Genomic DNA, 71,180 nt, shown 5'->3' on the forward strand with positions numbered 1-71,180 from the left:
ACAAAAAATGATCAGACGGCTGGGAACACCTCTGCAACAAGGCTGAGCAATTTCGGGGTGTTCAGCCTGGAAAAGAGTCTCCATGGAGATCTTATAGCAACCTTTCAATGGGGGCTTTTAAGAAAGATAGGGACAGTCTTTTTAGCAGGCCTTGTTGTGACAGGACAAGAGGTGACAGTTTTAAACTGAGAGGAATGATTTAGATACAAGCAAAAGAATTTTTACAGGGAGGATGTTGAAACACTGGCACAAGTTGCCCAGAGGGATGGTAGATGCCCCATCCCCTCAAACATTCAAGGTCAGGCTGGACAGAATTCTCAGGAACCTGATCTAGTTGAAGATGTCCCCGATCACTGAAAGGTGGTTGGGCTAGATGACCTTTAAAGGTCCTTTTCAATCCAAACCATTCGGTGATTCCTTACATTTACTGCCTGTGAGACTACCTTTTGGTTTAGCTTTTAATCCCTTAAAACTTTCTACGCACAGCTAAAACACGTCTTGCCTTCTTATTCACAACCCGTTAAAAGCACTAGTATTTCGTATGCGGCTGTGCCTGTGGGTATGGCCTGCACCTACCGCTGTGGCAACTGGGTCGCAGCTAAGCCTGGACCAGGAGCGCGGCAGCGGGAAATGGCACCCGGGACTAGCCGAGGGGTATCCGCCAGGAGAGGAGCCAGAGCTAGCTAGCGGCGGGAGGCTTTCAGGGCCTTCAAGCACCAACGCCGCTGCAGCCAAGAGCTCTGAGCGACACTAACTGACCTCAAGATGGCGAAGCCCCGGGCCAGGTCAAGGCACGGCGCCGCCTGACACCAGCAAAGATGGCGGCAGCCCGGACGCTTTTTCTTTCTACCCTTCTAGCCGCTACCGCTCTATGGTTGGGCACTTTCTTGTGCGGACGCGGATGGAGAGGGCGCTCTGGTATAGCCGCCTCTATGGTCGAGCAGCGCGGTGCAGGTCGGGCCGCTGACGGAGGGGGCGGGTCACATGACCCCGCGCAGCGCGGCGGTGTCGGCTCGCGGCGGTGTGTTCGCGGCCTAGTAGCGTCCCGGGGCTTCTCAGCCGGGCCTTAGGCAGCCTATCGGCGTTCTTCCACACCATCCCCAACCCGCGCAGCTCGGAGGGGCCGCGGCGGCGCTCCGGACGCGTCTCCTGCTCCGCAGCGAAGGGGTGAGGAGCGAGGGGTTGCGGGAGGATGAGAGGGGGAGGGAAGACGGCGGCGGCGCGACGGCCACCTCCTGCAAGCTGAGAGGAGGTGCGGCCGGGGCCGGGCTGAGGCCGCACTGCTGCGTCCTCGCACCCCGGGCCGCGGCAGGCGCCAGCGCCCTCTCGCTGGCCGCGGCCCGCGGGGAGGCGGCGTTGGCCAGGTGGTGGGGGGGAAAGGAAGAGCGGCTTCGGGGAGGTGCTCAGTGCAGAGGGGCAGCGTGTGGTGGGGCCTTTCGCTTCCTCTCCCGCCTACAAGACATGGGAGTCCCTTCAGCCTCCCGGCGGCGCGGCGGGTTGCGGGCCCCGGCGGGCGGGGCGGCGAGTGGCTCCGTGGAAGGCGGGAGGAGTCCATCTCACGCTCGGGACGAAGCCGTGAGCCTTTATGGCGGGAGCAGGCGAGCCCGCAGCTGAACTTTGCCGTGGCCCAAAACTGCTTCTTAGCCGGGACCGGACCGCCGCTGGCTGCCGCTGGGATTTTACCATTAGGTGTTGAGTAAATGGGTAGTGCGAGGAAACGGGTTTTCTTCGACAGTATTGCGGCGGCAGGGAAGTTAATGTCCTTTAGTGCGAACTGGAGGAGGTCATCTCAACACACGTGTTAACAGCTTGTGCGTAAAAGAATCTCTTGCTTCATCCGTGCCAGTAGAAGTTGTGGTGTGTACATCGGCGTGTCTTTCTCATGATGTCTTTTTCCATTATAGAAAAAAACCTTTGTCTCTATGAAAGAAAAGAGGTGGTTTTGTTTCAATACAGGGAATATCTCTTACATAGGCTTCCAGGAAGTGAACCTTTAAAGCTGTGTAACTCTTATCTTTTTCAGATGAAAATGTACATGGATTTTTAGTAATTTTTATGTGGGGCAGGTATTGCATCAGGATTGGGGAAAGGTGGTCCAGAATAAGTTAGAACAGGACAATTTTTTGCTTTCTCTGTAAAGGAGTGGCACAGTGCTTCACTTTTCTCTCCTTCTGCCTCTCAAGTGCTAATTCACATAAATGCTGTAATGCCACAGCCATGGTTGTGTTTGGGGGAGAGTTAATAGCAAAGTTAGAGTGGATAGTCACTTATTTGACTAACTATATAAATGCAAAGGGACAGAATTAGGAGCTAAATCCAAGTTCTGCTGATGCGCTTGACAAAGCCCTAGTTGAAGGGCTTTTGAAATTAGGCATTGGTTTGGATAAGCATGGTGCTTTTTGAGTTGCTTCACAATAATAGTTTGGGATGGAGCTTACTCTGTGGCAATTGGTGAACTCTTTCTGGATCACCTTTGAAAACCAGGCTTGAGCCAAATAAATACGTTAAGAAAATCTGTAATCTGTTTTATCTCTCCATGTATCTGCGGTGTTTGCCATTGATGTATATTTGGCAGGCAGTTTTGGAGAAGACTAGGGCTCTATGAAAAAGTGAATGTCTTCACTAAGACAATCAATTTGGAGCCCTTTTGGGTTTTGTTTTTTGTTGTTTTTTTATGAGAAGCAACAATACAAAGAGCATCTGTGAGGTAAATTCTTTTTATAGTGAACTTCTTAAAATTCCATCCATCATGTAGAGCCTGATGTAAACCCCTGTGTCATAGTACTGACTTCAATAGGTTGGTTTATTACATATATTTTCTCTAGTTGCTTCTGAAAATGCTTTTGTTGTTCAGCTGCACCCATCATAACGACACAAAACGTATAAAATACTTTGTCATAAATTGGAGGAAATTATATGTTTTCAGTTGCTGCTTAGATGCTGACATTATAATCAATGTAAAACATTGTACCGTTCTTCATAGAAATTACTCTGTGTGAAATCTTTCCTACAAGGACGTTTCAATGAAACATGGTAACGTACGTGTCATGTATCTTGGTATGACAGCTCTTTACCCAGGGTGTTACTAAACAGCACAGTTACTTATACCTGTGGATTTTGTCAGGTAATCATCTAAACACTAAAATCGCAGTCAAAGAAGGATTGTTGTTCATTTAAAAATTCCAAACAGTTTTTGCACTTGCTGCTCCCTTGTTTGAGGGACTAGCTTGCACAGATAATTTGTGCAACTTAATCTACACTAGGGGTTCAAATTCTTTGTGGTGCAGAAGAATTGTATTGAGAAAATGCTGAAGAGAAATGAAAATCAACCAACAAGAAATCGAGTTAGATCAGCCATCCTGTCACTGCTGTTCTATTCTATACTCTTAAAACCCATTAAGTTTGTTTAGGCATTGAGACTTAATTATTTTTACAATTCATTTTAACTTTTAGTGTAAAAAAAGCTCAACAGCAAGTATTGTCTTTGTTTCATGGGGAACCTAACTGTTTCAAAAACCGGTTTGAATACTTTGCAGGTTATTAAATAAAAGTTATGCTGTGTAAACACAAAGATAGTAAGGAGAGTGATCCCAGGACACTGATAGAATTATGCTGCCCTGAGTGGGTGATGCAACTGTCAATTTAAAATGTATTAGTTACCAGTGATTTTTGTGAAACTTGTATTCTGTTTATAACATATCTCTTCACCTTTTCTTTTATTTTTTTAAAGGAGTAAATAAAGATTTAAAGAATACTGTGGGTTTGTTTTAAAAAAAAGCCTGCAAAACATGAACAGTGCAGCCAGGCCAGCATAATTTTCTAATATAGTCAGAACCCTCTTATGGGGACTTCTGAGAATCAGGGGTAATAAATAAGTGTGGTGCAGCAATGTCTGAGTAACAGTGCCCCTTGTTTCGTGAGAATTCTCAGTTCTGTGTGGTCCAGTGTGTCCTCAGGCCAGCCTTGTGCAGTCATTCAGTTGTGTATCAGAGCCAGCATGCTTCTAATGTATAGAGCTCTGTCCCAGCAGGTAACACCGGGCGAGAGTTAACAAGTCTGAATGGGTTTTACCAAACCTTAGAGCCACGTGGGCATCCCTTTAGTCTCTCCAGGTTTCCTAGGATTGTTGCAGCTGGGTCTGCATGGTTTGGCACCACAGGACTTCCTCAAGAGAGCAGTGCAAGCAAGCAACTGAACTACTTCTAGGCCAAAGTTGAACCTGGGATATTATAGCTGTGTTTGTGTAGTACTTGCTTTAGTTAATAGCTTGGGCTGCATTTAAGCTGGGTCTGCTTAGAGTAAGCTTAGATGTTTTGCCATCCATGACAGCATTAATCTGCAAAGACTGTCTCAAAAAGTGGCAGTCATTGTTACATGGGAAACCTTTATTTTTACATTAGTTTGCACTATTGACGTGGATTTTAGATGAAAATATGCTGAAAAATGAACTCTTGCCTGCAAGCAGGCATTTTTTCCAGTGGAGTGGTATTCCCCAAAACATGTAGTGTGGACGTGAGTCTCAACTCCATCCGTTTTCACTTGAAAAAAAATCAAGTAAGGCAAGCATGGATAAGCAAGGAACTCTTAGTAAAACTCAAAAAATAGAAGAGAGGTTTACAATATGTGGAAAAAATGACTAGTTAATTGGGAGGATTATAGAGATATAGTCATAGAATGTAGAGATGCAACAAGGAAAGCCGAGGCCCTTCTGGAACTGAATCTTGCCAAAGAACAAGAAAAGTTTTTTCAAATACATCAGTGATAAAACGAAGAGCAGGCAAAAGGTGGGCCCATTGCTGAATGATATGGGAGATACGGTTACTGATGATGCAGAGATGGCAGAGTTGCTGAATGCCTTCTTTGCCTCAGTCTTCACTCCTCAGACCAGCCCTCAAGAGCCTCAGTCTCTAGAAGCAAGGGAGCAGAACTGGAGAGATGTGGACATTCCGCTGGTCAGTCAGGGCTGGGTTAGAGATATCTTACAGCATCTCAAGACACACCAATCCATGGGCCCTGATGGGATGCATCCACAAGGGCTGAGAGAACTGGCTGATACTGTTGCTGAACCTTTCTTCAACATCTTTGAAAAGTCCTGGAGAACAGGAGAGGTGCCTCATGACTGGAAGAAAGCACATACCACTCCAGTCTTCAAAAAAGGCAAGAAGGAAGACCCAGGTAACTACAGACCAGTCAGCCTCACCTCCATCCCTGGAAAGATGATGCAGCAGCTCATCCTGGAGGTCATCTCTAACCACATGGAAGGCAAGAAGGTTATCAGGAGTAGCCAGCATGGATTTACCAAGGGGAGATCCTGTCTAACTAATCTGATGCCCTTCTATGAAGTTCTGACCAAATGGGTAGATGAGGGAAGATCAGTGCATGTCATATATCTTGACTTCAGTAAAGCTTTTGATACTGTCTCCCATAACATTCTCATAGAAAAGCTCAGGAGATGTGGCATAGATGGCTGGTCAGTGAGGTGGATTGAAAACTGCCTCAGTAACAGTTCAGAGGGTCATCATCAATGGCACAGAGTCAACTTGGAGGCCTGTGGCAAGTGGTGTCCCCCAGGGATTGGTATTGGGTCCAGTTTTGTTCAGTATCTTTATCAACGACCTGGATGAGGGCACTGAGAGTACAAAATGGTGGGGGGAGGGTTGGCTGACCCCCTGTCAGGCTGTGCAACCATCCAACATGACCTGGACAGGCTGGAGAGCTGGGTGCAGGCAAACCTCATGAAGTTTAATAAGGACAAGTGCAGGGTCCTACATCTGGGGAGAAATAACAACAGGCACCAGTACAGGTTAGGGGCTGCCCTGCTGGAAAGCAGCTCCACAGAGAAAGATCTTGAAGTGCTGGTGGACAGCAGGTTCTCTGTGGAACAACAATGTGCTCTTGTGGCCAAGAGAGACAATGGGATCCTGGGATATATCAAGAAAGGTGTGTCCAGCAGGTCTAGAGAAGTTCTTCTACCTCTCTACTCTGCTGGTGAGACTACACCTGGAATACTGCATCCCCAGTTCAAGAGAGACAGAGACCTGCTGGAGAGAATCCAGCAGAGAGCCATGAGGATGATTAGGGGACTTGAGCATCTCCCCTATGAAGAGAGACTGAGATCCCTGGGGCTGTTTAGTCTGGATAAGAGAAGACTGAGAAGGAATCTCATCAACGTGTATAAATATCTGAGGGGTGGGTGTCAAGTGGAGGGGGCCAGGCTCTTTTGGGTGGTTCACAGTGATAAGACAAGGAACAATGGGTTCAAACTTGAACATAGAAAATTTCACCTCAATGTGGGGAGAGACTTTTTTACAGCATGGGTAGCAGAGCACTGGAACAGACTGCCCAGGGGGGTTGTGGAGCCTCCTTTTCTGGAGGCTTTCAAAACTCACCTGGATGCATTCCTGTGCTGACTATCCTAAGTGATCCTGCTTTGGCAGGGGTGTTGGACCTGATGATCTCCTGAGGTCCCTTTGAACCTCTGAGATACTGGGATAGTGTGTTTTGTTTAACAGACCCAATCCTGTTGTATCATTCTGCTTGCTGACACAGACATAGCCTAAATAGGCTTCACTTTGACACAAATCCCTAATTTTAGGGCCTGGAGATATCATTATTTCAGTATTTTGCGTGGTGTCAAGCCAGATGCTCACTGGTTTTCTTACCCCTGTATCTATGTGCCCACGGCAGCTTTCATACAAATTAATCTCTTGGAGCTAGTTAAAATGCAGCTACCAAGACTGCTGCTTATATCTGTTTTACTTGAAGTAATATTTTCATAAGCCATCTGAGGTTTTAAAAATATCTCAGGACTGTTTAGTTCCTTGCTTACATGTTTGAATAAATTGGAGAGATTTGAAGATTACCATCTACAACACTGAGACCACAGTGAATAGATCAGGCATTTGTCACTGAACTGTATTGGCAGAGCAATAGGAGAGTGCAGAGAAGTGCATGATGCTTTTCCAGAAATTTCTGAAAGTATGTTCTACATAGACGCAACTTAGCATTTCTAACTTCCCATACTCAACTCCTGGTTTGTAGCTGCCGCTGTATCTTGGAAAAGTGTGTATGTTTCTTGTGTGTTCTCCAGCTGCTGGCAGAAAAAGCATGCTATGCAGTTCCCTTCATTGTAGCATCCTGTCCAGATCTCTCACTTCACCAGTGACCAGTTTCAATCTTGGTATCTGTTAGTCCTCGTAGTTTTCATAAGGGGAACAATTGATTTTGTTTTTGTTTTTTTTTTTTCTGCCAGCTTCACATAGGTTATTCCAAACAGCAGTGAAAGAGAGCAAGGTGTTCTTTAATTTCAGTGTTGCTCTTCAGTGTCACAGCCAACAGAAGTGCTAGGATGGGTCTGAGCAAGGATTAAGTCATTAACAGGGCAATTTCCTAGCTGCTGGGAAAATAACTGTAGAGATAACAGAATAAAATAAGAACAGAGTGCAGCAAGTTAAACAGATTGTTGGAGCTCTACAGGTAAGTGTGTTTTGTTTCAGGTGGATAGAAGATTGAAAGACTTAATTTGATCTGGTCTTATTAAATGCCATGTTCCTTCTATGCAGTAACAGTTACTTTGCTGACTGCTAAATCTTTGGGGGTTTATTTAAATGTGAACAGTAAAATAAAAAACATTAATTTGCTGATGCACTTGTGTAACATCAGTCAATAATGGTATGTTTCAGCATCTTTCAATTCCAAGAGCTGTTTTGCCTCGTAGTCCCTAGGCTTTTTTTTTTTTTTTTGGCTTCTCCAAAGTCATGTCTCATATGAAGTGCTTATCAGAGGGAAGAGACTGTATCTAGGCAGCCTGGAAAATTACTTCCTCAATTGTTGGTTGTTTTTTTTTTTTTAATTATTTTTTTAAATTATATAGCAGACTATTCCTTAGTGTCTGGTGGATCTCAGCTGGTGTAACACTGTTATAGCTTGTTGCTATACTCAATAGCTTGTTGCTCTACCATCTTGTCCCAAAACAGCTCTGAATTTTGTCCAGTTGTCTGTTGGCTTTTAATACCAATAAGGACTGAGAGACTTAATTTTCTTTTTAATTTCTTAATTTTCTGCCTTTCCTGGGATTGTTGACTGGTGGGGTTTTTTGGTGGTGAAGTTTCAAATAGTGATACCAAAGTGGATGAGGGAGTTCTGTTTCCTTCTACACCATCCAAGTTTCAGGTTCTAGAGGAATTTTGGCTGATGTGCACATAGTCTGAAGGGACAATAAACAATGTTCTTAAAAATGTTTTGGTGGTACTTTTGCTGCTTCAGGAGGGACACAAAGCAAGGGTGTTCTTAGTGATATGGATTCCAAGAGGGGGAAAGGAAAAAAAAAAAAAAGGGTTTATGTTTATTGTGTAAAATAATCTTTATTGAACCGCTGGAGGAATGCTTGCATTTGCTGTCTTGTTTCTTCTACCATCTTAAACCGTGTGTCACAGGAGCGTTTATCTTTTCTTGCAGTGAGATGTAGATGAATGCCCTGTGGGGTCAATTAATGAATGACATCATCACAAACCTCTTTCACTGATGTTGTAAATATATGTCTTTGAGGGTCACATGTATGTTTTTATACTGGAGTAAGTAAGTTCTGATGTTCAAAGGTATTACCAAGTATGTTCTGGGTTTCCTTTCCATCCTCTCCAAGAATCAAGAAGGTTGGAAGAGACCTCAAGGATCATTGAGTCCAACCTGTCACCCTACACCTCATGACTATCTAAACCATGGCACCAAGTGCCACGTCCAGTCCTCTCTTGAACACCTCCAGGGATGGTGACTCCACCACCTCCCTGGGCAGCTCATTCCAATGGCCAACCACTCTCTCTGTGAAGAACTTTCTCCTCACCTCCAGCCTAAACCTCCCCTGGCGCAGCTTGAGACTGTGTCCTCTTGTTCTGGTGCTGGTTGCCTGGGAGAAGAGACCAACCCCCTCCTGGCTACAACCTCCCTTCAGGTAGTTGTAGACAGCAATGAGGTCACCCCTGAGCCTCCTCTTCTCCAGGCTAAACAGTCCCAGCTCCCTCAGCCTCTCCTCATAGGGCTTGTGCTCAAGGCCTCTCCCCAGCCTCGTTGCCCTTCTCTGGACATGCTCCAGCAATTCAACATCTCTCCAGTCCACTATAAACATTTCTCTCCCATAGAATCATAGAAGGGAAGGGCTGGAAGGGACCTCCAAAGGTCATCCAGTCCAGCTCCCCCCCCTGCAGCAAGTGGGACATCAGGTTGCTCAAAGTCTTGTTGAACCTGACCTTGAATATTCATCTCCAGGGATGGGGCCTTAGCTACCTCCCTGGACATCCTGTTCCAGTGTTTACCGTCCTCATGGTAAAGAACTTGTTCCTGACATCCAATGTAAATCTGCTTTTCTCTAACTTAAAACCATTGTCCCTTGTCCTGTCACTATAGGCCTTTGTAAACAGTCCCTCTCCAGCCCTCTTGCAGGCCCCCTTCAGGTACTGGAAGTCTGCTGTTAGATCTCCCTTGAGCCTTCTCTTCTCCAGGCTGAACAGTTTTTCTTGTGTTTTCAGTGCCAGGCTGGGAAAAGCATCTATTAATTACAGAATTGTATGTTTGGAAGGGACTTCTGGAGATCATCTAGTCCAGCCTCTGTGCTAAAGCCCGTTCTCCTGAACAGGTTTCACAGGAACACATCCAGGTGAGTTTTGAATTTCTCCAGAGAAGGAGATTTCACAACCTCTCTGGACAGCCTTTGCAGTACTCTGTCACCTGCAAAGTAAAGAATTTTTTCCTTCAGATGGAAATTTCTGTCACTGAGCACCACTGAAAAGAGTTTGTCTCCATCCTCTTTGATATCTACCCTTTAGATATTGATAAGGAATGATAAGATCCTCTCTGTCTTCTCAAGGCTAAACAGCCCCAAGACTCTCAGCCTCTCCTCATAAGAGAGATGGTCCAGTCATTATCGTTGGGGCTGCCACTGGGCTCTCTCCAGTAGTTTCTTGTCTCTCTTGAAGGGGGAGCCCAGAATTGGACACAGTGCTCCGGAGGTAGCCTTACCAGAGCAGGAAGAGAATCTCTTTTGACTCGCTAGCCACACTTTTCTTAAAGCACCCCAGGTTACCACTGGCTTCTTGGCCATGAGGGCACGTTGCTGGCTGATGATTAACTTGTCCACCAGGACCTTCTTCATGGAGCTGCTTTGCAGTGGGTCAGCCCCTAACCTGCACTAGTGCATGGGGTGAAGGACCCTGCACTTGCCCTTGTTGAGCTTCATTAGGTTCTCCTCTGCCTAGCTCTCAAGCTTGTCCAGGTATCACTGAATGGCAACACTCTGGTGTGTCACCAAGCTCTGTTCCTTCATCCAAGGCATCAATGAGTGTGTTGAAGAGCAACGGGCCCAGTCCCGACCCCTAGAGAATATTGCTAGCTACAGGCCTCCAGCTAGGCTGCCCTGCTGATTACAACCCTCTGAGCAATGTGTTCAGCCAGTTCTCAGTCCACCTTGCTGATTACTCATCTAACGCTCACTTTTAAGCTTACTAGTGGGGAGACAGTATCAGAAGTCTTGCTGAAGTCAAGGTGGACACATCCACTGCTTTCCCCTCATCTACGTAGCTAGTCACACTGTCATAGAAGGCTATCACATTGGTCAAGTATGGTTTCCCCTTGGTGAATCTATGTGGATCACTCCCAATAACCTTCTTTTCCTTCACATGCTTAGAGATGACATCCACAATGAGCTGTGCCATCACCTTTCCAGGGATGGAGATGAGACTGACTGGCTTGTAATTTCCTAGGTCCTCTTTCTTGCTCTTTTTGAAGGCTGTAGGGAAGTTGGCTTTCCTCCAGTCCTCAGGCATCTCTCCTGTTCTCCATGACCTTTCAAAGATGATGGAGCATGTCTTGCAATAACATCAGTCATCTCCCTTCACACTCAAGGGTGAATCCCATCAGGACCCATGGATTTATGGGTGTCCAGCTTGCCTAAATTACCTCTAGGGACTGGGGCTCCTGAGGGCTGGCCTGAGCAGTAAAGACAGAAACAAGGCATTCAGTAACTGCTTTTTCTGTACCTTTTCTTATTAGGCCATCAACCTCATTCAGCAGCAGGGTCATGTTTTCCCTAGCCTTCCTTTTGCTAACGATGTACTTGAAGAAGCACACCTTGTCCTTGATGTCCCTTGCCAGATATAATTCCAAGTGGGCCTTCCTTGTTACATCCCTGCACATTCCAGCATGCTCCTATATTCAAAAAAGTCACCCCCTTTTCCTGCATTCTCTAAACTTAGTTCATTCGATTTTCCCAGAAGCTCCTTGCTCATCCATTTAGGCTTCCTGTCTCTTCTGCTTGATTTCTTACTCATGGGGCTGCACCAACATTGATTCTGGAGAAGGTTCTGCCTGAACATTAGCTAGCTCTCTTTGGCCTCCCCAGCTTCCCTCCCCTCTAGAGCCCTAACACCTGGGATTTGTAGGTCTTTGAAGAAGCCCAAAATAGCTTTCCAGAAGTCCAGGGTTATAATCCTACTTACTCTCCTGCTACTTCTTCACATGATCATGACCTCTCACCATCTCATGGTTGCTGCAGTCAGGGCCTGCCCCCAGCCTTCACATGCCCAACCAAACCTTCTTTGGTTGTTAGTTAGCACAGGGTCCAGCAGCATACCTCTCCTTGTTGGCTCCTCCACCACCTGTATCAAGAAGTTAGGATCAGAGCTCTGCAAAAACCTGCTGGACCGTGTGTGCCTTTCCAGCAATTGACAGGCTGGTTTAAGTCCCCCATGAGGATTGTAAGCCTAATTTCAGCTGTTTGTAGAAGGGCTGATTGACTTCCTGATCAGATGGCATATAGTAAATGCCCAAAACAGCATCACCTGTGATTAGGCTGGCCCTTAATTCTTATTTATAAGCTCTTGACTTGTTCTTCATCCCCACCTAGGCAGAGCTTGGTACATTCCAGTTGCTGTCTCTCATAAATCCACTACCACCTTGCTTTGCTGACTTTCCTTTCCTAAAAAGTGTATAACCGTTCATAACACCATTCCAGTCACATGAGCCATCTCACCACATCTCTGTAATTGCAATGAGATGGTGTCCCTGCAACTCCACAGGCATCTGAAGTACTTCCTGTTTATTCTCCCTCCTGCTGCGTTGGTGAACAGGCATTTCAGAGAGGTGATTGAGCATGCAGGTCTCACTGGAGGGAGTGCAAGAGGATCCACCATAGCCATCATCACTCTTGAGGTGGTTGGCCTTCTGGCTTTCATCTTGGAAGGCCAGCTAAGGAAGACTTATCACTGTTGTGGGTTATTCTGCAGTTGGATGGGATGGCATGAGTGGCATTTTGGACATAGACCCCTAAATCCTTCAGTTTGGCCTGCTTTACAAAGTTGGACAGCCTGTTGCTAAAGACTGCCTTGCCTCTTTTAGGCAGGTGGATTCCATTCCTCCCTAAGAGGTTATGATCATCAAAGAATGTCTCATTGTCATAAAAGCCACATCCGTTGTGATGGCAACAGTCACAAAGCTATAAACTGATAGGGATTATTTGTCTACTTCTGGCTGCCTCCTTTCTGGTAAAATGGAGGAGAAACAACGTGGGCACCTGTCCTTTTCACTTGCACCCCTAGGCATTGTAGTTGTCCTTGATTCTGCTTGCATTCTGGCTTGAGTGTCGTTCGTGCCCACATGGAAGAGTAACAGCAGGCAGTAGTAGGTGCTCTTGACAAGTTGTGGCACCCTTTCTGCAATGTCTCAGACCTTGGCTCCCAGGAGGCAGCAGACCTATTGTGACTCCCCGTCAGGTCAGGAGATGGATGCCTCGGTGCCCTTCAACAGTATGAGCAGTTGTCATTTCTTTTTGCGATGTCCGCTGCGTGCTGCTGGTGCAGTTTATTCACAGTTTGCTTATGGTTGTCTGTAGCTGTTAAAGCTTTGTATCTGTTTTTCGTGGTGATGTTAGGGGGTGGAGATTGACATGGAGTTCTGATTTTGTGGGCACCGAGGTCCAAGGTGCCTCATTCTCAGTGATGCCTACTACAGGAACGTATTTATGAAACCACCAGTCTGTCTCTATCTTGGCTCTTCCTCTCCTTGCAGAGCCTTTTAACTGTTTATTGCCATTTGGCCACCTGAGAAAACAGATCCTCAACCTGTGCACACTTTTTGCAGATGATTACTTTTTTTTTTCCAGGAGAAAGCTCTGGGCACTTGCTGCAACCTAACCACCTGTACTGGAGCCTCATTTACCAGGTCTGTCTGGGTGGACACATCAGACTTCTCAGGGTTTTTCTCTGTAGGAGTGCTGGGTTTAGCCCTGAGGTGAATGCCCATCATTTTAGCAGAGACCTAGAGCACTTGCCTGTGCTGTGGACCTGCGAGCAGGGTACAGGGTCCTCCCACACAAATTGCTGTACCATGCCCTGCTCAGTTATGCTCTCCTCGGGCTTTTAAATCCCCTGTGGTTGCCTTGGCAGTGTCGACTGCATCAGCCTCCTCACCAGAGCTGCAGGCTCTGCATCCCTGGCTCTGGGAATAACCTCTCTCAGTTTTGGCTCCTGGTTGTCTGGAAACCAGTGGCGGTGAAGATGTGGTGCAGTAGGCTGTAAAGCAGCCTGTGCAATCCATTGAGAAATGCAGACGTTTGCCCAGGCAGCCGGCTGGAATCTTTTCAGTCGTGATGTGGTGTCTTTGTGAAGCACATCCACACAGTCCCATATGTTGGAAGTGCCTTGGGTGCTCTCTCAGTGCAGTGTGAATGTACCTGTACGCTCAGCAGTAATATTAGTGACCAGTCAGGGTTGTTTTTGTTTTTTTTTTTAAGAATCAAGGACCAACTCTTCTTGAAGACTTGGCCATGTAAGGTTGCTGAAATATTATTGAAAGCAAGAATACATGTCTCATTATTTGTGTCCAGTGATCTTTTTCATTTTTGGGTGGTGTCTGTTACAGGGTCAGTAATGCACACGTGATAGCAACCATCTGAATAGCAAATGATGTTAAAACAATCTTCATGTTCTATGGAAGCATATTGACTCTGCTCATGGGCTCATCTAAGTGGAGTTCTAGAAGATGTGTGAACTGGGAAGTTAAAAATAGATCGGAGATCTATTTTTTCCAAGCTTTTAACTGACTTTGTGCTGGAACGTGGGGATTCCCCCAATGTTGCCTAAAATACAGTTCCTGTTAATGCTGAACATGGGGATCTCCAACTTCTTCCTCTCATCTTGTCCCACAGTTGTATCATATGTGATACTTTCTCATACAAGAGAACAACTTGTCATATTGAAAATAAATTACAGGATTACTTCTGTTTTCAGAAATCACAAAAATAGCTTTATTTTAAAGAAACTGTATAGACTTCAGATGCTGTTTAATTCACACTCCTTGTAAACCATAGGTATGAGGAGCCAAATACTTTTTTTTTTCTCCACTTCATTCCTAAACACTTTCCTAGGAGTGCTGGTTTTCACTGTGAAAGAAGACTTCTCCTACATTCATAACTTAACAGCTGGAGAAAAAAGAAGTTTAGTTTATAGTTGAATATCAGTGTTAAGATTTAAAATCATTATGGGTACTCACCACTTGCACTGGTTTTATAATTTCTGTTTGGGTGCTGACTAGTACTATTTGTTTTTCTCTCTTTTTGACAGATAGTGGCGGGGAGAATGTCTTTTCCACCTCATTTGAATCGCCCTCCTATGGGAATCCCAACGCTTCCCCCGGGAATTCCACCTCCACAGTTCCCTGGCTTTCCTCCACCCGTACCTCCTGGTAAGTTATGTTAGTGTATGGAAATGTTGTAGAAATAAATTTCCTTTTATTTTTTTGAATTGTATTAACAATACGTGTTACTGGCTCTTCATGTGTTTTGATAGCTCTGGTACATGTACATTGCAATGGACTTTCTAGTTTACCCATGGATCTTGTTATGTGAGGAAGCTCCATTTGGGCTACCCAAAGCTGCTTACTTTTGACCAGAAATCAGATTATTAGAGACAATACTGGACTTTCTCTTGTACCTTTTTTCAAGACAGAAGCTAGGTGATGATTTTTGCTAACATGAGGTATTGTAAGAGTCATTGTTTATAAGAACAATTCTATTTTTTCTGGTTCTTATGTGCTTTCCTTCACTTAACTTGCCAAGTCACAGCTACATTCTTCATTCCTTCTAATCTTCCCAGAATTAATCCCATCTTTTTATTTCATTCATCTGTAAAATCAACTTCTGTTTTTTGCATTGAGGCTTTAAAATTCATTGGTCTAGACTATAGAGCACGTTGGAGAGAGGAGTACATCAAAGAATTGCCTCTTTAAAATTTATCGCAAGGGCTGTGGAAAATGACTCCCGTCTGTATAATCTTAAGCAGTGTTGTGCACGAGAGTTTTCTAGACAATAATGGCATTCAAAAACCAGATGGCTGAACTCAGGAGTGGCTTGTGCACATCCATTCATCAGAATAATCCTCCCTTGCATTGCCTTTTTTTTTTTTTTCCTGAGATCCATTAAATGTTAGCTACTTTTTGCTAAAGGCAGAGCTCCTAATTAGGAGCCATCAAAAAATTCAGGTGAAATTTCAAATTCCTATCTCTTCTCTTTGGTAGCTGCAGTTTTGTGCTGGTTTGAGGCCAGCCAGAACATCTCTTGCCCCGAAAGGGACAAAAGAATGTCACACGCAAACAGATTGGAGAGCGATGGAAAAAGTTAAAATGGAAAAACGAATTGGTGAAGCTACAGAAAACTACAAACTACAAAGCATAGTGGAAAAGAACATCCTAAAGCATACAGAATCCCCTCACAGGATTCCCAAAAGCTTCCCAGTCCTCCCTTCCTCCCACCTGAGGGTCTACCCAACCCCTCAGGGCTCTTCCTTCCCCCCCCTCCTACTGCTAGGCAAGTCTCAGGCTGGCCAGGTCTGAGACTGCCTCCCCCTCCATTCTCCTCCTGGCATTAGGCCTAGACAGGCCTAAGAGGCCTTGAGGATACTCCCCCGGCATTACCCGATAAGAGAGGACATCTCCCATGGGAGCAGAGGGAAGAAAGAGGAAGAGAATGACTCTGCAGATGGCCTTATAGGGCGCAGGATTTATGGGTAGAAATACGCCATTTCCTGTGTCCACCCCTCTGGGTGGGCACCCAGGACACCAGAGGTGTATCTCATGTAGCAGTGGCAGGGGGCATCCAGCCTAAACTGCCACATCCCACCCCTTATTTCATACCCATAATTCCTGCACCCAAAACATATCATCAAATCAGAACAGTCCTTAGATGACGTCTGGCAAAGTCCAGGTCCTCATCTGGGCGTCCTTCCGAAGAGTCTCTCGGGCTCAGGTAACAGTTCAGTCCAGCTCTTCTCCCTCATTGGTGGAACCTCCCAGCGATGCAGAGTTCATTCTTCTGCACGGTGAACTCTTCATGGGTCCGACGGACATCCTGGCCACCTGGAAACAACCTCACAACTTCTCAGTCACGGACCTTTCCCAACGCAAGTGCTGATCGCTTCCAGGCGCAGGCACGCCGCCGCACCTCCTGAGCGATAAGCGCACCGAGGCGTGGAGGCATCCGGCTACACAGCCCTCCCCCGGAGAGGGAGTGGCTGCACTGCAACCCGCCGAGAAGAGAGGCGGAGCCAGGTGCTTAGGCGCCATTTTCGGAACGCGTCCGAAAGTCAAGGGAGAGATAACAGCGAGAGCCGCCGTCACCTTTGCAGCCGCGGTACAGATCCAAACCGCCGCCACCCCTCGGGCCACACGAGCGGCTTTTCCAGCCAAAGCTATACTCGCTCCCTGGGCCCTCGGAAGCAGCCTTTGAACTGGAGCCACCGCTCGCCCTCTTGATTACGGGAGCCATCGCTCACCTCCCGCTGCGGCCAGCCCCCACCGCCGCGGGACAAGCCGACCCTGGTCTGCTTCCGACTGTCCCTCCCCCTTCCTCGGCTCCGCGCCGCTCTGCTCGCCGCTGGCGCCGCGGGGAACAAAAGGGAAAGGGACAGGCACCGCATTCTTAAGCTTTTCCCCCGAAGCAAATGGCTACAAAATCACCGCTGCCGCTTGGAAGGGCAGACGGGATGCTACGCCACCGCCATGCACCAGGGCGTCCCCTCGGAACCCATAAAACGCTCACACGATCGCGCCAGCACAAAGCCTTGAGCCCAGCCACCAGAAACAACAACGCCCAGATACCATTTTAACTTTTCCACCCCTGCACCTCTCCAAACCAACCTGCAGAGCCCCGCAGGAACCATCCTCTGCTACCAAAAATCTGTGCTGGTTTGAGGCCAGCCAGAACATCTCTTGCCCCGAAAGGGACAAAAGAATGACACACGCAAACGGATTGGAGAGTGATGGAAAAAGTTAAAATGGAAAAACGAATTGGTGAAGCTACAGAAAACTACAAACTACAAAGCATAGTGGAAAAGAACATCCTAAAGCATACAGAATCCCCTCACAGGATTCCCAAAAGCTTCCCAGTCCTCCCTTCCTCCCACCTGAGGGTCTACCCAACCCCTCAGGGCTCTTCCTTCCCCCCCCCTCCTACTGCTAGGCAAGTCTCAGGCTGGCCAGGTCTGAGACTGCCTCCCCCTCCATTCTCCTCCTGGCATTAGGCCTAGACAGGCCTAAGAGGCCTTGAGGATACTCCCCCGGCATTACCCGATAAGAGAGGACATCTCCCATGGGAGCAGAGGGAAGAAAGAGGAAGAGAATGACTCTGCAGATGGCCTTATAGGGCGCAGGACTTATGGGTAGAAATACGCCATTTCCTGTGTCCACCCCTCTGGGTGGGCACCCAGGACACCAGAGGTGTATCTCATGTAGCAGTGGCAGGGGGCACCCAGCCTAAACTGCCACAAGTTTATATATACTAGTGTGAAAAATATAAGGTACTTTTCAAAATAACTTTCTGAAGAGTATTTTAAAATGCCTGATAGTAGTTTCTGCTCAGAACCCTTCTTAATATGTGTGGCAAAGATCCATGTTTTCTTTATCTTTTTCTGAACCTGTTATTCATGCATATTTTGATATTTTTGAACTTACTGGTACTGTCCGTCTCCACTTTCACCACTTGCACCAAATTTGAGGAGTTCATTAACCACGGTCAAATGTTACTTGATGTCTGCCTTTAAACTCACTGGCTAATTAGCGTCCCCCTCCTACCCCAGTTCTGATGTGGGAGTTGGATCACTTATGTTTGTTGGTTAGTATACCTCAGTCACGTTCCATGCCTCGCCAGCCTCCACACTTGAAGAGTCTTTCATAGTAAAGCAGCTGCTTCAATGCTTAAGCCATGTAGTTGCTTTTCAGGAGTAAGCTCTGAAAAAAGTAGGGGAACACATCCAGAGAAGTTCAGTAGGATTTTGTAACACGGAAGGGGGATGGAGAACTTGTTTGTAGAATTGAAAAAAAAGAGATCTAGAATCGCTAATGGGTATTTATTTGAAGACTGTGAAATTTACTGCATTTTTCTTGAGTCTCAGCATCTTTACTGGCCAACAAGTAGTTTTGAAATCCATTCGCTCGTTATTTTTAACTTCTCTAGCAGCTGGCATGGAAAGATGAACAGCCTTTGTTGCAGTCAGATACTGTCTCACATGATAGGTACTTAAAGCTGCCAGTGAATTTGGTAGTGGAAAAGAGAATATTGCACCCTGATTAAATATTGTTTTAAATTGTTCTGGAGACTGGGAGTCAAGTATTCAGCAGGTAGGGGGTTTCTTGATTGAGGTTTTCTATGCTGCCTCTATTAAGCTGTTCCATAAATAGTAACATGAAGCTTGGTGGCATTCTTCATAGGACCTCATTCCTAGGCTGTGTGCAAAATTGATTGTGCTATGAGAACTGAGCAAGACAGCAGGATTGTCTGTAGGACAATCCCGTGGTTTGAACGTGCTTTGAAAATAGATCTGTCAAAATGGTAAGAAACGTGTCCATGATGCACATGGTAATGTTAGTGTGCTCAGGCTATGTTTGAATGTTTAAGGAATCACTGGGAATCGGTACTGTGAAATTCTTATTTGAGCAGAGCTGCTGTCTGGTTTGGAAATCACATCTGTCTTCAGTTCATCAGTATCTTAACAAAGCCAACTAATATTACTGTCTTGTTTTTCTCAGGGACCCCTATGATTCCTGTACCAATGGGCATTATGGCTCCTGCTCCAACTGTAAGTATTACATAGTGGGGGTGAAGTGGTGGCAAATAAAATGGAGAGTAAAACTTGGTAGATGTCGACAGGGGTTTTATCTATTACATGAGAATTTTTACTGCGAATGGAGATGCTTCACTTTAGATGCAATGTTATGCAAATATTATGCTAATTTTTGACCTAGACAAAGCTTACAGTCTGGAGCTTCTGGCTGCAAAGGTGAAGGAGTTACCGTTCTTGGAAGTAGATGTACTCTTCTCAAATGCAATGATTTAGGCTTTGCCTTCAGGTCATGCATAATCTTCCTATGCAATACTGTTAAGATTCCAGGTATCTTGCTTTTGAGGTTGCTGGCCTAACAGAGTACTCTGGAGGCATCACCTAATCTGAGTTTATAAGGCCATCATGCAGCACTGCTGAGTTGGCCAGGAAGATGGACGTTGACAAGCTTGCAAACAAGCTCTTTCCCCATATGACAGGGAAGGAATAGTTGCATGTAATACGCATCTATGGAAGAGCATATAAGAGAAAGCTCTTTTTTTTATTTTTTTTGTTGTTGTCTTACTAATTACAAGTTGGAAGAAGCTTTACAATTTATGGGGCAGGAAAAACTGCTCTTTCAAATCTTACAGTTGTTTTTTGGCTTCAAGGTGAATTACTGTTTCTATGATTTTGCTTAATTGGAACATTCCCAAAATATTGACTATTTTGAGAGCTTGTATCCTCTGTTACAGGAGGGTCTATTCATGGTAACAGATATATTTAAGACAAAGATACTGGCGCAAATGTATTGCTTGGTTTTCTGATTAAAGTAATTGGATTTTTAAGTGACACTTCTGTAAGGTTACTTCGAGCAGAGGGACTCAGAGCATATGTACTGTTAAATCTTAGGTGAAAGGAGAGAGGTGCAGCAAAATGGAACAGATGATTGTACCTGTCTTTGTATGGTCTGTTTTACTGATGTTTGCTCCTTAGCCCGGAGAGATTTTGGGTTGTGTATTGATTAAATAAAGCAGTAGTGTTTATTCACTTTGAAAGCTTTAGAACTTTCATGAGTCTATTGAAGCCTTTCAAGTCAGAGTTATTTTTCTATTTGCTGCTTGCTTTGTACATAAGTTAGGTAAGGTGCTTCAACTTTCAGTGACTAAAATGCTGCAAATTAATTACTTGTAGAAGAGATAATACCTGATGATACTGTATGTTGGGTCCAGAGAAGGGCACGAAAGGTGGTGAAGGGCCTGAAGTACAAGTATCATGACGAGCAGCTGAGGGAACTGGGATTGTTTAGCCTGGTGAAGAGCAGACTGAGGGGAGACCTTATTACTCTCTACAGCTACCTGATAGGAGGTTGTAGTGAGGTAGGGAGTTGGTCTCTTCTCCCTAGTATGGAGTGATAGGTCAAGAGAAAATTGCCTGAAGTTGTGCTAGGGGAGGTTTAGAGTGAATATTAATACAGATTTCTTTAATGAAAGAGCAGCCAGGCATTTGACCAGGATGCCCAGGCAGGAGGTGGAGTCACCATCTCTGGAGGTATTTAAAAGCTGGGTAGACGTCGTACTTTAGGCCATGCTTTAATGGCCAAGGTGGTGTTAGGTTGATGGTTGGACTCAGTGGTGTTGGAGGTCTTTTCCAACTAGAACAATTGTATTATTTCGTATGTTTACTTTGAGAGCAGGTACGTTTTTTTCTGTCTGCCACAATGTCAGTCTCTGTTCTGTAAAGTCTTCAAGCCTGAATCACTTACTGGTATCTTGCTCCATAAGCCTAACTGAGGTTTGTATGGAAATGTAATTTTGGAATACATGTACATTCCTGACTCTTTTGTCTTATGGATTTAAACAAAAAGCAACCTCCCACCACTTCATTTTATAACCTCTCCTCATCTTTCTAGGTATTAGTTCCTACCACAGTATCTATGGTTGGAAAACATTTGGGAGTCAGGAAAGATCATCCTGGCTTAAAGAACAAAGAAAATGATGAAAACAGCGGTCCCACTACCACCGTTTTCGTAGGCAACATTTCTGAGAAGGCTTCAGACATGCTCATACGGCAGCTTCTAGCAGTAAGTACAGTGGAGTGCTTGTTAAATTTCATCCTTGGCTGATGGATGAAGTAACGACTGAGTCCAAGTTAGTTCCACTCACTGCACTGTCACTCCATTGAGTGTAGGGTCAGTAAATCAAGAGTACAGCTGTTTTAAGCTGTAGGTGTCAGTGAACATAGACATATTTTATTTTTAGTAGTGCAAAAAGTCGTTATGTTTATGTAATGTTTTGAACATTGTATTTAATATCTTTAATGCAGAAATGTGGCTTGGTTTTGAGTTGGAAGAGAGTGCAAGGAGCATCTGGAAAACTTCAAGGTAATTGTTCATATTTTTCAAAATCTCTACTCAAACTCTGGGCTTTATTACCTGGCAGCTTTTTGAATGTCTGACACATTGCTATTCTTAATACTGCATTTTATGATGCTGTATATGATGCTTAACTGCTAAATACTTCCTAGTAAAGGAATGGTGTTTTCTGTCCTTGGCATCAAGACAGAATGGGGGGGGTGAAAAGGGCAAAAACTGAGACAGGTTAAATGGAGAAATGTCTTGGGGGCCTGATTTTTCTCACCTTTCTGTTGTGAGACTGAATCAGGAGACAGTCCCTGAGAAAAATTTACCAGTTTGGACTCAGTCTCCAAAGGGAATGTATTTGCAACGCTGCTAATAGCCTCTGCCATTACTCTGTGTTATGCTTTTCTGTTAAGGAGGTTTTCCTGATGTAAAGTTTATCTTCCTTCCCTACCGTCAAATTGATCTGACGTATTTTCACTTGTGACCTTTCTGCAGTGGGTGCAGGAAACAATTTTGGTTACTCTTTTTTGCTGTAATTGTTTTCATATCTTTCCTAGGTTGCTTTCCCCCTCTTCCCCCTTAAGATCTAATTCAGCTTTTTAATCTTTCTAATAGATCATACTGTGTTTATTTTGCTCTCATAAGGTGTTTTTCTCATTTACAACTTTGTGTTGTAAAGAACCCTCTAGATGAAGAGCGAAATGTCGATTGATGTCCTTCACCTTCAGGCAGTTGCAAATCCACCTGAGACATATCTTCATGTATACTTCATTCCTTAGTTAAGACAGATGTGCCAAAGGTTTGCTAACACAATCATGCAATGCTCTGAGTTGGAAAGGCCTTTTAAAGGGCATCTAGTCCAACCTCCTTACAGTGAGCAGAGATGTCAGGTTGCTCAGGGACCCCGTGCAATGAGACCTCAACTGTCTCCAGGATGGGCCATCTACAGTGTATATATTTCTTGCACTTTACTGCTGTTGTATCAAAGCCTAGTGAAATGAAGGATCTTTCTGACTTCTTACGATGTGTAAATCTAGTTTTAAAAAATGCCTCTGTTCTATTTTTTTATTCAATTTTTTTTTTCCTACATAAATCACCTGAAGAGCTTTTAACACTTTTAATTTCAATCATGTGTTTCAGCCTTTGGATTTTGTGAGTACAAAGAACCGGAATCCACTCTACGAGCACTGAGACTACTCCATGACCTCCAGATTGGAGAGAAGAAGCTGCTAGTCAAAGTTGATGCAAAGACAAAGGCTCAGCTAGATGAATGGAAAGCAAAGAAAAAGGCTTCTAATGGGGTAAGTATATAATCTGTGACTTGAGTTATTTTGGCAGGAGTACAATGTGACAAGTGGCTAGATCAGATTGTGAGCTCTTTAGTTTCTGTTGTTGTCTCTACCCTTAATCATTTCAGGGTTTTATCAGAATCACATACATGAATCTAAGGATACGTTGAGAGGTGGTGAAGTGTAAGCTCTTAATTCACCAGCATTCAGTTAGATGTAAGCTACAACTGACTCTCCAGAACTTATTCTGTAATTCATCCTAAGGTGTAGTATGTGCTATAACTTACAATTCTGTTGCTTCATTTTTGTTTAGAAACTCTTGAAAGTATGTAAGCTTGAGAAGTCAGTGTTACTCTGTCAGAATCTGTAAATCATATGTCTGAGGAAAATTTCCACTGATGATCTTCTAGAACAAATTAATGAAAAGGAAAGAAGTAGACCGTTTAGAGGATGATGCAGTTAGCAGGCAGTGGACAGCTTGCAGACATTTAGGAGATGGGGAAATTGGTTTTTTACCGTTCCTTTATAGAGCTAAAGCTGTATCCAGGAATAATGCAGATACTGCATTCTTGTGAGATACAAAAATACTTAACTGACAGATTTGTGTTAAAATGAATTTTATAAAGTTCTGCACATGCCTTTAAAGTAGTATTTAAAACAACGAATTTCTGTAAAAGGGAAGTGAGAACAGACTCTTGTTCAGAAAACTAAAAATCTTGGTCACAATGCAGCAGGTAAATTTTTCAAATTCCAGTTTGAAATTGTTCCTAAAGGTATGTAAAATACAGTGGGAAAATGAGTTCTTTTTATTTCATTTTATTTAACCAGAACTAGAGGCATAGTGATGACTCAAGTACTTCACACATTTGACTGTGTACCCAGTGTATGGGATTAAATGCAATGGCTCAGTAAAGCAGAGTGCTAGCTTCATGGGTTTTGAATGGAGTAGTACACTAGTTGTTAACATTGGTAAGGGTGTGATTTGACCACCCGTTCCATTCCACACATTCGTATTTCCTGCTGGCATCACCTCTTAATACTGTGCTTCACAGCTGAAATTATGAGCAGTCTTAAAGTATCAGTGGAGTTCTTGTACATTTCTTTCATGAATTTTGTGTTCTGTGAGTTTCTGTGGGTTACAATCAATCCTGAGGGATTGACTGTAATGAAGCAGAGGGTGCTGTTTGTGGCTGTGATGAAGTCAACAGTATGTGCCAGTTTTGTTGATCTGTAGAGTGAGATTAGCTCCAAATGGTTTTGGGTTTTTTGGTTGGTGGCTTTTTTTCGTTTGTTTTGGTTTGGTGGTGGTGCAACAAAACAGTGTGAATTGCAGAGGAATACTGACCAACCATATTGTAATCATACTGCTTATGATTCTTTTCATACCATCATTGGTGTGCTGGTGCCACTCAGATCAAAAGTTGCAGGTTTTTTTAAAAGTTTTTTTCTATTAAGAAATCAAACATGTACACTACAACACAATTTCTTGTAGTGAAACACCAAGCCAATTTTTATCTAATTAGCTCCTCTCCCTGATCACTTCTCCCTGGACCTCTTCAATTCCACTCCCTGTCACTGCCTTCTAGCTCTTTTCAGCTTGCTCCTCCTTGGCCTGGCAGCCTCTTCAGCTCCAACTGAATCCTCCCTTCCCCCTCATTCTTAGCTGCTGCTCCATCAGACCCTTCCCTCCCCCTCACTTCACCCACCACCTATCGCTTGACGGGATACTCAGCTGGATTCTCAGGTGAGATTCCATTTTTCTAAAAGATTCAGGGGATCAAGAGGTGGGCTGCCTTGCTCAGTATGCAGATCATTGTTCTACCCTTTCATGGAACATTTAGTAGAATGCACTTTGTGTGTGTTCCCTTTCATCCCTTCAACGTAGAAAGGGGCAAAAAGATGAGGAACTACAAATTAGCTGATCAACAATAATAAGGAAAAGTTTGCTGTGCAAGGAATGTTTGCCCTGTCAATGTTTCTTTAATAATGGTTCTCCCATTGTAAGTTGCAGCTTGAAAATCATAGGTAGACATTGGTTGTGCATGACACTTAAGTAGAAGGCTTAAGAGGAGCTGCTGTTGAAAAGACTTGAAGTTCTGGAGGATACAAGGCAGAAACTTTACACCAAGAGCTGGACTATAGTGATTGCCTTCCTGTGAGCGTGTGTGCGCTTTCTTTTTCGCCTTAATCACCATTTTTCTGTTCTGTTTTATTATGCAATCTTACACTTGCTTCTGCAGCCATTCCACACGTAAAACTATGTGGTCCCTATGGTATAGCCAGCATGAAAAGATCTGACTAAAATAATGCAATCAATAATTATTTGTAGGTGGCTTGGGTTTTGTTTGTTTCTGGGGGTTTTATTTGGGTTTTTTGTTTGGTTGGTTTGGGGTTTTTTGGGTTTATTTTGTTTTGTTGGTTTGGGATGGTGTTGGGTGTTTTGGGTTTGATTTGGTTGTGTTTTCTGGGTTTTTTTCATGTAAATGCTGTAGGGGCATGAATGCGATGATGGAAGGTGAACTTCTGAAATAAAACTAATATTATTCTCAATTTGCTGATCCCCATCACCTTGCCATTTTTCCTTAGAATGCCAGACCAGAGACGACAACTGATGATGATGAAGCCCTGGATGAGGAAACGAAAAGAAGAGATCAGATAATTAAGGGGGCCATTGAAGTCTTAATACGAGAATATTCCAGCGAGCTCAATGCCCCCTCCCAGGAATCTGACTCTCACCCCAGGAAGAAGAAAAAGGAAAAGAAGGAGGACGTATGTGTTTTGATTTTGGACAAAACAGATTTTTCTTCAACTCACCTTTATATAAATGGCCAAACCTTGTGCAAATACTTTAAACCTAAACTTCTGATGAGAAAACAAATCAACAAGCTTTGATGTCAGCAGCACTTTTTTTTTTTTTTTTTTTTTTTTTTTTTTTTTTTTAAAGCTGACAGCTAGTCAGTTATAGACACCATCCCTTCAGGATGGTTTAGGCATCTAAGCATCTAAGCTTCTTGGAACAACAGATTTGAATCTGGGCAGAAATGAACCAACCTTTTATGCCTCTGAAGGTGGAAATACTGAATTTAGTGCAGTTGAATTTGTATGTGCTTGTAGGGGTTTTCAGATGAGAACTTAGAAAACAACTGTAACAAGTTCCTGCATACTGTCCATTTCCATTGAATGGTGCCAGGGCTCTTTTGTAATGGCAAGAATTTGCTCTGGTAGTTTTTGACAAAATTCTCATGCACCTTAATCCAACTGGTTGCAGTTATGTTCCCAGAGGTGCAACCACTTCATTAGGTCTATTTATGTACTACCTTGCAAACCTTGGAGGAATCCTTCAGGGATGAAAGGCATATTGTAATCTCTCTGCCTTACAAAATCAGTTTTACATGTCTCAGTTTGACTGGATTTGATCAGCCGGTTTTCATATAATTGTGTAATGCAGAAAAGCCTTGTTAAGCAGGAATGAATGTTCTGGTTTAGACCTGCTTCTGTGGATGACCTTTCTATGGATTAATGCAAACTGGAGAAGGGGGAATAACAATGAGCAAACTCGGACTTAGCTTTTCCAACTAAGTTTCTAACCATGGGAGAAATGGGCATTCACACTTCCCATTCTGCACCTAAGATGAAAGAGATTGCAAAATTGTTTGACCAAGATTTCTATTCACTTAAGTCTTCTGCAAAGTACCTATTCCAAGGCAATAATGCAGTTTCAAATGCTTAATGGAGTTTAAGTGTGGTGCAAGAAGCAACATCTCCCTCAGGGAGAGTCCCCCCAACATTGTTAGCCATGGCTGACCTGAGGTATAAGAGTGCTGAGCTGAGAAACTTGTTTTTCTTTCCTCTCTCTCTTTGGGAGAAGATGCTGCCTTGGATGAAAATTTGCAAATGAGTCACTGTCTAATGCTGTCAGCTGTATTTTTTGGTTACAAGCATTGTTACAATGTGTGTTTTCCTGTGGGTACAGATCTATATATATATATATATATGGCCATGAATAATGCCAGGTAGTTGAATGTTGTAAGAGGCCATTGCAGTATTGGAAAAGCTGGCTGCAGACTATGTCCCTGAGAGAGAGGGATATTCTGCTAGCTCTGTATTATGTAGAATTCGACCAATATGAGCTAGTCAAGTAGACAAATGAGCTCTTTTTAAAACATAGCACTTGTGGGTTGAAATTAAACCCCATCATCCCTCCTGTACTGGGAAGGAGGAAAAGAAACTTGGAAGTTGCCATCTTTGGCCTGTGTGGATAGAGGTGGGAGTGGAGAGATGGTCCTAGCTCTCTTGTCCTTAAAGGAGAGGGAAGAGAAGGACTGTGAAGGGTGGGGGGGAAAGGGAAGATGGATACAGATACATGTTTGGGTTGGGGGTGTGGGGAATCTCACCCACTTGGGGGCTGTTGTCCCCTGAAGAGCGTGGTGTGAAGAAGGCTACAGCTGGTGGTAGCAGCAGAGTCTGTTAGTTCTTCTGGATGACTGATGTGGAGGAATTGTAAATGTGTGCAAGGAACTGAGAGTGAGTGAATCTGGTTTTCAATTTGAAGCACGGGGGAACCTCGCTAATTCGCACTGTTAGTTAGTAGGTGCAATCTACCAAATTCTGCGAATTAGCGAGTAAATGAAGTCAAGACATACCCAGCACAAAGACTGAACGTTTGTATTGGCAAGCGTAGCTTAGTCTTACAATGCTACTGTAGCATACTAATATCCTGTAGTACACTTGTGATTCAGTGAAGTCTTACTAACATGAGACCTCACCATGTATTTTAAGCAGTCCAGAGAAGGGAGAATTAGCGAGGTTCTTCTGTAATTTTGTTGAGTCAAAGGAATGAGATCACAGCAATACAGTATTGCTTTGTAGTACAAACATACAAAACATTGTTTTTCAGAGTAGTGTGCAATCTATTTTTAAAAAAAAAAATCTCCGTGGATTTTTCCGCAGATTTTCCGCAGATTTCCAGTGGCCCCACTGATACCTTATCCACTCATCACCAAGGTTCGTTTACATTGTAGGCTTTGACAATGACTATGTTTACTGCTAGTTGCCAGATTTGTGACTCTTGTCCATCTGATTTTTATTTTATTTTTTTCACTCATTAACATCAGACTGTCAGGTTTGGTACTGCAGAAGGACTTTATTTATCTCTTGCAAGACTGGTTGAAAACTTCTAACCTTCAGCTTTTCTCTTGTTCTCCTATGTCTGTACAGATGGCTGTTAATGCTTTTCCTCCTGTCCCCCTTGTTTTTTAGGAGGATATAAATGCTATAGAAATGGAGGAAGACAAAAGAGACCTGATATCAAGAGAGATCAGTAAATTCAGAGACACACACAAGGTAGTATTCTTGTTTTTGCACTTGATACAAGTTAGGCATTTTTCAAAATCCAAAAAAACCACTATTATAAAATTTATCAGTTCATTGCAAATCTCTTAAAATTATGTTTATATGAGGTTTAATATACATATAGTTCTTTGCAAGTCAAAAAAAGACAACTACCACGTTAAAGTGGCCCTTGACATCTTTATGCTAAGACTTTTGATTGCTACTGAGTATTTTGCAGTCTTCGCACTTTAACATGAATGAAGGCAACTTAAGTTTCTACACATACATTAAGTGAAGATATTTGTAACTAAAGGCTAAACGGGGCTGCAGTATAAGACATACACTTGAGTGTGTTTCTGTAGGTATATTTGTAACATTATCCAAGATTTTATGAAGAGTTGAAACTTGAATTAAATTTAAGTCTTTTATTTTAATAGTTCTAAGTTAAGAGTGGGGGAAGATTAAAAGTAGGTCAGTGGTTACCAGACTTACCAAACTTTAGATGCATGGAAGAACTGTAAATTCCCATAAAGCTAATCTATTCATTGACCCCCACCATTATGATAGAGATCATATGGTGACTAATGCAAGATGAAACTCACAGCTTGGAAAGTAACATGGAATAGGATGTAAGTATGAGCTTCTGTTTTTTTTATACTTATGGATGCCCCCTCAGAAAAATATGCAAAGGGGTAACTGGCTTGGAAATGTTTGTGCACATCAAGTCCCACCTCAGGGTTACCACTTACAGAAGTTTCCACTAATGCTAGTGCATCTGTGAATGTTTCTGCTTTGGAAAATGTTACTTGCAGATAGTAAAGCACAACTATGCATGTCATGTTCTCATTCTAATGTTTAGTTTAAAGTTGGTGTTATTGTTTCCCCAACAAGACTGGAGTGGTCCTTGGCCTAGGGAAGTATCAGCAAGCTCTTCTTTTGAGCACGCACACTTTTATTTCAAAATACCCCCAAGTCAGCGTTAAGGAAAATGTTGAAGGTACATCAAGGTGAAGTATGCCCGTGTTACTCAGCCTTACTACATGCAGTCACTGGGGATGGTACCATGTTTTCACACAACTGTATCAATGCAAACGCAAGTGACTACACGCTGTTGTATGTACACATTCAGTTTTTCTCTTGACTCAAGTTGTTGGAGATAAAAGCCTGGGGAAAAAAATCTGTAACAGATCATCTGGAGAAGCTCAGCAATTGAGCGTGAAACTGGTCAGCAGTGAAACTTCAGCAGAGTTATGCTCAGTTCCAAGCCCCAAGTTGTCACTGGTACTAAGATGCAAACAAGTTTTTAAAAATTAAAACGACCAAACAAAAAACATGCTTCATTATTTCAGAAGCTGTTTGGCATTTCAAAGCCTTTAAATCTGTATTATTGGGGGGGCTATTTTGGGTTTCTCAACATTAAAAATCAACTGAAAGTAGTCATTGTGTATATTGGATCTGTTTAAATGGGGCTGTTGAATCTTTAGCAGCTGGCTAGTGAGCACAGTGAACCTTTGCATGTTTTTGGTACGAGTTTATAAAACAATAACCACAGACTGTCAGGGTATCAGCAATTGCAGGGGGCGTCCATTTACAGCACGGACGAGTCTGAAGAGAGCTCAAGGTAAGATTTATAATTCTTCTACCTGTTCATTTCTGTTCATTACTTCAATTTATCCAATACCGTTCCCATCCCATTACCCTTTCAGATCCTCTTATGTAGGCTGGTAGACATTGATGAGGTCAGATTTTTACTACATAATAGAGCAATTTTTTTAAAAATTGGATTTTAAGAAAGTAGACCTACAAAATGTATTTTAATACACCAAGGCTTGTGTTTATATTTACACTTGTGTGAATATATTAGGAAAAAAAAGGAAAAAACCCACTCTGTCTCAATACGAACAGCTTTTAAGAGTGGCAAAAAATCAGGAGTTCAACCAAAGAAATTTCTATTGGAACACCTAAGATAACCTGTAAGTATCAACCACTTCAGTATGTAAACTTTTCTTTAAAAGTATATGAAATTTGAGGTAAGTTGGATTTTTAAAAGTTGAGAAATAAGTTGAACATCTGACCGTACTGAGGTTTAACACCATAAAGTCCTGTAAAATACAATCCTTTAGAAATTGGTGTTCTGTGTATAGTGTAGAATTTAAGTTTTAGGGTTTTTTCATATCAGTTCTCTGCCAATTCCTACCATTTTTAGTCCCTTTTTCCTTTTGTGATTTCAATGTATCCAACATCGGTTTGCCTGTATTGTGCTATCAATGCAGTGTAGTTTCACTGGATACATTAATCACTAGTGAATTAGCTTTATTTCTGTAATCCTTTGTCGGTTCTTTGGTCCCTGTGCCTATGGCAGAAGAACACTTATCAGGTAAGATTGCTTTTTAAAGTTGTCTTAAATGCTTTGTTTAAGAAAAGAAAAAAAAAAAAAAGAAAAGAAACCAACCAAACCAGAGAAAATGCTGTTTTATTGTTCCGGTTTTTAATTTCATTTCAGTGATGGTAAACGTGGAGCCAAAGGGGATAAACCTGTTTATTCTGCTCAATATTTGTTCAAACAGTGGTATTGTGGCATCCATCAGGTTGACATTTGATATATTTGGTTGTTGTTTGGTATATTTGTGAACCGTGTACTTGCTCTTCCTCCCAGAAACATAGCTTATAGGCAAGGTTAATCCAGTGTTGGCGGTCCATGTCCTAGCACAGCATCTGTAAGTGAACACATAACAATTGCTTCCAAGGATGGATTTATCTATCATTCTGTTGATGTATTTTATATTGTCTTATAGGAATTCTGGTCATAGGAACTGTTTTCTAATTGAAAAAAAAAATAGTGGCAATTTTGTACAATTTTTAGTAAAACTGTAGCAGGTAACCCTTTAGTTTCTGTGTTTCAAAAGAGCTATTTCCAACCTCTTTTAAACTCTTTCCATCTTACAGAGGTGGAAGTTAAGGATTCCAATCTGCAGAGTCCACTTCCTACCAATGAACCGTTAGAACTTTTTTAGGGAGGGAAAATGGGAAAGGTTGCAGCTCTCTTCACTGTTTAACCACATGCACCATGTGTAAGTGGATAAATTTCTTTACCCAAGTTTTCGTCTAGGACGGTTTTGGTCTGCCGAGACTTTTTGGAAATCAGCGCACTGCCCCAGTAAGCATTCCACTGAAACATGTTTTCCTAGTTGAACAGAATTAATTTTATCAGCTGGGAGTCCGTGTTGCTTGTACCCAAGTGGCTTAGAGGGCCAGTGGAATTTGTGGCCTGCCTGAATCATGACTGGCAGCGCACTGTGTATGTGCGGTTTAGTCAGCTTATAATTATAAGGCCAGCTCTACTCTGCTAAGGTTGGAGATTGCTGGCCTGTGTAGATCTATGCTTTTGCACGAAACTTAGTCTTGTGATTGCTGCATTTTGATTTCATATTTACGAGTTCCAAAACCTACCCACCAAACCCTATTTAATATCTTTAAATCAGTGGCGGTTTTGGTATTTCCATTACCAGCCTTGTGTGTCGTGCCGGGAATACCCAGGTCCTATGACTACAAAATTAACTATGAAAGTTCTCTTGTTGGTTTTTAGAAACTGGAGGAGGAAAAAGGCAAAAAGGAGAAAGAAAGACAGGAAATTGAAAAAGAACGCAGAGAAAGAGAAAGGGAACGGGAGCGTGAACGAGAAAGGAGGGAGCGTGAAAGAGAGAGGGAGCGTGAACGAGAGAAGGAGAAGGAACGGGAGCGTGAACGAGAGCGAGATAGGGATCGTGACCGGACCAAGGACCGAGACAGAGACCGCGAACGAGACCGAGATCGTGACAGAGATCGTGAAAGGAGCTCAGATCGCAACAAGGATCGGAGCAGATCAAGGTAAATGCATTTGAGTTGCTACTTACTGCTGCTTTTCCTGGTGCTGTTTACTGAGCACGTGTTGTTCAGCAGATCAGATGCTGTTGAAAAGAGAATGCTCCTTTTTGGAGATCAGAGTAAAAATGGGAAATCAGAATTTTAGAAAATATTTTAGTTACACAAATGGGAAGAATACTTGCTTCCCTTTGCTGCACAGGAATACAGGCATGGCAATATGCAATAAGCAACTACTCAACCATGATTGAATGGTTTTATCTCAAATCTATTTTATTTTCTTATGGGTAGCTTTATTCCTACTTGAGGTTCTCTTATGTCTGTGATACCTTTTAGCTTAAGTAGGTCTTACCTTTCACTTTGATACATGGGGTTTTTGGTTGATTTATCGAAGGTTTCTTAACAAAAACAAGGGGACTCCTCTTTCAGTCTTAAACTGTGACTAATCATGTTAGGCCCTAGATCCTGTTTTTTGCCTCTTCACCTCAGAAAAAACAGCAGTTTTAGTTCAAATGATCTTGTCTGCAGTGTTCAAGCTGTCTGTAAGGCCATGTGAATATTTGTGAGTTTTTGTAGTGCCATTTATGGAGAACTACTAACAGTCTGATAAGAATTGCCATGTGCTCGTGCTTCATTTCTGTAGATACCATTATTTAATGTTTAGTGCTCAGAGGACTAGTACTAGGTAAATGTGGTTTTGTGTGTATTAGTAGTGTCAATTTATGCTCACTGCTGTATCAGCTAATCATCCTGTACAGCTGCAGAAGAGGAGTAACTTGCAAGATGCTGTTAATAGTGCATTATGCATTTGAAGTTAAATCATTTGAGTGGAGACGAAGGCTCTCACTTCACTGTGGACTTTTTCCTTCTTTCAGAGAAAAAAGCAGAGACAGGGAAAGAGAAAGAGAGCGAGAACGTGAAAGAGAACGGGAGAGAGAGAGAGAACGTGAGCGGGAACGGGAAAGAGAACGTGAGCGGGAACGAGAACGGGAGAAGGATAAGAAGAGGGACCGTGAAGAGGATGAGGAAGATGCCTACGAACGCCGAAAACTAGAGAGAAAACTGCGGGAAAAAGAAGCTGCGTATCAAGAAGTAGGTTGGCGGTTTTAGAGTTCCTTAAGGGAAAAATTGTTTCTGAGGGGTGATGAGTCTTTTGCTATACAATACATAATTCCTTCTTTCTCTCCTTTTCCTGAATTAATTTTTAGTCCTTTGACTGTGTGAATGGGGCTAGATTATACGTCACTGTCAGACAACTCTGAACTACTTCTTACGTTTCAAACTGTCAATAAATAATTTGCTTCATTTTAATGTGGCTGGTTTTAAATAATAAGGCAAAATAACTTCAGAGTAGTCCCACTATTCTTGATGGTTTTGAGACAGAAGCATATGTGTTTTCTTCTGTTGTAGCGTCTTAAAAACTGGGAAATCAGAGAACGGAAGAAAAGTCGAGAATATGAAAAAGAGGCTGAAAGGGAAGAAGAAAGAAGAAGGGAAATGGTAAGACTTACAGTTCTACTTGTAGTTTATCCCCATTGTTCTTTGGGTCTCTTTTAAAGTGGAACATTCTACTGCTCTCACTTTGTATAAGCACCATGTATTTTTTATGCAAAGGTAAAGAGTTAATGGACTTGAAGCAGAAGATGTCTAGTAAGTGGGAGTACTATTGAGAGTCTGGAAAACAAAGCCTAGTGGCTTGGTATTGTGAAGGCAAAAGAGTGAGAAGTAGGCAGCTGCAAAATACTGTGGTTTGATGATCATGCACTGTTACCTCTATATTTGTCAGGTTTGTAGCAAACCCTGCCATATGTTCTATGTCATGCAGGTGGAACTAGACCAGTCTTTTTATTTCCAACCTGCCTTGTATCTGAACCTTCTGTATAATGTATGATATAATATTCTGTATTGTATCTAAGCACTTCATAAATGTCTGTATTTAGTTCATCAGTTGGGAAATTATCACAGTTATGTAACGCTGAAAAGTTTTGTCCAAGGCTACATGGCTTGGGATAACACAATAGGAGAGTGCTTATCCTGGAAGTATCCATTAGATTTGTTTCTGTGCCTAACTAAGTAGGGGGTTTTGTTTGTTTTTTTCAATTGCAACTGATAACATGGCAGCTTAAGTGTATTTTAAAATATCCAATACTAGACTTAGGAATTTTGAGCATGGGAAGTTGGATCCTTTCTTTTGTGATGTTAAAAAAAGTTGCTAAACGTTAAGCTCTTGGAAAGAAAACCAGAAATTATTTTGTAACATTAATTTCTGTTTCAATTTCTTGCAGGCAAAAGAAGCTAAACGGTTAAAAGAATTCTTGGAAGATTATGATGATGACAGAGATGACCCAAAATATTACAGGTATGTAGTATTTTGTTGTGTTGATTCCTAACAATAAAATCTTCCTTGTTCATTTTCACACAGCTATGGGGTTTGTTGGCAAAGGCCAATGGAGTTTAGACTTGACTGATTTTGTGGTGATGTAAGAGTTACAGTTACCTAACTTACTTCAGCGTGCCTTTAAGAAGTGTCAGAGGGAGAAGGGAAACTCCTTATTGCTACTTGTTAATGCAGGGGAGTCTGCTCCTTCCTGTCACTTAACTTGTGGGTGAGGTGGAGCAGAAGACAGTGTAATGCCAAAATAAGGTGTCAGGGGCAGGGAGAAAGGATCAATCATGTGTCTTAAAAATTCTCTACAAGGAGATTTGTAAATTGTACAAAGAACAAGCATGTAAAGGATAGGCAATATCTTTCAGCATGAGACTAAATAAAATTTGCATCAAACTGATAGAACAGAACAGATTCTTGTCAAGTAAAATCCTATAAAATAATTTGATTATTTTTCTAAGATCTGCAGTCACATTCTCCATTTCTGTTTAATGTGGTGGTATAGATGCTGTATAGTGAGGTTGGGAACTGGTATCTTAGACTCTTCTGCTACAAAAAATAGAGGACACCTGTAATTGGTATTTCTTGTATTGTCGTTTGAGGTTCATATTGGAATGTTCTTTGAATTACAAAATCTGTATCTTTAATAGGGGTAGTGCTCTTCAGAAGAGGCTTCGAGACAGGGAGAAAGAGATGGAAGCAGATGAACGAGATAGGAAAAGAGAAAAGGAAGAATTAGAAGAAATTAGGCAGCGCCTTCTGGCTGAAGGACACCCAGATCCAGATGCAGAACTCCAGAGGGTAAGTAGCTGTTGGTCTGACAGGAAAAAAGAACCCTGTTGGTATTGAGCAAAATTGTGTAAGAGATCTGATAGTTAATATTAGTTCTGTTCACTTTTTCTTAAAAAGTAGTTCATGTGAGTAGTGAGAACACTGGAAACAGGAAAAAAAAACCCACAAAAACAACTAACCCCTTCCCTTATGGGAAAGAACAACAACAACAAAACCCCACAAACAAACAAACAATAAAGAACAACTTTCCACATCTATGTTGGGACGCAATTTGAAGTCAAAAGCGTTTCTGATTCTAATGGCAGTAGTTGCATGCACTTGTTCCTGAGTAACAGGAACTTTTGAAAACAGATTGCTTTCAGACAGTGGTGTTTTTCAGAAAGCTTCTCTCTTGCTAATTGTCTGTTTCATTGTAGATGGAGCAGGAAGCTGAGCGGCGTAGGCAGCCACAAATAAAACAAGAGCCAGAGTCTGAGGAGGAAGAGGAAGAGAAGGCAGAAAAGGAAGAAAAAAGAGAAGAGCCAGAGGAAGAGGAGGAGGAGCCTGAGCAAAAGCCCTGCCTTAAACCAACTTTGCGACCCATCAGCTCTGCCCCGTCTGTTTCTTCTGCTAGTGGAAATGCAACCCCTAACACACCTGGAGATGAATCTCCCTGTGGCATTATTATCCCTCATGAAAATTCACCTGATCAGCAGCAGCCAGAGGAGCACAGGCCCAAAATAGGACTTAGCCTCAAACTTGGCAAGTTTACATTTTATTTTTATGTTCCATATGTAATAGTGAAAAACATGCCAAGCTGAGTAGCCACACAGTTTTCCAAATAGATTGTGTGTTTTGACGGACTTACATTAAGCTGTTGTTATCTGTATGTTCTGCTTGTTTTCCTTTATCCAGAAGATGTATTTCATAGAACTCCTCCTAAAATCTGGAGGGGGGGAAGGAAGGGTGCATCCTCAAGGCTTCATGCTTTTAGGAATGCTCTGAGCTTGGATTAGTTATTTCCACATTATTCTTCACCTTAATAGATCTCTACCTCTTTTTTAAAAAATCGTTGCTGCTTTTCATTGATGTAAGTATATGCTAGTTGTAAGCCCTAGATAGTTCTGTTTATTCACAAGAACTTTTTTAAAAGAAGAAAGCTGAAAAGGAGGTTATTTTTATTAAATAATACTGGGGCTGCAGTTTAAGCTCGTATTGTGTTAGACGTTATGACGAGAAGACTATCTGATATTAGGCTAATTAAAGCTGTTCCAACAACTAGATGCATTGTGACCTTTTGCTTCTGTGCTCTGCCTCTGGGTTTGAACTCATGCTGTGGCCATCCCTCAGTGAGGTTGTGAATTGGTTTCAGGGCAGAGGAAGAACTGTACTTCTCAAAAATCTTAAACAGTCTCCTTTGCCATTTTAATAACAGAGATTAAAATGCTGATGCTAGGAATTCACAGACCTTTATATAACATGCAAAATTATATTCATCAAGAAATGTGTGAAGAGCAAACTAATTCAGCTGCAGCTCATGAATATGTTCCTCTGTCTTGGATTGTAGGTGCCTGCAATAGCCCTAATCAGCCCAATGCTGTAAAGAGGAAGAAGCTTGCTGTGGATAGTGTTTTCAATAAATTTGATGACGAAGACAGCGATGATGTGCCACGGAAAAGGAAACTTGTTCCCCTGGATTATGGAGAAGAAGATAAAAGCAATATCAAAGGCAGTGTCAATACTGAAGAGAAACGCAAACATATTAAGAGTCTCATTGAGAAGATTCCCACGGCGAAACCAGAGCTCTTTGCTTATCCTCTTGACTGGTCGATTGTGGATTCAGTAAGTTAACTTTTTAATCATTGACCAAAAAAAGCATATTTTTTCTACACAAACCTTGGAACTGGAAAACAATGTTCCTAGAACCCCAGTGGACTACAGCAGCATCATCAAATGGAATCAAACTTGAGTACTGTATTTCTTGTCCATGCATAATACTTACTCTGAAGCATGCCTGCTTATTTTTATTTAGTCTGTCTTGAATTGTTGCTCCAAAGTGTCTAACATTTTTATGGAAGGGGGAATAAAGACCCTGTAAAACATTTTTGAATGGCTGCCAGAAATACTTGCAGCTGACAATTTGCTGCAGGCTATTTCATTGATAGCAAAATATGTCTTTGGCTAACTAGTTGCTTGGGTCTCCTAGCTGCCTATTTGTCAGTATGATTTTGAAACACTGATGCTTACAGAAGTAATGGATTTGGGGTTTGATTTTTGGTGTTGTGGCTTTTTTTTTTTCCAGACGCTAATGGAACGTCGAATTAGACCGTGGATCAACAAGAAAATAATAGAATATATTGGTGAAGAAGAAGCCACGCTAGTTGACTTTGTTTGTTCAAAGGTTAGTATCTTCTACTTCCTTTGTGAAGTCTGGGGTTTGCTCCCAATTCAAGCTGTGGCAATGACTGAAGTACCTGTATTTGAAGGCAGTCTGTCCTTAGCTTCTCTAATATATGGTACTGGTCAGGAGAGACAGTTGGTGTACTTGAGATCAGTATGTACCCTGATGTTCTACACGTTTGTGCACAACTTGTATGTGCTGGATTGCTCTCTGATATCAGATAAACATGGAACTGGATAAAGAAAGGAACAGGTGACAGGAGTTGGTATTGGGAGTCACTCTGCTGTCACTTTTAGTTGTTGTACCACTTGTTTAATCTAAACTCTGCATAGCTTCTTCCACTGAACTATAAACTAAATTCTAATAGCTCTTTTTAATCTGCCACAAAAAATCTGTGGCTTTTCATCAGTACAGAATTTCAACAAATTTTACAGTTTTCATGGTACTCATGTTCATAATGGGCTTATTTAGGTTTATCTTTTCGGGCTTGTGTATGAGGCAAAACAAGTGATAGTTTTGTGGAATGGGTGGTTAGCAGAAAATGGAAAGCTGTTGAGTATTTGGCAGGCTTAAATATTTGCCAAGCTTAAATGCCCTATTCTGGTATGGAAAGACAACTTATGTGCTTCTAGGAAAAAAAATAGTTAACAGGCAGATGGAAAATTTGGTTGTGAAGAGTGATACAAGGAGAATTTTGCCTTTGTCTTCCATTAGGATTCTGTTGTTGAAGGAAGGGAAGCTTATTCCTTAGAATGGGAGAGTTTAATTGGAGATGGAAAAACAGCCAACAAATACAGGACCTCTTGAATCTCTGTAGCTTCCTGGAACTTGTTCCACAGTAGCTACTCATAAACTAGCACTCACTCGCTATGATGGAATCTGATGTGGTTTAATACTAATTTTTGTTCTGACTAAAACTAAGAACTAATGAACTGCAAATACTATGCATGTGCAAAGCATTCAAAATCCTTGAGAAGTAACTGGCTTTTATCCAAAGATGTTTATATGGCTTACTCTGAGTTTCCAGTATAAAACCCGTCTCTTTCTTTCAGGTTATGGCTCACAGTTCACCACAGAGCATCCTGGATGATGTTGCCATGGTAAGCAGAAATTGTGTAACTGATAAATGTGTTAAGATGTGAAAGCTGTTGTGATTAAACAGATCATGCTAGCACAGGCATCATTTTCCAATTACAGCATCTAGGTAGAAATTGCTGATCCCATATTCACACATGTGGAACAGAGATTCAGTAGAGGCATTAATCAGCAATAACAGAACTGTATCAGAAATATAAACTTCTATTCCTTCTTATGCTTGTAACTAGATTTTTATAATTAGTGGTTAGTGGGTCTGTTCCAAGTTAATAAGCAAAAGGTGATTTTTCTCTAGAAGAGTAAAAGCTCTTTTTGCCTACTGTTGGAAGGGAGAAACTTAATGAGATAATGCTACAGTTTCACCGTGTTTTCATGCACTGAAAGGTGAATAAAAACTAACTGTTCACTCTCTTCCAATAAGGAAATCTGGAGACAAAATTGGTAGGAGCCAGACACAGCAGAAGTTAGTAGCTTGTGGTTGACAGGACCAGTAGGTGACCTGAGGAACTTCCTGAGAGATGTGCATACTAAAAAGTTTGCATGACTTCTAGAAAAGCCTGAATCGTATGTTCAGGGAAGAGAAATCTATTGAGATTTTTTTTTTTTAATACCTAAGAAAGTTTCAAGCTGAAAATGAGCAGAGACTAGGAGAGAATTAAGGGAAAATATCACAAGTATATCTTCTGTTGTAAACATTTTTCCCAAGCTTGCCATTTCTCTGCCTCTTCCCAAGCCGCTTTTGGAGACTAAGATACTAATATTTCCATCTCTTAATGCTCAACAGCTGCATTTTAGAAATATATAATTCAATTAGAGATTAGTCAAGTCAGGTGATAAATGCAGGACAGACAAATTCATTGAAGTTTTATGCAGTGCTTTTCTCAAAGGCTTAACTTAGATTCCACTACCTTAGTAGTTTTGATGTGTCTAGAATTACTCTATTTCTGGAATGCCTAACCTAAACATTAATCTATAAAATCTGTATTTCCTACAGGTACTAGATGAAGAAGCTGAAGTTTTCATAGTCAAAATGTGGAGGTTGTTGATATACGAGACAGAAGCAAAGAAGATTGGTTTAGTGAAATAAAGCACTCTCCTTGCTTCTAGGGTTCCATTTCAATTTTGGGCTTTTTTCCCCCCATCATTCAAAGACTTCGAATTTTCTCTGTTCTCAGAGACTTGAGACCTGTATTTTTTTATGTAGAAAATGTGAAATTTTTTTTTTTGTCCTCTGTTCTGGGGCCCCCTTTTTCCTTCTCAGCTATATGAGTCCTGCATTGGTTGTTTTTAAAATTCACAAGGTACAATTACTGGTATGGTTTATAAGCTGCAGCTACTGTACATGCTGTCTGGTAATTTTGTTACGTTTCTCTGATTCTTGTAAATATCAAGGAAAAAAGATAGCCCCTGTTTTGCAAAACTTTTGTACTTAATGTGGAACTAGATCAGTTACAGATGAAGGCAAATTATTTCACTGCAAATTTGTTGTTGCTTAATTATTTTTTTTCATATTCTTCCTCTTTATTTAAGGAATGATCAGAATACAATTTAAAATTAAGTGGCTTGAGCTGCTTTCACCTAACAGCATTGTGTCATTTGATCCCCTCAGACTTCCCATTCTGATGGGAACCAGCACCAGACTTAGTACTTCATTGCCCATTTAGAATTACCAATGAAGCTGGGAGTTCATCTCTTGCAGATGCTCTGCTTCTTACCTGGGCTGGGCATTGCAAGTTGCAGGCAGGTTTTTTGTTCTTTGCTCAGTTAAAACCAGAGCAGGACCTCAATTCAGTAAGTGCTGCTTAAGGATTTTTTTTTTTTTAATAAACCTAAAGTATCTTCTGCTCTGTACCATTTTAACCCTTTCCTACTACCCTATCTGTCTCCAAATGATCAGATGGTTTTTGGTTTTTTTTTAGAAAAGAAATTATTTTTTAAAACTTTTTTTCGTATTTAGGGGAAAAAAAACCCACCTGTTCGGACCATAGTTGACAAAAACTAAACCCTAAGCTTTCAAACATAGCTGAAGTCTTGTTTTTATCCATACTGTTAAACTAGCTTGACTTTTCTTTTCCACTGTAAGCAGCCTCTTGTCCACAAAGAGAGGGTGATGTTTTCCTGCCATGTTTATGTGAGCTTTTCTAAGCAGGCTGCCCCAGTATAAAGGACAAGATGTACTGTAAACTGCATTTTTTAATCTCATACCTGGGTAAGAAGACAACTTGGTAATGTGCTATGAGCTGTTTTGATTGCAGGAGGACTGTGGTCCAAGGTGCAAACTGTCTCAGAAACATTTTTTTAATTTTTAAACACAATTCTTAATAGCAAAGAAATTAAGTAAAGGTGTTCCAGTATCTCTATATTGTATTTAACTGAAGGATACAGGTTGACCTGTTCAGAAAATGTAACTGTGACCTTGAGTTACTAGTTCTTTGTATCTGGAGAGGACACTTGAAAACACTGTTCTTAACAAATGGGATCGTGTAAAGGTTCCACCATGTAAATATTTCAGATATTAAAAATGTATATATTTGATTTAAGGGCTGATATTCTTTTGGAGTCTTGTGCAGCAGGCAAATATATTTAATTAACTTTAATTAATGCTTTCTGAATCAACGAGTGTTCCCAACTTAGGGGTGTCGATTTTTAAATCTACCTCTTGCTTTATGTCATTCGCCTAGAAGCCTGCAAATGCAGATGTGATCCCAGTATTTTCTTTCTCATCCCTTTGATACTCATACATGAGAAAATACTCTTTATCTTGAAGCGTAGTGCTCAGATGTTACTTTTATGTTGCACTTGAGTCTGTGAGAATGTTTTGTTTTACATACTTAGATGCTGCAATCTTCTTCTTTTTTTTTTCCATGCAACGTGATGTTACCCCAAGAAATCACTTCCCCATTCTTCCCATACAGTTTTGCATCAGCATTTACCAAAAATTCTCCAAATTGTAAACAAATTCAAACCTTGCTCTGCTTGTAGTTAATACAGAGAAGAGGGAGAGCGAATTTCGTGTTGTCCTGCTGCTATGGCATTTTCTGTCATTACTAGTACTTAAACAATCCAGATGTGTTGAAATTATGACAGATTGCCTCATGTCCTTGTTGAGATTCTTCAGCAAAATATCAAGTTGTGAAACTTCAGCTTATTTTCTTCTGCCCTATGTTGAAGCTGTACATTCATCTAATTATTTTATTCATGCATTAGGCATAAGCTTCTAGCCTTCCTTTCCTAAGGAGATTGAAGGTATCAGGGTGAGGAAGACATCTAAAATTGAAGCTGGAATGGTAATTATCCTGGTTAACAAGTACTTAGGAGCAATTGTGACATTAAAGAATTACCTTGTGGAAGTTGTGGGTTCTGTCAGTAGGGGAAGAAGGAAGGAATGTTCACTGTAGCATCTCTGACTTGGCTTATGCAAGAACTTCAAATCTTCCTCATTCAGAATGAAAGATGTTGCTTTACTGATTTATAAAGTCACTTCTAGTGTGTACTTCTTACTGAATGTTACTGCTTCTCGGTGATGACAGTATATTTTATGATGCTGGGGGCAGAGCACTAATTCTGTACTGTTGAGAAGTTCTTAATACAGACAGTAATTTCTGTTAACTGATTTTTCTTTCAACATTTACTTCAAGGTAAACTTGGAAAATTTGGGGTAGAATAAGCATTTCTTGACAACACGACAACACTTACCTGCTTCGATATGGGATTTAATACACACTATGTGATTGCACAGATTAAGAGCATACTGAGAATGAGTAGCATGTATTGCCACTGCGTAGTCAATGCAGCATGCCATAATGTGATTTGTTCTGTGATAGAAAGGTACTTCAGAAGTAAAAAATAGCAATACTTAGAACAGAACAGGATATTATACTAGTTGTTGATCTGGACTGAGGTATGAGGTTTTACACCTTAACGTAACACATGCCCTTAGTCTCCTGATAACCATTCCATGTAACTGCCATTTAGAATATGTGAGTACAAAAGATAAAGTATAGTTTCATTAATTTGTGCTGAAAAAGAATGGGAAACCATGAACAAGTAAGGTCCGTTACCAAGAATTACGTACTCTTATATTGCTGTTAATTTGATGAGAGGTTTCTTTGTTCTTAGATATTTAACCTTCTCACATACTGATTCAGTCTTTTTGATTTTGGGTATTCCCTTCTTTTTAAGCAGAAGCCTGCACTAAAAATAATAATCTAGCTAGTTGACTGTGGCTTTAAAGAGGGGCGGGGGAAGGCCCCAAGCAGTAAGTGTAGTTTCGTACTGAATTCATTTTTCTTACTACTAACACGTTGCTGTTATTGAGAGGGGAAGCATTCTTGCTTCATGCTTGCAGGAGTAGCATTTCAGAAACTGGATATGCTGAAAACTGGAAGCTGTTGGCTTTTACATTACAGTAGGGTCACATGTTTTCATATTCTCTTTTCCCGTATAGGCATACTGGATGTCATACATGCAGACATACATGAGTATACAGACATGGAGTGTGATCAGTGTTAAGGTGTTAGTGGCCAGTTCATCAGAGATCAAGCCACTATCAATAATACAAATAGAGAATAGTCTGGTACAGCTGTATGTCCATGTCTGGGTTTTGCATTTTTCCTCTTAAAATACATTTTATTTGGCTAATGGTTGTTAGGCATCACTTTTGGTCTAAAAATGGTTTCTTTCAGATGCACTTCATATGCATATGACCTGCTTCAGTAGGTCTCCGCACAGAGTTTCAATGCAGCATGTGTCAAAACGCTTATGTCAAACCCACATTTATGTGCAGTCCTTTTGTGGCACTTCATTTTCCCATAGATCTTCCGGTAGTCAAATAGAGCAATGAAAGCCAGCAGGATGCTGAGTTGCATTAAAAAAGGTATCACAAGCAGGAATAAAATGCTGCTTTCGCACTGTACTCAGTGCTGTGTACAGTTTTGGTCCTCACTATAGAAGAAGGATGCAAACAGGCTGAAAAGGATCCAGAGAAGGGCCACAAAGAATGATCAGAGGATTGGAAGACCTTTCCTATGAAGGAAAGCTGAGAACTGGGTTTGTTCAGCCTTAAGAAGGCTCAGGGGAGACCTCATAACCATGTACAAGACTTAAGGCATGGTTATCATGAGGAGTGAGACTCCCTTTTTACAAAAACAAGGGGTAATGGGTACAAGTCGCTACTGGGGAGATTCCGACTGACACTGGAATAAAGTCCAAGGGAGGTGATGGATTCCCCTGCATTAAACAGTTTCAAAGCCCATCTTGACAGGGTGCTAGGGCCATCTCACTTAAACTATTCTTACCCTGAAACATTGGACTGGGTGATCCCTGAGGTCCCTTCAAGCCTAGTATTATATGAATCTGTTTTTAACATGTGGAATTACATGGTCCCTCATCTTTTAGAATGATTATATGTGTCACAGCATTTCCTCCTATAAGTCAAGTAAGCACTCTAAAAAAAGAGTTGTGCTTTACTCTTCAACTACCATGGAGAGCAAGGTAAGTTTCCAGTTTGGAAATGTCTCTTCTTCCCCCCACCCCCACCTACAAATGAGTCACAGATCTACTCTACACAGCACCACTTTCCACATTTTTGGAAAGATGCCACCGTGACATGAGCTTAAGTTCCAATATTGTTTTTATTTTGAAATGGAAAGATCCCTTTCATAATGCTTTTCTGGACACATTTCAAATATGGTTACCAGCTTACATTTGATGAATTCAGAACAACCACAAAGTACTCCCACTATCCTTCTCCACTCGGTAACCTCTCCTCACCGGTTCAGCAGCACACGCTACATTTCCCTTGTAAGGCTGCTCTCGGCTGAAGTTTCAAAGAGCTCTCCCTCTCTAACATTCACGCAGCCTGTTCACCAGTTGTGCCCTTTACCGTTACCATCCCCTTCTGGATTTCATGCCCTTGCTCAACGGCCGGCTCGCAGCCTCTTCAGCAGCGATCCTGTCCGCTTGCGGGCGCTTGTGCTGCCGGGATGCGCCTCCCTGAACTGAGGAGTCTCATCCGCCGTGGGGGAGGTTCAGTCCGGTGCATCACGCCCCAGCGGCACCCCCGAGCCGCCGTCGGCCCCTCCTCAGCCGCCGCTGTCGGAAGTGAGGTCGCGGCGGCGGGCGGGGCGCGGGCCGGAAGCGGGCGGGGCGCGGGCCGGAAGCGAGCGGGGCCGGGCTGGGCTGCTGCGGGCTAGCGAGGAGGCGGTGGGGAGCCCGCGGGGGTGTGCACTGCAGGTTGGTCTGTCAGCGGCAGCGCAGGGCACGGCTCGCGGGGGCCACGCGCGCCGGTCAGGGCACCGTAGCGCAGCGCGTCGCACACGGGTCAGGTGCGCTGCGCCGGCTGGAGCCGGACTGGGGGCGGCGGTGGAGCAGCGAAAGGTTGGCGGGGGTGGCCGGCTCCGGTGTTTGTGCGATCCCTGCGCCACACTGGCGGGCCGGGCGGGGTCCCTGGTCGCTCCCCAGGCCGGGCGGGGTGGGATGAGGTAGGTGGGGTGAACACGAGCCGGGTCGCGGTCTGTCAGGCTGCTGTGAGGCCGAGCGGGGTCGAGTGAGGGCCCGATTCCCGCCCTCGCGGCCTCAGGCAGCTGGTGGCGGGGGCGTTCGTCCTGCAGAAGGGGGAGAAAGGGGCACAGGCTGTGGGGAGGCTGCGCTGGCCCGGGGCAGGGCTGAGCGGGGCGGCTGGTGGGTCCCACAGGAAAGCTGTGGCTGCTGATTGTGGCCTGTTTGGGAGATAAAACACGGGTTAACCGGGCCGCGCCGCTTTGGTTGATCGGTACTGGCTTTTCTTTCTCTTCTGAGCAGGGAAAATACCATAGAGCTTATTCGTCTGTTACCTCTACCTACTAGGCTAAATATAAATGCACCAAAACTACAATTGTGACTCCAGCTTTTCTTACTAAGGAGAGCCAAAGAAGGCAAGGAAGAGGCTTTTTAGACAGGCTGCTTCAACATCAGCAGTCTCATTAGAAACTATCCATTTTCTGGCAAAACATGTAAAAACGTAGTTTGTATCTGTTTATGCACGGTTCATTGCTAGATAGCGCTCATTCTTAATGAAATTTCCAGATTGGGAGTGTTAATTTATTTTAAAATAGAAAACAAAGTAGTTTGGGAAGATGTACTGAATCCATTTTCTGAGCTTCTGAGTCCTCAGAAGGGATTGCTTCAGCAAATTATAAGTGCTGAGGCCTTGTCAGTTTCTCCTTGTCCTCGGTTTCTCTCGGCTCCTCAGAAGCTGTTGGTTTGGTTTGGTTTGGTTTGGTTGTCATTTGTTTGTTTGTATCTGGGTTTTTTTGTTTGGTGAGATTGTGGTGGGTTTTTAACCTGCCTTTCAGTAAGACTTTGTGGGTTGATGTTTTAGTTTTAGGTTGGTTGTTGTTTTTATATGCTCTAATTTAACTGGACTTTTTACATGCTGCCGTGTCAAAAATCTCATTCTGATACTCCACATTTGTATAAAAATACTCAACTTTTCCTCTGTGGTGGCCTTGTTACTGGTAATTTTTACCAATGGCAGCCTTTAAGCTACACTTCATATTCTGCAGCTCAACCAGACAAATTAGAGCAAAATCTTTGAAAGCAAAAGCAACATAATGCCTATTCATTTTCATCTAATCTTACATTTAATTATATTTTAAATTAGATGTGCTTTATTTTTAATTATAAACATGGAAGAAAGTCATTCTAGGGAGCACTGTATTGTCTTTCTTTTTCAATTCAGCTTACATGCTCCCATGAGCTGTGTTAAATTGGTGTTGCTTTCTAAAGGCTCTTCAGTGTAATCTGCATCCCTGCTGATGTTAGTAAGCATTATGCACTAGTCTTGTAATATATGCATTTATTTTTAAGCAGAGGAACATCTTCTGCATCTTAGTATGTATGAAAATAGGTTTAACTCCCTGTGTAAATAAGGTGCTGTCTTTTAGTACTTGTGGCTTGCTGCTTCCAAGAGTGGGAGGCCTTGCTTTGTGATTTCCTCCCTTGTATGAGTTTTTCGAGATCCCTCAGTACATTAGTTGAGTATACTAATGCAGCAGAAAAATACTCTTGTTTTCTTCTTCTGGATTTGTTTTCTTCCATTTCAGTTCATAAAAGCTACTGGAAAGAGGACTGATGAGTGCTGGTGTTGGCACAAGGTGGGAGCAAGGAGCCACTTGGATTGGAAGCGGGAACTGGTTCTCCGCTCCTGTTGCAGTGGTTTATTCCATTCCCTATGTGTGGTGTAACCAAGCTAGTGATTTATCTAGAGCTACTCATTGTTTCTAAAATTTTGGGGATTTTTTTATGAAACTTATGTAGATATATCACCCTTCTTCCTCATTCCCCTATATTGCTTTATCCTCCTTTGCTGTGGAGCATGTGGAGCACGTTTTAGTCATGTTTGCAGGGGAAAATGGTAGCATGTAACTTTTGTGTGAAAGAACATATGCAGCTGTTAGAAGCATGTGGCATGTTCATATACATTTAAGTGGGCCTTGAAACCTGCTACTAGGGGAAGAGAAAGCACATTATAGTCTTTGAGACTTATCTGAAATACTGGCATGTGTAGCTCTAGCTGAGTATTAAAGATGTGCTTGATTATTTAAAATCTAGATATAACTCAGTCATCATTACTCAAGGATTCCCCTTGAGCTTATCAGCAATCCAAAATGGAATGACTTGAAGCAATTGTATTCTGCTGAGATAAAAGTGTACAATTTGTGCTCTGGGCAGATGTGCAGTGCTTGTAATGTATTGCAGAAGAAGGATTGGAAACAGGTTCGAATTATTAGTTTGTTGTTGGTCTACTTCCGTGGCTGATGAACTAATTTGATAATGCCTAGATACTTTTATTTTTATGCTGGGAAATTCCTATTACGATCTCTTAGTAGGTGTGATACAATTTGATGTCATGGTATAGATAGAAAATGGTTGTCTTTGCTCTGTGTGAACTCTAAAATCTGACTGGGGTAGGGAGGGGATGAAGAACCTGGACGTGTAAAGGCTTTTTACACATCTTTTTCCTTTCAGCATCTCAAGAGGAAAGACCTGTTTTGTGTAGAAATAAGTGGTTTCCAGAGGACAGCCCCAATGACAGAACTGTCTGCGCATTTACCCCAGTTTCAGCATGGGCAGCTGACAGAAAACTTTCCTGATAACCACCTCAGCAATACAGTATGTAACAAACAATTTTATTACCTGATGCACTTAAATCGGGATGAATAATGAGAATGGATAAAAATGTAGGTCAGAACTCTAGAAGTAATCTGTTTGTTGGGAGTATTTTCTCTGTCTGGACTGTTATAGTGATAAGCAGTGCCAAAAGAAGTATTCTGTAAATACCTGCTGTTCTAAACTCGTTTTTGTGTACGGATAAGACTTTATCCAGTTTAAAGTAGTGTTGGGATGAGACACTCCTGTGTCAAACACTGACTTTCACAGGATTTAGTGAGCTCTCTTAGAGGCTGGCTGTGGTCTGCTTGATTCACAGGATTCTCAGTCACAGAGTTAATTTTAATCTAGGTAGAGCTTGAGGCTTGGGGTTTGTTGTTGTGATTGCTGGAGAGCTACTTCTCCGCAGGAAGTGCAGCACTGTCTTGTACTCATGAATAATTGTCAAGATGCTCTTAGAATTCTTGAGGGTTTAGGAGGAAAGGGGAACTGAAACGTAAAGCTTTGAAAGACCTAAGTGCGTAATTCATACTAAAACTTGTACTTGTTGTGCCATATGTGTTTTGTTGTCCAAGTTTAAATGATCTGCTTGGGTGTGGTGCTCATGCTCTCTGATTTGTCTTGCTCGGTTCTTTGTTCTTGCTATGGCCCTTGAATATCAGGTTTCCTTGTGACACAGAAATGCTCTTGTGAGGCTGGGCCACTTGTTTATGGCAGTAATTCAAGATCCTATTTTGATGCCTGCTCTAACTGCTCTATAGAATCCAGCAGTTCAGAATTCTAGAAAATCTCAAATCAGCATCCTTCTAATTTAAGAATATAAAACATTAGAAAATTTATTTGCAAGAAATCAGTCTGATGTAAGTCCTTACTGATTAGAAACTTCATAAAAATAGAAAAGCAGAAACTTTCCTACTGCATCCTTTGTGCTTTTACTTCAGAGGGAACATAAAAGGATTATTTTAATCTTGGACAGGTGAGAGATTGAGTTACACTGAATGCTTTTGCCAGATTAAGGCAGAGCTCAGTGGTAAACTGTGGGCTCACTGTTCTTACAGATAACCTGGTGATGCTCCTTCCCAGCAGTGCAGGATGGGTGGTTCTGTTTATTTCTCACTAGCAGACTGTGTGATGGATGACTGCTACTTGTGCTTTTTCTTTCCATGTTTAAGTGTAGCTTTAGGTGTAGTTTCAATACTTAATTCTTATGCTTTCTTCCTCATACACGCATCCGCTTTGTTTTAGTATGTGCATACAAAAATCCTTTCCTGCTCGAGCCTATCCAGCATCTGTGGCTAACAGCATGTGAATTCACTAAGCACTATAACTTACCATCTCCTCCTCTCCCAGTCACACACCAAGAGTTCAGCCCAGTCTTCTTCAGTATCTGCCACTGTATAACTACCTTTAAACATAAATGGTGTATCTGAGAACTAAAGCAGTCTGTGCCCACCTTCAGGCAAGGGGTCTGCTTCTGGTGGATAAATCTGGATTTGGTTAATAAAAGCTTTTTATCAGGTATGCTAGGTAGGCATTGCTCTGGGTTTGCTATTAACTATTTTCCTGATAGGAAAAGAAAACACTACCATTTGCTTTTGATACTGGTATTCACCTGAAAGCGTGTAGTTCGTAACTTACGTTTGCTTACGGTGTTACAACAGGTGTTACTGACTTTTTAGCTTCAGAATTTTCGCTTTTAACTATGTCTGAGGAAAGTGAAGAGTCTCTTCCTTTGCTTCCACTTCAGCAAGAGTCCCTGGCCTCTGCTCTGTTTAATACTGATCAGGTAGGATACAAGTGTACTTTGTTCTTTTAAACTGTGGGGTGTACACATGTCACCTTGAGCCACAGCTACACTGTAGTAGCTTGAAAGGACAACTTTTTTTCCAGTTATAACAGCAAATGAGAGAATAACTGTTCTAACTTTTGCTGCCAGTCTGGTTTTCAAGTGCTGTGGTTTAGTATGTAAAGGCATTTTGTGATATTTCTATTCCTAACTAGTGAAAGGACATACTCATCTGAGTTCTTCAATTTTTCTCTTTTATCTTTGATTTTGTGGTCTTTTGTAGTGGTGTGCTAGTTAATCAGGCTTTTCCTTTAGCTGCTTTTGTATTTTCTTTGCAAAGCTGTAGATTTGTATTTTACTTTTTGTATTTCTAGCTTAAGATAGGTGTAAGTCACTTACTCAGGACTGCTGAGTCAGCAGAGAAAGAGCAGTGTGTTCTGCAAGTGTGCAGAAACCTAAATACTAGGTCTGCTTTACTTGTGAAGTGTTTCAATGCTCTTATCTCTAACATAATATTACTTATGATCATCTTAGGCATTTTTTTCAGACAGCTAAGCTTGTTGTCATCTTGCAGACTGTGAGAGATGGAGTATTTTCACTATCAAAGTGAAAAATGCTGTATTTGAGCTGTAATGTATACAGAAAGAGGTTTCATTGTAGACAGCATTTCAGAACAATTAAACATGATCTCTTTATTTGCATTCTCCCATATTCCTGTTTCTGTCTGGCTTTCAATAATTGCATGCAAAGTGATTTCTAATTAATCTTTCTGTGAGAAATAACACTGAACTCAAGATGAACTCAGGACATACTTCAAGCTAATGATACTAAATTAAAAATAAGATTAAAATCTTAATTCTAAAAACCTGATTGCCTATTAGTTCTAATTAATTAAAGACAGTTTTAGTTGTTTTTTTTTTTTCCTCTCAATTGTTTCCTTTTTGGAAAGTAAAGCAAATTTTCTTAGAGGACAGGTCTTGAAATCTTGCTGAGCTTGATCCTGAGAATACCACCCAAAAAAAGGAGTAAATAGGGAAAGCCTTTGATGCGTTGTTACTTTGTAATGTTTTCTAAAAGGGAATTTTTCGTGAGGTGGGGGAGTCGTAAAGCTTCAACCAAAGTTTTAGCAGTGCAGTGTTTGCGGTTCAAAGTCCAGGGGCTTGTACTGCTTAATCACTTAAGTGCTTTTGAAAACCCAACTATGAGTTCCTGAGTGTGTACTTAACATCTTATCTTTTCTGAGGGTGGGGCTGGGAAAATTCTGTAAAGAACTTCCAAAATGATTATTGATTTATCAAAAACTCCAGTGAGTTAATGAGGTATAAGTCAGTAGTGATGTTTGGAAATGCTATTAAGAACAGATAATGGTTAATGAAAAAAATTACCTGCCTAAGAGGCTTACGCAGAAATACATTAAGTGATTTTCAGTGCCCTATCTTATAATGAGAGCAATTTTATTGAAGCTGAGTGATATTTTAAAGGTATTGCAAAGGCATCTTCCATCAATTTACTGTACGTTTTAAGGTGAAGCTGCTTTAGTGCACTTACTTGAACTGAAGTGCTTGTAAAAGAAGTAATACAGAAGAAATGAGATTAATTTTGTAAGGAATTAAAAATCTTTGTTACATCACTTACGTTAAACATCTTCAGTGGAGGGAATGGTGGCATCACAGCATCGACTTTGGACATGGTAATACATTAAAAAATGTCTGTATAAACTGTTGCATTTTAGAGCTTGTTTAGAGTGACTGGCAAACATAAAATGGTTTTGTTTCTTTGTGGTAAAACACGGATCACTCTCCTGTTGTGTTCTCTGTGTGCACACAACATCTAAAGGGCCGAAGGCCCCCTGCTGACAGGGCTTTACGGAGACAACACAAAAAGTTTTTTGTCACCAGGAGTGCAAGCCTCATCATTTACTTGTAGGTGGTGTTCCTGGTTTGTGTTTTTCCTTGTGGTTAGTCTTAATTCCCCTGGAAGTTTAACTCTGTAGTTGAATTTTATGTCCTCAGTGTTTCATGTAGCAGTGTCAGAAAGGCTAGGACGGTCTTCCATATTTGTTCACAAGAGGGGTGTAATTTCTTTAGTGTTAGTGAAAGGATGTGGAAGTAGTATCCTTGGAAGAGGAGAGAAAGAATCTGCACACTTAACTCATCATGCTAAAACTTGGGGATCAAATCTGAGTATAAAGACTGAAAATCACCAGAGTTTGGTCACCATTTCTGTGGCATTCCTCTTACTAGAAATGTGGGAACACAATACCTCAAGAAACTGCTTTCTAGTATTCTGATTACTGTAGGGCAGTAAGGAAAGTAGAAATTTTCTTGTCATTTTTCATGGAGTTAAGGTCATAAATGTCTGTTTGGTATTATTTCTAGGAACAGGTAACATGAATTTTTGTCAAGATATGAATAATCTACTGTCATGCACCCTTGTATCAACTGTGATTTGGACCAAGTGAAAAAGCTATCTTTCTTCAAATTTTTACATTCTGTTTCAAGGAAAGGCAATATATACTGTTAGATGCAACCAGCTTACTTTCATCTGCTGCTGGTTTTGATAGAAATGCTTCTAAAATAACCCTGTGTCTCCCTTCTTCTGATAACTATGTGGTGCTGTTAATGACTACTGTTTGCTTGTGGCAAGCTATGGCAAGTGTTCTTAACAGTAAATGTTGCCTTACACACTTCCCTCTCAAGATCATCTTTATCTTAGTGTACAAGAATATGGTTGTGGATGGTTGCTGAGGACACTGGCGTTTATGTATTGCAGAATGACAACAGTGAAAGACGTCGCCATGATAATAGTGAGCGCAGAAGAAATGACAATCCCGAGTCTGAGGCCAATGGGCAGCCACAAAACAACACTCGGCAAGTGGTGGAACAAGACGAAGAAGAAGATGAGGAGCTGACACTGAAATATGGGGCAAAACATGTGATTATGTTGTTTGTACCTGTCACGCTTTGCATGGTGGTCGTTGTTGCAACCATCAAGTCTGTCAGCTTTTATACACGCAAGGACGGACAGCTGTATGTATGATTTCCCCCCCCCTATCTTTTCACACGACTCACTTAGATAATTATCTTATCTCCATTTCTTCAGGAGTCTAATTCATACAGTGAACTCCTTCCTGTCTCCTTTTTCCCCTCCACTAGCTCAAAGATAGTTTTGTTTTATTCCTTCCAGAAAACAGACTCTGTATTTGTAGTACTGTTGCCAGTTGTTGTCTGGTGACCAGGTGGGATGATATATTGGTTGTTATTGCTTGCTTCAAATCCTTGTCCTCATTTTAATACCTTCTCATGCCCTGCGGAATTTATAAAATAAACTCAATTCCCAGCCAAAACTGTTTCAGTTGTATACTGCTAGAATACAAAGATTTCGGAAAAGGAACAAACTTAGTTGTTTAAATGAAGTTTATATGACAAGTTCTGGTTTGTGTATCCTGTTTCATGAAGAAATTCAAATGCAAGAGGAGGGTAGCCTTAGGAGGTTCACTTCTATTGCAGTTACAGAAACTTCCCTGACAGGTTTCCTGTATAAAAAATTATTTATATGTGGACAAAACCCTGCCGTTTTGATGAAAGCTGATTTGAGAGAAAGGAGATAAAGGAAGAACACTGAGCCTGTCAGAACCTGCAGTAAATCAGTCTAAATGTTCCATTATGAAAATGTTTAGACAAAATGATTCAGAGTGTGTTTGTCTGTGAAATGTTCTTACAAGCATGTCATAAAATATTTCAATAAAACACGAAGGGTTTTATTAATGTTCTTGATCAAAGAATTCTTTTTTGGAGATTTTATTTACGGCAAGCGTTCCTCCCCCATCCTTCCCCATAATGAAGAGAGGGTTGGGCCCACACCTTTAGTTGAAATCACTGGGATCCTTTGTATAGCCACTAGATTTGCTGCAGCAACAGCCTCATCATTCATAGTATCTCAGTAAGTGTGTCAAACAACCTGGAGTTCTGGGAGTTTTATTTGTTTTACAAATCAGAAAATAGTAGTGGTCCAAGAAGTAAAGGCAGATGTTCTAAGGAATTTGTTTGGTTTTAAATTAAAGTTTGCCAAGTAGGATACTATGTTGCCTTTCAGTTTTTGCCTAAGTAGAAAAGAGCTGTTGCTTTTATTGCTCTGAACTGAAAGATTACTGCTATTCCATTTCATGTTAGCCATGCATATCAGAAACATCTCTACATTCAGTGGCATTTCAGATGACTTTTTGTTGTTGTAGCATCTACACTCCTTTCACAGAAGAGACAGAGACAGTAGGACAGAGAGCCCTGAATTCAGTTCTCAATGCTGCTATCATGATCAGCGTCATCATTGTCATGACCATACTCCTGGTTGTGCTTTACAAATACAGGTGCTACAAGGTGAGTATATATAATTGACCTGAGTAATTGTGCTAGCTTATTAGTAGAGATTATTGAGAATGGAATGAAATGAAGGGCTATCAAGGATGAGTGAGCACAAGTGGCAGAATTGGTAATTCAGTTCACTGTTTGTTTTGTGTCTTCTGTTTCTTAGACACAACACGGAGATGAAGGCCCAGTGCTAACACTGCTGGTTCTCCTGTCAGAATTAGGGTGGAATTCCTTCCTATTCCTGTGAAATACCATGTACTGAAATCTGTGAAATTGGAGATCTATTCAGGACTTCCCAAGCTTTTCAAGGGCACCTTGCTTCTAGTACACAAGTCTCCCAACAATGTGATGAGTGCATGGCTTACGTGCCAGGCAATATCTTTATGACAAACACTGTCTTTAGGGCTCTTTTGTGAAAGACTTCAATCATATAATGTAATCTAGGCAAGTCCAGGCTTAGCATAAATAATTTGCAATGTCGCCTGCCTGGCAGGAGTTACTCATGAAAATTCTTGGTTTTCTTTTGATCTTAATGACCCATTTGAAAAGTCTTGTCCTAATAAAACTTCCCAGTGGGCAGCCAGAACTATGAATCTGTTTCATAGTTGTAAAACAGGCAGTAGGATCTATACACTGGCACAAAGCTTTGCTCCACTTCATTCTGTCTTCAAGAGAGAAACATGTTTTTTTTTCTTCATGACTGTGGGTAAAATCCCTTTACAAAGTATCATGGAGCAACTAGGGAAATAATTTTTGCCTGAATCTGCATGCAACAACTTGGAATAGTGTTTTTGAAAGTACTGACGTTTTATCACAGTATGGTGTTAAATCTGAACTGACAATGTTTTCTTCTTAAACTGGCAATTCTGTTCACCTTGGTTCATTGGCAGCCAGTTGGTTCTCCTTAGATGCTGAAGGCATCAACTAGTTTTTACTAAGCTTTTTTACATTTCTGACTTCCCTTTTGACCTTACAAAGTACTGCATGTTCTCCTTACAAAAATAATTGTTGTACTAAAACATGAAAATGATTAGACAACAGATGTTTCCTGTAGTTATGTTTTATGCTAATTAAATAATTATTTTAAAAATTGCTAACAGAGTATTTCAGTGGTGCTAGACCAGAATGCTGTAAAATGTAGTTACCTGTCCACTGAGTTCTATTTTACATGCAGTTCAATATGTAGAATGTGGTGTAGATTATGGAGAATGGAACTTATAGTGAAAGAATTTTGGGCCTCCAGCAGCTAGTGATGATTTGCTTATCTTCACAAGATTTTTATCTGAAAACTCTTTTGAAGAAAGGAAATGCTATTAGTTGTACTGCTTCCTATGTTTCTCCTATACATAAGCTAAGTATGGTCCTGATTCTAGCTCTAAATCTAACCAGAAACTGCATCTTTGAAGTATTGGAATAGCTTTTCTTTTTAACATATTTTATTATTCTCAGCGTTCTTCATTGGTTTAGTCTGCCTACCCAAAATCCGGCAGCAAACCTGTCATGGTATCCTGGTAGGAAAATTCTGGCCAAGCTTATAAGAAATACTCTGGAAAAATCACTTGTATGAAAAGAGGTTGATGGTCTGAAAAATGCTGTAGGAGATGAGATCCATACCAAGAATAAAACGAACATCTGTGTCAAATGCCAGCTTTTGTTAGCTCCTTTAGTACTGTTGACTGGTTATGCACAGTGTCTCTGAACCTTTGCTGGACTATGGCCTTGGTGTTTGACATTCTCAGTATTTCACTCTTTACTAGAACAAAACACTAGTTATTCATGTTATTTTCTTAAGTGGGGAAAAAAGAATTTTGAGTTTATGCTACAAATAGAAAAACGGCAAACAGAAATCATGTTATTAAAAGAAATGAAGCAGCTTTCTTTGTCATTTTCTTAACATGGCTTCAACTAGTTTTACAAAGAAATAAAATTACTCTTGTTAGGTCACTGCTTAAATGTATGCATAGCTTTACAAGTTGTTTGAAAGTTGGATTCCTTTTCAGATGCCTGTCAGTCTTCAGCTTTAGTAGGTTTTTCCCCCTCATTTGCTGAGAGTAGTGACTGGTGGACTGAAACAGATAGTTAAGCAATTTTCTTGCACTGTTTTTACAGGCACAATGCTAATTACGTGTGGTTATTTCTTAACTCTTTCAGAATACACTGGCAAAAATTATGAAAGCCAAGATGTTAGATTAGCAAGTTAAATGACAGGTTTTTCTAGGTTGAAGGTTACTTTTTTTTAAATACAGTATGGAGGAGAATTAATGCTTCAAAAATTGCTGAGAATTTTTTAAATGCTTAAGAAGAATTCATTATTAGACTAAATGTCCTAAATTACACAGTAATAGCTAGATTCTTACTTTGCTGGAAAGTCCTGGTTGCCTCATGTGAACACGATTCCTTTAGTCTATGTGCATATGGGATTTACTTTTAACCTAACTTTTGCAAAATTCTTTAAGAACTACAACATAACGTGTTCTACTACACATCTTTCAGAGGAGTACAAATGGATTACACAGTTTCTGAAAACTGTGTTCTAGTGAACACATTTAGCTAATTTAACCAGTTAATTGTCCACTGAGCGTGTCACGTTCAAAGCAAGATCTCTTATGCAGCTTGGATTTTGAGATTGTTGCTTCTGACTGGTTATCTACATGCAATGTTTGGTCTGGGTTTTGTATATGAGATTCTGTACTGGGAATTTGTCAAATACATGTTTCATTATCAGTTCACATTACCTGCACTAGATTATATGGTTATACGGCCCTGCTCTGGCAGGGGAGTTGGACTTGGTGATCTCCAGAGGTCCCTTCCAACCCCTAACATCCTATGAACCTGTTGATTACCCGAGTTACAGGGCTCTTCAGCCTTAATTTTTCACTCTTCACAGTAATATACAAGATTGGTATGCACTTTCATCACCTCAAAGTCTGAGCAGCAGCCATTTCCAAGGTTCAATGTATGTGTGTCCTCACTGAGCACAACCCTGAACTGTTTTTTGTTAAGTTGTTGGCCATGTTTATCTGCTCTCATATCAAAACTAGGGATTATGTCCCTAGATGTCTGGTAAAGAATATAAAAATCGTTATAGAGTCATTCATCGATGACATGCTAGTTCTGAATTGCAGAAGATAAGCACTGAAGATTTTTTTTGTGCCCTAGAATTTAATTCTATAATTGAAAATTATGAAAATTATTTTAAATCAGAGCAAGCTTCTTAATTACACAAAATGAATCATGTTTTACATCTGTGTTAATGCTTAGTACTGGATACTTCTGCTGTGCTATAATGACACTCTTATCAGAATGGCCTAAAAATATAGAAACAGTAGTTTTCCTTGCATAGAACCTCTACTGAACCACCACAAAGCACTCAAAATTCCTGTGTAAACCCAAATGCAATAATGTGTATGGTCTAAATACAAATTTAGCAAAAGCCAAAGAGGGAGAGCTCTGCATATAATTTTTGTGCTCTATTCGAAAGAGAAAATAAAAGTGTTTATAACCAGTTATCAACTTTAAAATAACCAATCTAGAAAAATAAGTATTGATACCTTTTTTTGCAGGTGATCCATGGCTGGCTTATCATTTCTTCTCTTCTGCTGCTTTTCTTTTTCTCATTCATCTACCTGGGGTAAGTGAACTGAAGCATTTATATGCTGTTTTTCATCTATCACTGTGTATGTATTTATTTTAAAATTAGCCCTTGAATCTTAAGAAGAATTATTGTGACTAAGGTGTTGTAATAACTTTTTTATCTTTATATAAGTTCATAGAGTACACAAGAAAGAGATGTTCATGATTTTATAGTGCATCTGATGTTTTACAGAAGCTGTCCATCACATGCACCACCAGAGTAAGCTGTCTCCCACAGGGTAGCTGAATTTGCTAGCATATCTTCTGATAACTTCATTTTTCATATTCATGTGACTCAAGGGCAGTTGTTTATGTTACAGCTTTGGTAGGCTGCACATGCAAAGGGTGTTTGCATGGGAGTGGCAGAAAAGAATCAGATGGAAAGAATCCACTCTGTCACCAAAATATATTCAGTGGTTTTCTTTCAAATTTGGAAGCTTGTCTTAATCCAGACATGAAGAAACGTTGGTCATAATACTTGATAATCTCTAAAATGAGCAATATGATCAGGGTTTGTAACTAGAGTCCATATTCTTTATGTTTTGTTGGGTTTTTTCCAGTGAGGTTTTTAAGACCTACAATGTTGCTATGGACTACATTACAGTGGCACTCATGATCTGGAACTTTGGCGTTGTGGGGATGATCTGTATTCACTGGAAGGGGCCACTTCGGCTTCAGCAGGCCTATCTCATTATGATAAGTGCTCTCATGGCCTTGGTGTTCATCAAGTACCTGCCAGAATGGACTGCATGGCTTATCCTGGCTGTCATTTCAGTGTATGGTAAGTTCTGGGACAAGGCATCGTAACAGATATGGTGGGAATCTCTTCTGTTGCCTTGTTTCTCTGTTTGTCTGTCTTGACATTAAAAAACAAAAAAAAGGGGGGAACCTGGTGGGGGAGTGGTGGTTGGTGTATCATCCAAAGCAGTGGATAAGGTGATCACAGACTTGAGGAATAAGGTCATGATCTAAATTGAGATCAGTCCCCTGCAGCTAAGATGTTTGTGTCTGTGTAATGCCATCCTCCCTCATGTTTTCTGGATTTTCTAGATTATGTGGGGAGGAGAATGGAATTAGTTCAAGAGAAGTGGAGATCAGAGACTTATGTTTCCATTTTGTTCTCTTCTATGGAGGTGGAGAGCTTTTGACTTCTCATTTTCCCCAAGAATTGCTGGAAACTATTGTATATTCAGAATTTAGGAGCTGCTTGTTTGGGTACAATCCCATACAGGTATAGATCTGCCCAACCTATGAATTACTCAAATTTGTGGACATAGAAAAAACATCCTGATCTTTGCTTAGTAAAATAAAGAGAAGGGTGCAAGGAAGGTCTAAAGACAGTTTTCATTTCTCAAAGTCATTTTACATTTAGGAGGATGTAGTTGTGGCATGTTTCCTTAGTTTTTTTTTTAAATAATAAAAAGAATAATAACTTGAATTCTCACTTGTAACATACACTCTTTCAGAATGATGACTGATACCTACAGGTAGTTCTCTTATAAAGCTGTAGAGGGCACTGGACACTTTTGGTAGATGGTTCTATATCCTAAATACAGATTTAGTTCCTAGGCAAGACTAAAATGCAATTACTTAAGCATAATTAAAACGTGACAGCTTAGTTTATCCTTGAGGATATGCTCATAACTTGAATTCTATTTGAAAGCATGTGAGTGTGATGTGTACTCTGACAGTCACCAATAATGATAAAGACTGAGAATCTGTGCACTTGTAGAACTGTAGGGGTTAATAAGAAGATTTTAATTAGCTCTGCTGGGTCAATGTGCCCCTTAGATGTGCTCATCCTTCAGAGGGAAGAAGAATATCCCTTGTGTATCTGCTCATGGATCATAAGGCACATTTAGAAAACCTTCCCATACCCTCTCCCCACTTTCACTCCCTGTGACTAGCAGAGATGAGTATTCCAAGCATTCAGCCTTCATTCAGTGACTACAATAAGAAGTTACTCAGATCATATTCCAAGATCATAACATGGTTGTTTTGAGTACATGGGAGGTAAGTTTCAAAGGCTGAGACCCCACATTAAGACCAGCAATGGTGCTAGCACAGTCAGCTCAGATTTAGGAGACCTGCTCTGTGCAACATACAGCTCCTCACAAGTAAGCTGTTCCTTTCAGTGTCAGATTTTGTTTCAATTTAATTTAAAGACACAGTGAGTGGACAACTGCAAAAGGTGGTAGTAGTAAGATTATATGTAAATGTTAAAGCTTTCTTTCAAAATATGCGAGACAAGGGAAAAGTAGCTGAGGTTGCTTGTGAAGTCACAAATTTAATTAACAAACCATCAGCATTGGGTGAGAAAGCAGATAAGAGTATCTGATAGATCTGCTGTGCTTTGATCTGTATGAGTAACTTGTATAGTCATCCTGTTTCATAAGCAACTGCTTTTCATTCGATTTTCACTTGTTGACCTGATCTCCTCTACTATCCCATGAAAAAGAACTGAAGGGAACAACAAATAGCTGCTGTTCTTTTCTTACACAGAATACGCTTTGAAAATCTCTCAAATCTCTGTAACATAAAATTTTCTTGTAAGTTTGTCTGCAGTGATGTAAGAGTGGTTTTGCTTTCCCTTTCAGATTTGGTTGCTGTCCTATGTCCTAAAGGTCCTCTTCGTATGCTAGTTGAAACAGCTCAAGAGAGAAATGAAACTCTCTTCCCAGCACTTATTTACTCCTGTAAGTACATTTTGCTAAATACAACTTAGTCATCCCCTCAGCTGAAGTGATTTTCTATTTTGTTTTTTTTTTCTCTGTTTAAGCATGACGCTTGTCAGCTGGAATTTGTAGATTTCTTGAGCCTCAGTCTTACTTTCACTGTTAACTCAAAAATGTGGAACATGTCTAAGGTCATTCCAGATACAAACCAGCATGTTTTGTTACAAATGCAAACAGGAAAAATAGTAATACACCTTGTTTTGGCCAAAGAAGTGAATTTAGCCCATTTGAAGGGAGTGCTTTATCAGCTTTCAGTGCTTAGATAACCTGTGTGTTGCTGGAAGGAAAGGGAAAAATTGCCAGGAAAAGATTCCATTACAGATCTATTTTCTCTCGGGTTTGTCTGTTATGATACGTTGTTTCTCCCTGCAGTTGTGAAAAATAACCCAGTGAATGCAGACTGCGTTAGGACCTGTGCATCAGTTGGTACAGGATGCTGCTGTTTTTCAGGTTGCATGTGGCTATTCATAATCACATGGATAAGCAGTGAGACAGGTTAATCGTAAAGTGTTGTGCTGCTGGTGCTCACAAAAGGCCTGTATGTGGAAGCAGGAAGTGTGGTGTAGGCTGACTGTTTCAGGGACAAGTTTACAGTGGACAAAGGGGAGGGTGTTCTTAATCTGTCGCTCTCACTGTGTTTTACTGATACTCCTCATAGCTGCCTGTTCTTCCCTTTTGTGGGAGGAGAGATTAAATCTGAGAAACCACAAACTTGAATTAAAATATATCAATTAAGCATGACAGCATTTCATTACCTCCAGACTGGGGAATTCTATGTGACGATGGGGTCAGAGAACAATTAACTTTAATGCAGGTACTGCTTCTAAATTGAGGTACCTCGGTGCCTGTCTTAATAGACCTTTGTACTTGCAGATTTAAGAACTGATTAATGGGGGGCGGGAAAGTAAATAAATCATTGATTCAGATTTTCAGAGTGAATCTCATATATAGAAGTGATGTCATAAATGCATGTTGTGGCTGGTACTGGCTGAGTTCCAGCTACTATTGTGCTTTAATGAAAGTAAAATTGACTGTTGCAAAAGATAGTCATATCTAAAAAAAAAAAGGATTGTTGCCAACACTATCTCAGAATTGCATGTATGTGATGATTAGCTATGCTGATTTTTTCTTGTATTTTTTTTAAAAGCAACAATGATCTGGCTAGTGAACATGGCTGAAGAAGATCCGGAATCCCAGCGGAAAGCTTCCAAAAACTCCACTTATGATAAACAAGGTGAGCTTTTCTTTGACAAGCCTTTATAGCTGTCATTTTATTGGAATACATGTTTATGGATATTTGTTCCTCAGCTTTTTAAGTGTTCTGGTTGCTGTAGAAGAGTGAAGGTATGGAGGCATTACTAGGAATGATGAATCTCTCATAACTTAAAGAATTGCTCATTTATTGTGCAGTTAATGTTCTTGCTTTTGTTTTTCTGGGATTCAAGATGTTGATGGTGAAATGACTCTCGAGACAACTGTCGACTGAGCTCAATTGCTTGTCAAATTGGGATGGTAGTTTATAATACTAATTCATATTTGGGTTAAGCAAAAATGTGCCTATCCCTCTTGGCTATGCAGATACTGTTTAAAAACATGGGGTTTCTTTGTTTACATGTATCATTGAAGCAGAACAGAGTTGCTGAATTTACCATGCTTTAAGGGGTCTGTGTACATGTAATTCTCAGCTACATTTTCTTTTACCGGAAAACTAAGCTGTCAGTGTTGACTAAAGAAGCTATTGAAATATTAAGTGAGAGCTTATTCCTTTAAACTGTGGTCTCTAAGTTAGGTCACCACAGAATTGTCACTGTTGCATCAAAGTACTCCTGAATGCTAGGACTTGAATGCAACATGTAGATGCTGTGACTGAAGAGACTCCTAATTGTTTAACTAAGTAATAAAATCCTAAGTGAGAATGTCTTGTAATGTTAGAGGATGCTACATATTATGGAGCACCTCGTTTTTCCTCATTCTTACATAACCTTAAATGTGGAGAGATTGTCATGTTTTAGAGGGCACGTTTTTGAAGGAGATCTTAAATTACTTTCTTCCTTTGAGCTCCAGCAAACCAGTCTCAGAATGAAGATGCTGAAGCAGATGATGGTGGCTTTAGTCAGGAATGGCAGCAACAAAGGGACAATAGAATAGGACCCATTGAATCAACACCTGAATCTCGTGCTGCTGTTCAGGCTCTACCCAGTAACTCTCAAACAAGCGAAGACCCTGAAGAACGTGAGTATAGAGTACTGTGTAAATCTGAAGCTAGTTAGTCTTAGTCATCCTGACTGCACAGGAGCAGTGTGCTGTCAGCTAATAGTAAGCTGAAGAGCTGCTTTTGTTCATGATCAATGCTGACATGCCTCCTAGAAATAGATGGAGTTGCTTTTTGGTAGCTTTTGTTTTTCATGATGAAGTGAATAATATTGGCCAAATTGATCTTCAGTTTGATACACAAACTCAAAGCTTTAATAGCACAGGCTGCTTTCAGAGCATTACACAGTCAGTTACACCAGCATCTGTCTTTTTCCCCACAATGTTCTGTTCTATATCACATCTTTTGGATTTTTAGGCCCTGTCAGTGTAGTCATGAACCATTTTTTGCCTCAAGATTATTAAACTACTGTAATCTACACAAACAATGTTCAAAACCTAATTGGAGACAAATGAATGAAGAATGGCCATAGGCTTGCTTTTTCTTCCCCAGAACCTTGCTGAGGTGCAGTGATTTGGGAGATCATTATGACAGCAATACTTAGATACCTATTTTAACAGACTCATGATTTCTAGTTGGAGTTTAAGCCGCTATTAGATTTGCAAAGCTCTAAGTAAATAAAGGTCTTCCTGTCTAATAAACTCCCCATGTGTTGCAGACATATTTTGCAGGTGTAGCTGCTTCCTCTGATTCTCAGGTGTTCCTCTGCTTATAAAATAGAGTATTCTACTTTAAGAACAATTTTAGAATTTAATTTGTCCCAAAAAATCACAACTCAAGAGTGTGTTGCAAATCCATTTTTATTTCTAGAGCTTAGAAACATTGCATTAAGCCACAAGAATGTTAGAAATTGGGCTATTTTAATTAGTTAACTGGTTGGCTAAAATGCTGTCTGGCCAGACTAATAATTTTCCCCTTCCCTTGTTCCTACAGTGCATAGCAATGACAGATGTGCAGTGATCCAGTCAGACTTGCCAGCCAGCATTAGCTTACTAGAAATTTGGAGCAGCTCTCATTAGAAATTTAGAGCATTTGCTTGTGTGGAAGGAATTACTCAGCAGTTGCCTGTACCTATTGTTCTCTTACACTGAAAGGAAGCATCCAAGTTTTGTTTCAGCAGTTAAAGAGTGTTTTAGTGCTAAAGAGCCTTTTGTGAATGCACTGTTCTAGAGCCTTGAGGCCTGCTGAAAGAAAATAGAGTTGCCTTTTTTCTTCTATTTTTCTTCTTTTTCCATTTTTTCCCCACAGTGATCAACCAGCATACACTTCTATTTTGGTTCCTCTCAGAACTCTCAAGTGAGTTGTGGGCCAGGTGCTAATCAGGTGACAAAGTAAATGACAGGCCAAATGAAAACAGCTGGTGGCCTGGTGTTGGCCTCTCTGACTTAATATCTTTGGACTGGCATCACTTGGAAGTGATCTGGCATTCAGGAAATCTTCATTACCTTGTTTGCAGAAGTAAATGAGTGTTGTGCTCCCTGAGTTGTTGCTAAGGTTGTAATTACTAGTTAAAAGAGTAAGGCATTAAGTCAAGAGTTTTTGTAAACCTCATGTCTTGGACTAAATATGTTGGGGTTTTGCCTCAGTGATATGCCCTGTAATTACACACAACTGCTTTTTAGAACTACCTGAGTAAGAATTCTGTAGAAATGGTTGGAGGGCAGTGGAATGGTTTGCTGGGTATGAGTTTCTAACTGCCAAATATCATCTGCAGGGGACTCAGTTGTGTCCCTCCTCCCCCCTTTCAGCCAGCTTAAAGGAATTGTAGTTCACTTTTCAGTTGAATATTTTGTGTGAATATGTTGAATATATTATGATAACCAACAGTGAACACCACTCCAACAAATTTCATTATAAATATGTGAGTTTGTATATCTAGGATATATGTGTCTATATGTCTAGGAATATAGAAGAATTCTAATTATAGAATGAATTAAATAATGTGTAATTCATGAGTGGTGTAATCTTCCTAAGTTATCTTGTTTCACAAGAGTTTATCACTTGATCCACAGCAGTGCTGGTTTAGAAAATAAATTCTTCCTATTATCAAGTTTTGTTGATACTTAGTGTAAATCTGATTATTCTCTGGCAGTTACTGATGCGTAGAATGATGTAGACTGCATGATACTTAATGCTGCCATTTTTGCAGGAGGAGTAAAGCTGGGCTTAGGAGATTTCATTTTCTACAGTGTCCTTGTTGGCAAAGCCTCTGCCACAGCAAGCGGGGACTGGAATACAACTTTAGCCTGTTTTGTAGCCATATTAATTGTGAGTATGATGTAGTATTATATTAGAGATAATCTCTGTTGTTCATCAGGAACAAAGTCATAACTGCTAAAATTTTTAGGTTTGAAATTTGTTTATTTGACAGCCAGACTGAAAACTGATGAGGGCTTTAGCTGTGATCTTCACTGGCTGTATGTCTGTCACTAAGCCTTATGTTTAGGAAGGCAGGAACTGTATCTTGTATTTCTGTAGGATGAATGTTTGTGTATATAATCTTTTTTTTGTCAGAGTTCCCTAATTTCTCCCTGTGTCTTTTGTTTTGTTTTGTTTTATTTCCCCTCAGGGTCTGTGCCTTACACTTCTGCTTCTTGCCATCTTTAAGAAGGCCTTACCAGCTCTTCCAATCTCCATAACCTTTGGGCTAGTTTTTTACTTTGCTACAGATAACTTGGTGCAACCTTTTATGGACCAGCTAGCGTTCCACCAGTTTTATATCTAGCACATCTCTGATGCTGGTATTCTACAGATTATTTGTAGCAAATCTGGGGGGAAAAAAAGTCCTAATTTTTTTTTGTCCTCAGTTCTCAAGTGAGACTGAAGTTTAATACTCAAGATTCCAAGCCTGAATCATTACAGCTTCCTCCGATAATGTTTTGGTTTGGTTTTTTTCCTGAGACAACTGCTGCACTGGGCACCACATGAATTTTGCTGTGTGAAAGTGGCTTCTTCCTGATGGCTGGTCTAGACCGGGTGCTGTTATATCAGAGGTAATCTGATATACGTATCTCTGGTAAGGACCACCTATGTGAAAAATAACTAATGCTTCCACCAGCAATGAGATCTCTTGCCACAGGTTGATTATTTTCACAGCATTAAGAGTGCTCAGGACTTCCTTGATGTTAACAGAGGAAGCTGACAAATTACATGGAACTTGTTCCTGTAGCCGCTCGAGGAGAAAGAATTGAATTCAAAGTTCTTCAGCAGTCGTTTCTTGACAGTGGAGCCCTGACTCTCCTTTGTGTAAACAAGAAAGGACTTTGTAGCAATTCAACAAAGGGAGAAAGCACTATCATTCTAAGAGTGTTCCACCACTTCATAGCCTCTGTGCCTGAGTGTGCTTGGTTAGGTAAATTTAAAAGCTTTTTTTTGTTGTTGTATTTTTTCCCACACTGGAACTAGATCCTCTTCTCAGTTTTAATACTTTGTATCCTCAAGCATGGAGTGCACCTTCTGTACACATGCTCCAGTTTATGTAGCTGCTTAGACCTGAACTGAATTATTTGATGTTATTGGATCATAAGGTCCTAATTTGAATCTTAAATTCTAAAAAGTTATTAATCCAAATTCAAAAGCAATTTCAGGACTTAGTCTTTGTGCTTTTGCAAATCATTTTGCTAGAACACCATTCCAAACCTTGTGTTTGAGAATAATCACTAACAGCACGGTCTGCATTGTTGGTGTATGTTCCTTCTATTGAAATTCTTATAAAATAAGTAGACATCTGCATCATTCCCAAATGGAGTTTAGCTTGTCAGTTCTAGAGGCCAGAGTGCTATTAGTAGCACTTCCAATGAATCACTGAAATTTTTCCTCTTCAAAAATGTGGTTTACAGTTCTGTTGACCTGAAGTATTGGTCACTTGACCATCTAACACCTCAGGCTGAGCTGGGGATTATTTTTGTTCATGCAGTATCTTTATTGGTGAGGATACTTAAGTTAGGCGAGACATTGCTTCACGTTACCAAGGAGCAAAATCTGGGGCCCTCTTCACTTTAATTACCTCTGCCATGAGAAACTGAAGACTGGAGAAATGAAAGACAACTCAAAGTCAATGAAAAGAAGATAGGAGGTTTTGAACTTCTTACAAGAAGAAGAATGGGTTCAAACCTTAAAACTCCGTTTTCTTCTTCATTTGAAAGAACTTGTTTATGAACAGTTACTTGGAAATGAGACTTTTGTGAGATGAATTTGGTTTTGCTCTACGCTCTTACTCTGTACAAGTGATGTTTTTCTGAGGGAAGCATATGGAGTAGATAATGTTGATGGGTATTCCATTTTACTTGCATCTTGATACTGGAGTCCTTGCCAAGCAGAACAACTATCAAAATCCTGACACAAGTTCCTTTTACCTTTTTTCTGGAGCTTTGTTTCAGTGCCTATAGATTCAGAGGACTGAGACATCTCAGATGCTAAATGAACCGTTGCCCAAGTAGGGGAAGAAAGGCTGTGATGTATAAATCTGCTTTAAAAAGAAGAAAGGCTTGCTTTGATTGCCCTTGGAAACATCTGTCATTTTTCCACTCTGATTTGCTAACTGTAGTGTTAGCATTTACATTTTCATAAAATACATTGTCTTGTCACCTCTAAAGTATTTTTATTCATCTCATTTGTCTGCTGATTCATCGTGGATAGCATTAATAAACAAACCATATCAAAATTGCTTACACTGACTTTTCAAGTCAAACTTGCTTGTGTTTTCTAGCTTAAATCCTTGTTCCATGTTTTGCTGCAGTGAAGCCTGACTTAAACCACGGTTTGGTTGGTTGTTTTAGGGGAGGTTTGTTTGTTTGGGGGCATTTTTGTTTGTTTTTACAAGACTTTTGATTTGGTTTTATACTGTTGTAACTTGTCCCTTTCCCGAACATTATACCGAAGAAAATTCCCTTGTGTGTTTTATTGGGCACCCTAACTATTATTTCGTTATGTAGGACAAGTTTGCTAAGAGTTGGCCTCACTAGCATCTCTCTGCATATCTGAGCCAACTCTCAGTTAAGAGTTGTTACTTAAATGCAGCAGTCAACTTTATTGTTTGGTTTTTGGCTTAAATGTGCACCATGGGAGCACTAGCTCCATGAAGAGTTGCTTTAGCATCTATAGAAATGCACAAAATCCTTTCCACATACTTGAATGATTGTTAGAAGTGCAAACTACAGAAGAGCTCAGAATCTTCAAACACTACATTGCCAGTCTTCCACTCCTCAGAGTTGCTTCTGCTACCCTGAAGTTTTAATTTCTGAGCTACTGTAGAGTTACAGTGGTGAAGACTATAAAATTTATATTCACAGAAACTGTTCATGTGTTTGAATCTGAAAACAAATCTGGAATGAAAATTGCTTTTCAAGCCCAGGTCAATGTATCTTAGACTGCTTATTACTAAGTCTTACATACACCTTCAGAAACCAGACAAAGCTTTCTAGATTTGCCCTCTTATACCAAGTCATAATAGTTTATGCTCCAAATGGCATCTTTCAACTAAAGATGATCTCAGTTCTTGAGTCCATAAGGTTCAGCTGAGAATAGGTTCCTTTCTGCATTTGGGCTGTTCCTACATAAGCATGAAGGTTGTGTCACTTCTCTCTCCTTTGTCTTAAAACACCCATCTACTATGAGACCATGAACTATTTTGTCTCTGTCTGCGTGGTATAGCTGAAAGACTTCTGATATGTAGTCTGCATTTTTGAGGGAGTTTTCTTTATTATTAAATTAGTATGTGAATTGCATCACGTGAGACCATAGCTATGAAAGAGCTATTGTGTAACCTTAGCTAGATTCATCTCTTCTATGCCCAGGCAGACTGACTGGTATCTGCTATGTGACTGTTTCACTATTCATACTTTGAAACTGGGATCATGATAGTTTTCCCCTTTCAGCTTACATCAATGATTAGTCTCTGTCTTTGGCTAAGCTTCAAATTAATAAATTTACCTAAAAGAATTACCTAAAAAACGGCCCCTTGCATTTCTCCTTATTTTTCGAACCGTTGGGGGATTTAATCCAGACCAAGAAAGAGATCTGTGGAAGATGGTCTTAGAGCAAAGGTGTATGATGCTGTTGTATGTGTGAATGGATATTATGATGGCACTCAAATTCAAGTATCATCTGTGTGAGATGAGTCTTGCAGGTATGCACATGATACTGCAACAGATTCAGCACAGTTCTGGCTGGGCAGATGGTGACTTCTTTGAGCCAAATAACCAAGGGCTGTGCTCCTCTAAAAATGGTTGATCTCCTCAATGTACGAAGCAGCCCCTGACTGTTTCAGGCATAAGAGACTGGTGCTTCTTGGATGTATAGATATGCATCTGGACCTATAGAGATGTGGATATGTATATATGTACTTAGGCCTGTAGATGCCAACTGTTCTGCAGTCAGGATTTGAGTACGCAGGAGTACATTTCAGGTGGATGGTACTGTATGACAAAACTTCTCATAATGCTTTATTTAAAAAGAAAAATTACTTTTGGCAACGATGCTGTTGGAACAAGTTTAATAGACTGTGGAACATGCCTGCACTGTGATTGCATCTCAGTGGTAATTTGGTCATTGGGAACGCTGACACATGAACCAGAATGGAGTTCTTTTACAGTCAAAGCATTTGCTGTTTTCTTTTTTACATACACTGGTTTGTACATAATCTGAATTGAATGTGAATGTTTTTTAAACACCTTTCCAGTTCTTGATAAGATACGGTTTTGATAGATTATTGCAAATTTTCCTGTATTTGTCTAATAATTAAAATAAAAGTTGCATGGATCCTGACTTGTCTTTCCTTTATGATATTATTTCAAAGCCATCACTTAAAACTCTTGGAGGCCTAAATACTGTAGCTACTTTTAGTGAGCATTTAATAAGACAACTGACTGCTTTATTTCCCAGTGAAAGAGCCTCAAACTGATTTCTGTGGAAATACTTTCTTCTATAAGCTACTTTTTGTGTTTATTTAAAGGTCAGTCAAAGCTTGTTGCAAAGCCAACTGTAAGGTATAATTAAGGCATGACAAGAAGATATGAGATTATACTGAAACAGCAGCTGGCACAATGAAAGATCAGTGTTATCCTGGATGCTGAGAAAGAATATACTTCACGAACAGTAGTGCACACTGTTATTTTGGTGGTGATTTTCTACCAATATGATTGAAAAAGCTTTTCTTTCCCTAGCAGCAGCATCTTGTTCTGTTGCTTTGGAGATGTATTAACTGGGAAGTGCATAGTTTTCTGAGGTGATTCCTATCAAAGATGCTTCTTGTGGGGATTGCCTTGTCTCTGCATGAAAGATCTAAAGAAGGTTCATCCTGGCAAGTAGAAACTGATAGAGGTGGAACACCTGTATGGATGAGCTCCTGACTGAACCTGGACAGGAAGTGTAGAAGAGGTAGAAGCAGGGGAAGATGGCACAAAAGGAAATTGAGTTGCTTTCTGATCTTGCAGGGACAGGGTTAAGGAAGGGTTGGGAAAGTCAAGGCTCCCCAGGAGTTGAATGTGGCAAAGGATGTGAAGGGCAAGAAGAAAGAATTCTATAAATACGTAAGAGCAAAAGGAAGACAAGGGGGGGAAAAGTGCCCTTGCCTTGCCAAATGGGGCAGAAGAAATTGACAAATAACCTGAAGAAGGAAGGCTGAGATACCTGTTGCCTTCTTTGCTTTGTTTTTTAATGATGAGAACTGGCCTTAAGGAATCCCATACCCCTGAGACCAAAGGGATAATTGAAAAAGTAGACTTAATCTTGGTGGAAGAAAGTAGGTTACAGAGCAAGTAAAGTGAGTGCACTTCAGTCTGTGAGGCCTCACAGCTTGCACTCATGAGTGCTCAATGAGCTCGCTGATGTCATTGTGAGGCCACTCTCAGTTGTCATTGAATGGTCATGGCTATTGGGAGATATTCCTGAAGTCTGGAAGAGACTAAATTTCACTCCTGTCCTCAAGAAGAGCAGGAAAGAAGAATTTGAGACCTATAGGCCAGTCAGCTTTACCTCAGCCTCTGGGAAGCTGATGCAGAAAATCATCCTGGAAACCACTTGCAAATGCATGAAGGAGAAGAGAGTGATTCAGAGTAGTTAGCATGTGAAGGGAAAATCATACTCCATCAACCTCACTGGTGCTGGCAGCAAAGTGCCTGTCTTGCTGAATGAGGGAGAACAGTTCGTCTTGTTTACTTCAACCTTTATCAGGATTTTCACACCATCTCCTGTAGCATCAGCATAGACAAACAAAGTATGAACTAGATAAGTAGATAGGGCAATGTGCATGCCCAGAGGTCATGATAAGCATCACAAAGTCCAACTGGAGCTTGATTGGGGTCAGTACTGTAAACTTTTTCATTAATGATCTGGATGAGGGCAGGGGATGCATGCTCAGCAAGTTTGCAGCTGATACCAAAATGGAAGGAGTTGTTGACAGAACAGATGATTATGCAGGCATTTAGAGGAATCTCAACAGGAACTGGGCAGAAAGAAATCTCATTAAGTTTAACAAGGAAAGACACAAAGTCTTGCATCTGTGGAGGAGTAACCCTGAGCACCAGGGTAGCAGAAAGCAGCTCTTCAGAGAGGCATCCTGGTGACCAGCAGGCTTATCATGAGCCAGCATAGCTCATTCTCACAGAAAAGAAGGTCAGCTGCATCAGAAGGAGTGTTGCTGGCAGATGCAAGAGAGTTGATCCTTCCTCTCTGTTCAGCACTGGTTAGGGCACATCTGGAGTGCTGGGCTCACAAGCACAAGAAAGAT

The 71,180-nt window shown here is 40.9% G+C and overlaps 2 protein-coding genes across 4 annotated transcripts; both read left to right on the forward strand.

Annotated features, from left to right (window-relative positions):
- The first annotated feature begins 14,612 nt into the window (after positions 1–14,612).
- On the forward strand, positions 14,613–40,482 carry RBM25 (RNA binding motif protein 25). 2 transcript variants are annotated; one of them, XM_054400055.1, is made up of 18 exons: positions 14,613–14,727; positions 19,063–19,112; positions 20,986–21,156; positions 21,399–21,456; positions 22,576–22,736; positions 25,311–25,493; positions 27,675–27,728; positions 27,984–28,067; positions 31,642–31,922; positions 32,792–33,008; positions 33,327–33,416; positions 34,202–34,275; positions 34,953–35,103; positions 35,511–35,835; positions 36,641–36,915; positions 37,376–37,474; positions 38,527–38,574; positions 39,564–40,482. In XM_054400055.1, the coding sequence occupies exons 1-18, from the start codon at positions 14,622–14,624 to the stop codon at positions 39,654–39,656; spliced, it is 2,520 nt and encodes an 839-aa protein (XP_054256030.1). In that variant the 5' UTR covers positions 14,613–14,621; the 3' UTR covers positions 39,657–40,482. The 2 variants fall into 2 exon arrangements, with proteins under 2 accessions (XP_054256030.1, XP_054256029.1); XM_054400054.1 differs by lacking the exon at positions 27,675–27,728 and having other exon boundaries at positions 14,621–14,727.
- A 7,119-nt stretch (positions 40,483–47,601) lies between these two features.
- Positions 47,602–65,177, forward strand: PSEN1 (presenilin 1). Of its 2 annotated transcripts, XM_054400196.1 has the most exons (11): positions 47,602–47,722; positions 49,467–49,505; positions 52,278–52,534; positions 53,740–53,881; positions 57,436–57,503; positions 58,066–58,286; positions 60,103–60,201; positions 61,388–61,474; positions 62,299–62,472; positions 64,602–64,720; positions 65,022–65,177. In XM_054400196.1, exons 1-11 carry the CDS (start codon positions 47,639–47,641, stop codon positions 65,175–65,177), a joined length of 1,446 nt encoding a protein of 481 aa, XP_054256171.1. In that variant the 5' UTR covers positions 47,602–47,638. The 2 variants fall into 2 exon arrangements, with proteins under 2 accessions (XP_054256171.1, XP_054256172.1); XM_054400197.1 differs by lacking the exon at positions 49,467–49,505.
- The last annotated feature ends 6,003 nt before the right edge of the window (positions 65,178–71,180 follow it).

This window comes from Indicator indicator, chromosome 4 (genome assembly GCF_027791375.1).
Source record: "Indicator indicator isolate 239-I01 chromosome 4, UM_Iind_1.1, whole genome shotgun sequence".
NCBI lineage: Eukaryota > Metazoa > Chordata > Aves > Piciformes > Indicatoridae > Indicator > Indicator indicator.

Excerpts from the sequence above, each read along its gene's own strand:
- PSEN1 (XM_054400196.1), top strand. The coding sequence starts at position 47,639 with ATGACAGAACTGTCTGCGCATTTACCCCAGTTTCAGCATGGGCAGCTG. Across the intron at positions 58,287-60,102 it reads GGCTGTCATTTCAGTGTATG|ATTTGGTTGCTGTCCTATGT; the intron begins GTAAGTTCTGGG and ends TTTCCCTTTCAG. Across the intron at positions 61,475-62,298 it reads CTCCACTTATGATAAACAAG|CTCCAGCAAACCAGTCTCAG; the intron begins GTGAGCTTTTCT and ends TCTTCCTTTGAG.
- RBM25 (XM_054400055.1), top strand. The coding sequence starts at position 14,622 with ATGTCTTTTCCACCTCATTTGAATCGCCCTCCTATGGGAATCCCAACG. Across the intron at positions 21,457-22,575 it reads AGCATCTGGAAAACTTCAAG|CCTTTGGATTTTGTGAGTAC; the intron begins GTAATTGTTCAT and ends CATGTGTTTCAG. Across the intron at positions 33,417-34,201 it reads AAGAAAGAAGAAGGGAAATG|GCAAAAGAAGCTAAACGGTT; the intron begins GTAAGACTTACA and ends AATTTCTTGCAG.